General features: G+C 40.3%; 1 protein-coding gene across 1 annotated transcript; it reads left to right on the forward strand.

The window, feature by feature from the left end:
* The first annotated feature begins 35,115 nt into the window (after nucleotides 1-35,115).
* LOC141278659 (protocadherin-23-like) lies at nucleotides 35,116-37,634 on the forward strand. The gene has a single exon (XM_073804672.1). The coding sequence runs from the start codon at nucleotides 35,520-35,522 to the stop codon at nucleotides 37,632-37,634; it is 2,115 nt and encodes a 704-aa protein (XP_073660773.1). The 5' UTR covers nucleotides 35,116-35,519.
* Nucleotides 37,635-72,089: the final 34,455 nt, after the last annotated feature.

Genomic DNA, 72,089 nt, shown 5'->3' on the forward strand with positions numbered 1-72,089 from the left:
TGTACCCATTAACCAATGACTCCTCTTTTCTTTTCTCCCCAAGCCCCCAGCAGCCACCCTTCTAAATTCTGTCTCTATGAATTTGGCTACTCTAGATACCGGATACAAGTGGAATTATGCAGTGTTTGGCTTTTTGTAACCGGGTTATTTCACTTAGCATTATACCCTCAAGTTTCATCCATGTTGTAGCATGTGTTAGAGATTCCTCCCTCTTTAAGGCTGAACAATATGCCATGTATTGTCAAAAACCCAAAAATAGCAAAATTAAGCCACCCGATCAATAAAATAGTATTTCGTAAGAGTTTATTGTGCATGTAAAACAGTTCACAGACTGGGTGTTCTCAAACCAAGAGTGGAATGAAGCTCTGAGATATATTGTTACAGACAGCTTATATATAGCGGAAATGCAGAGGCTGTTTATTCTTTACAATGATTGGTTATAGCATTAGAGTTTTCCTGGTGATAGGGGACTCGTTAAAACTCATTACCTCGGGCTTCCCTGGTGGCGCAGTGGTTGGGAGTCCGCCTGCCATTGCAGGGGACGAGGGTTCGTGCCCTGGTCCGGGAGGATCCCACATGCCGCAGAGTGGCTGGGCCCGTGAGCCATGGTCGCTGAGCCTGCGCGTCCGGAGCCTGTGCTCCGCAATGGGAGAGGCCACAGCAGTGGGAGGCCCGCGTACCACCAAAAAAAAAAAGAAAAAAAGTCGTTACCTCATGTCAATTTTGGGGAACAGCTTAAGTTTTGATTATGATGTTCAGTGACAATTACAAGAAGCAGCCCAAGTAAAGCTCATTTTAAAGAATAAGCTACATTGTTTCACTTAAGTGTTTTAAATGGTTTTGTCTGCTCAGGGAATTTTCAAATTTGGTCATTTTGTATTTGACCTCAACAGTGTGTGTAATACCACATTTTGTTTAGCCATTGATCTGTCAATGGACATTTGGACATTTGGGTTGTTTCTACCTTTTGGCTGTTGTGAACACTGCTGCTATGAACATAGGTGTGCAAATATCTTGTCGAGATCCTTGTTTCATTTCTTTTGGGTATATACCTAGAAGCTGAATTGTTGGGTAATATGGTAATTTTATTTTTGCTTTTTTGAGGAACTGCCATACTATTTTCCCTGGTGACTGTACCATTTTATATTCCTACCAGCAGTGCACCAGGATTGCAATTTCTCCACAGCCTTGCCAATACTTATTTTCTGTTTTTATTTTTATTTTTATAGTAGCTGTCCTAGTGTGTGTGAGGTGGTATCTCATTATGGTTTTAATTTGTGTTTCCCTAATTATTAATGCTGTCGAGCATTTTTTCATGTGCTTGTTGGCTATTTGTATATCTTCTTCAGAGAGATGTCTATTCAAGTTCTTTGTCCTTTTTTTTTTTGCAGTACGTGGGCCTCTCACTGTTGTGGCCTCTCCCGTGTGGAGCACAGGCTCCGGACACGCAGGCTCAGCGGCCATGGCTCACGGGCCCAGCCGCTCCGCGGCATGTGGGATCTTCCCGGACCGGGGCACGAACCCGTGTCCCCTGCATCGGCAGGCGGACTCTCAACCACTGCGCCACCAGGGAAGCCCCAGGCAGATTCTTAACCACTGCACCACCAGGGAAGTCCCATCTGCACTATTTTCAATTCCAGAGAAAAAGGAATTTTATGATGACACCTGGCAATAATAGGTTCACTGTAAATGTGAATTCCCTCCCTTGTTTCCTTCAGTAATAGACTTTTAACAACCCCCAAGGAATTTTGCATTGTCCATTTGGCCTTTGATTTTTTTTTTCTTTTTTTCAGGACTGAGAATCTGAACCCCTCTGACAAGCCAACTTTTTAAATAAACAATATGAGAAAGTCTAATTATTTTTTAGGACTTTGATAATCTGTTTTTTTAAAGGGTCATCCATTCACCTGTTTTGTTCACTTAGAACACACATCATAATTTTCAGTCATTTTGAAATAATGGAAACCCTGCCCAACACTTTAAAGTGAAAAGCTTAACTTTAATAGATTTTGAGGGGCATCATAGCAACCACTCCATTGTGAAATGTATCAATTTCTCAGAGAGAATTTCCACTAAATCCATGAAAGAGACACTTCAATTTTATTTTCTTAACATTTTTTCTACATAGTTCCAATAAATGGATCTTCTTAGGTAACCTCACTCTTGAGACTTCATTTAATGACCATTAAAAACATATCTGATGTTATCCTACTCAGGTGATCTCCTTTAGCGGCACTAGATTCTGTCAGACCAAAGATAGATTGATAGATAGATAGATAAAGGGAATATTTTTATACTATATAATCAGCCAAAAACTTAATTCAAAAATAGAATATATGTGTGTGCTTTTCAGTTTTATTTCTGTATATGCAAAAATATAAGGCAAAACCTTCTTGATCCTAAAGAAATATTGACAAAAACTGAGGTTTAGAAAGTACATTCATACTTACTAATCTTGGTTTTCCTGGGTGATATGAATGGGAGAAGATTTATTTGGTTGTGCTTTCAGATATTAGTTGTTTCCAAATTGATGACTTAAAAATATCCTGAATGCAAATCAAAATAGAAATTTCTCTCAAGTGTGTGGACAAGTCAAGCATGAAACAGGAAGAACTGAATGCACATTCTGCAAGTAGGATTCAGAATTGAACAGGCTATTAAAATTAAATAGTGTTAACAATGCAGCTCTGAATAACCAGGGAATAATGCCTGCATAGAAAATTTCTGTGTGTGAGAAAGACTTCTTCCTTTTTTGCTATCTTGAAAAGTAATATCAAATTGTTATGTGCATTCATCTATAGGGATTTATAATTCATGCACTGTTTATAGGACAGTCATTTAGTGTTTGCCTAGGTAGCTGTGTGGACTGTGTATAAGGACATGCATATGTATAAGCAGAGAATTATTTTAAGTAGTACTATGATAATTTAGTGATAGGGAGAGGATTTCCACAATCTAGCAGCCTTACTAGTTTCTTGCTTAATGTGTTCTAGTGAATTAAGCATTTAGAAGTCAATATTTATGATAGCCTTTTTTTTTTTCCTGGCAAAATGACCATTAACAGAATTTATAGAAAATACTTTTTCTTTTAAAATATTTACATATTCAATAAAGGTTTGTTGATTTCACCACACTAAGTATTCTTTGATTTTTGTTTTTCTGTTTTGTTTTGTTTTGTTTTTACATAGCCACTCCAGCTTTCTTTGATTACTGTTAGCATGGTATGTCATTTTCTATCCTTTTACTTTTTTTTTTGCGTTATGTGGGCCTCTCACTGTCGTGGCCTCTCTTGTTGCAGAGCACAGGCTCCGGACGTGCCTCTCTTGTTGCAGAGCACAGGCCCATGGCTTATGGGCCTAGCCGCTCCGCGGCATGTGGGATCTTCCCGGACCGGGACACGAACCTGTGTCCCCTGCATCGGCAGGCGGACTCCCAACCACTGCGCCACCAGGGAAGCCCTATCCTTTTACTTTTATTTGTATGCTTATATTTAAAGTGGCTTCCTTTTAGGCAGCATATAGTTGGGTCTTGCTCTTTTATTGAATCTAACAATCTCTGCCTTTTATTTGAACTAGTCATTTTCTTTAAAAAAATACATTTACTTAAAATAAAAAAAAAAGTTCATCCATTTCTCCCGTCCCCACCCTGCCTCTTGCAACCACCAGTCAGTTCTCTGTATCTCTTTGTATCTAATAGTTTTGTTTTGTTTTTTTAATTTAGTTTTAAAATTTTATTGATGTATAGTTGATTTATAATGTTGTGTTAATTTCTGTTGTGCAGAAAAGTGACTCAGTTATACATATATATATATATATATATATATATATATTATTTTCCATTATGGTTTATCACAGGATAATGAATATAGTTCCCTGTGCTAAACCTTGTAGGACCTTGTTGTTTATCCATCCTATATACACTAGTTTGTATCTGCTAATCCCAAACTCCCAATCCTTCCCTTCCGCACCCCTCTTCCTTGATAACCACAAGTCTGTTCTCTATGTCTGTGAGTCTGATTCTGTTTCATTGATATGTTCATTTGTGTTGTATTTTAGATTCCACATATAAGTGATATCATATGGCATTTATCTTTCTCTTTCTGACTTACTTCGCTTAGTATGATAATCTCTAGGTCCATCCATGTTGCTGCAAATGACATTATTTCATTCTTTTTATGGTTGAGTAATATTCCATTGTATATATATACACCACATCTTTATCCATTCATCTGTTGATGGACACTTAGGTAGTTTCCAAATCTTGGCTATTGTAAACAGTGCTGCTACGAACATAAGGGTGCATGTATCTTTTTGATTTATAGTTTTGTCCAGGTATATGCCCAGGAGTGAGATTGCTGGATCATATGGCAACTCTATTTTTAGTTTTTTGAGGAACCTCCATACTATTTTCCATAATGGCTGCACCAATTTACATTCCCACCAACAGTGTAAGAGGGTTACCTTTTTCCCACACCCTCTCCAACATTTATTATTTATAGATTTTTTTTTAGATTCTATATATAAAAGAGATTATACTGTATTTCTCTTTCTCTGTTTGACTTATTTAATTCAGCATAAAGGCCTTGAGGTCAGTCAGTGTTTTTGCAAATGGCAAGGTTCGATTTTTTTATGGCTGAGTAATATTACATTATATATATATTATATATATATAAAATATATATCTACCATAATTATATATATACACATTATATACATATAACACAATTTATCCATTCATTAATCAATGGACACTTAGGTTGCTTCCATATCTTGGCTATCGTAAATCATGCTGCAATGAACATAGGGGTGCAGATATCTTTTCAAGTTGGTGTTTTCATTTTCTTTAGGTAAATACCCAGAAGTTGAATTGCTGAATCATATGGTAGTTTTATCTTTAATTTTTTTGAGGAAACTGCATACCGTTTTCCATAAGGCTTGCACCAATTTACATTTCCACCAGCAATGCACAAGGGTTCCCTTTTCTCCAGATCCTCACCAACACTTGTTATTTCTTGTCTTTTTGATAATAGCCTTTCTTAAAAGTGTGAGGAGATATCTCATTGCTGTTTTGATTTGCATCTCCCTGATGATTAATGATGTTGAGCATCTTTTCATGTATCTGTTGACCACCTATATGTCTTCTCTGAAAAAAATGTTTATTCAGACCTTCTGTCCATTTTTTAATTGGATTTTTTTTGCTATTGAGTTGTATGAGTTCTTTATATATTTTTGATATTAACGCCTTATCAGATATATGATTTGCAATTATTTTCTCCCATTTGTAGGTTGCCTTTTAATTTTTTTCATGGTTTCCTTTGCTGTGCAAAAACTTTTTAGTTTGATGTGGTCCCACTTATTTATTTGCATTTATTTTGCTTTTGTTTTTGGTGTCAGATTAAAAAAATCATCGTCAAGACCTATGTCAAGAAGCTTACCACCTATATTTTCTTCTAGGAGTTTTATGGTTTCAGGTCTTACAGGAAAGTCTTTAATCTGTTTTGAGATAATTTTTGTGTGTGGTGTAAAACTGTGGTCCAGTTTCATTCTTTGCATGTGGCTGTCCAATTTTCCTGACAACATTTATTAAAGAGACTGTCCTTTCCACTCTGTATATTCTTGGCTCCTTTGTCATAAATTAGTTGACCATATATGTGTGAGTTTATTTCTGGGCTCTCTATTCTGGTCCACTGATATGTGTCTGTTTTTATGCTGATACCACACTGTTTTAATTACTATAGCTTTGTAATATAGTTTGAAATCAGGGAGTGTGATGCCTCCAGCTTGGTTCTTCTTCTCAAGATTGCTTTGGCTATTTGGTGCTTCATGTGGTTCCATGCAAATTTTAAGACTGTTCTATATCTATGAAAAATACCGTTGGAATTTTGATAGGGATTGTATTGAATCTGTATATTGCTTTGAGTAGTATAAACACTTTAACAGTATCAGTTCTTCCAATCCATTAGCATGGAATAGCTTTCCATTTATTTGTGTCTTCTTCAATTTTTTTCATCAGTGTCTTATAGTTTTCAGTTTACAGGTCTTTCACCTCCTTGGTTAAATTTCTTCTAGGTTTTTTTTTTTTTTTTCCTGATGCAATTGTAAATGGGATTGTTTTCATAATTTGTCTTTCTGATAGTTCATTATTAGTATATAGAAATGCAACAGATTTTGCATATTGATTTTGTATCCTGCAAATTCACTGAATTCATTTATTAGTTGTAACAAGTTTTTTGATGGAGTCTTTAGGGTTTTCTAAAATATATTTTGTCATCTGCAAATAGTGACAGCTTTACTTCTTCCTTTCCAATTTGAATTTCTTTATCTTCTTTTTCTTGCCTAATTGTTCTGGCTATGACTTTCAATACTACATTGAATAAAAGTGGCCAGAGTAGACTAGACATTCTTGTCTTATCCTTGATCTTAGAGGAAAAGCTTTCAGATTTTGTACTCAACACCATTGAGTATGATGTTACCTATGGGCTTGTCATATATGGCCTTTATATTGTTAAGGTACATTCTCCTTATACCTGCTTTGTTCAGAGTTTTTATCATAAATGGATGTTGAATTTTATCAAATGCTTTTTACACATCTAAATGAGATAATCATAGAATTTTATTCTTCATTATGTTAATATGATATATCATATTGGCTGAGCTATGGATGTTGAACTATCCTTGGATCCCTGAAATCCTACTTAGTCATGGTGTATGAGACTTTTAATGTATTATTAAATTCAATTTGCTAATAATTTGTTGAGGATTTTTGCATCTATGTTCATCAAGGATATTGACCTGTCATTTTAAACTTTTTTGTGGCATCCTTGTCTGATTTTGGTATCAGGGTAATTCTGGCCTCTTAAAATGCATTTGGAAAAGTTCCCCGTCTTTTATTTTTTGAGAGCGTATGGGAAGGATTGGTATTAATTCTTCTTTGAATGTTTGGTAGAATTCACCAGTGAAGCCACCTGATCTGGGACTTTTGTTTGTTGGGAGGTTTTTGACTACTGGTTTTTAATCTCCTTGCTAGTAATGGGTCTCTATTCAGATTTTCTATATCATCATGATTGGGAAGTTGGATGTTTCTAGGAATTTATCCATTTCTTCTAGGTCGCTCAATTTGTTGATGTATAATTGTTCATAGAGTCTCTTATGATCCTTTGTATTTCTGTGTTATTAGTTCTAACATCTCAAAGTATTCTTTATGATATTTTAATTTAAAGTATAATCTACATTATTTTAAGTTTTATTCTTTGAGTTATTCTTTGAGTTGTTTTAACATAACTTTGGCTTTTTGTCCCTTTCTGTTTATTTTTTCTCCATTTTTAACTTAGTTTTAAAGATTGTTATTTCTTAAACACTAAATCCTATTTTTTTTAACCTTTGGCTTTCTGGAGGGATTTGGGTTGTTGTTGGGTTTTGGTACAATGTTGATGGTGACAACAAGGAAGTCTGGGCACAGGGTGACCATGGTAGAAAGTGCTCACACCTTGGAGATGGAAGATGTTGAAACCCATCAACTTCCCTGTATGGTTCTACTCTTTTGGCTTCTTTCACCCCCAACTCCTTCAGTGTCTGTTCTCCAAATATTTTTAGCCAGTGTGATTTAAGAATTCCACAGTAGGCTTTTCAAGGCAAATTTATCTTATTTGTTCACACAGCACATTTGGATTCGTATCACCTTAGGCAGTCCCCAGTTTATAACTCCCAGTTGGCAAGTATATATTTACTAAGTTATGTGCCAATTTTGTGCCATGTGTTTGCTGCAAATTGGCTGTTAGGAACTCAGAATGCATTTTTCCAAAAAACATCACAATTCTCGTATGTAGGTTCCTAGGTCAGTCACTTAACAACTGTTTAATTAATCGTCCTCCCTTCTTTTATTAAACCGAAGTCCTGGTGCACTGAATTCATTTCTGTATACATTTACAACAATCTCAAGGAATTAAATTCTTATTTAGTTTAGTTTTAAGCCACTCCTTCTAGAGTTCAGTGAGATAACTAAAGGGAGAAGGATTCAGAGATGGCAAAACCAGGGCAGAATGTCAACTTCTCTTGGGGCAAACAGGAGAAGAACTGGGGAAGAAGTCCAGCTTGAGCGACTGAGGAATGCAGAGGCAGAGATGGGCACAAAAAACTGCTGAGTGTAAATTCCAGAAATCTGTTGATCAGTTTCAATGAGAGAACAGACACAGAGACCAATGCCTTTTAGCATGCATTTTACTTCTAATAAAGTGAAATAAATTTATGAGCATCTCCCTAAAATGGCCTAGGTGGGAGATCCTCAAAAGATTCCAGAGGGCAAGGGATGTCAATTGGACACTAATAGTTATGACTAATGGCTTTAGCTCTCAGTCTTGATGACCTCAAACCAGTTTTTCCTTCATATCTTAAATTTCTCCATCTCCCACTTCTTTACTGCCACAGGGATTGCAGGCATCCAGGTACTGAACTAGAGAATTGAACGTGAAAGCAATGAAAAAAAATAGCAGAGTAATGTTCCAATGTCCTTAATTAAAAGAGAAGAGCTTAAAGCTATGTTAAAAACAAATCAGTGTGTTGTTTTGAATGCTGGTGTTTAAGGAAAAGCAAGTCTAATTAGAGGATGAAGAGATTCCAAATGGGACTTGTGGCTACTTTCAAGGGTTTTAAAAGTTGGTGGCATTGATTCCTTTTGAACCCATTTCTTTTCAGTGTTTCTACATAAGTCTGGACCAATGCCTTTTCCCCCACAAGCTTTCAGCTTGGCTCACAAATGGAACTAATATGTAGAAATGGAAGAAAAGAAAGATTCCTGAGATAGACTGACAAGAAGTGGGAAAAGAAAGAGAAAGAAGGAAGATCAAAGAGGATATTGGGGGGGAAGATTTCTCAGGGCAGAACTGAGAGGGTTAAGGGAGAGAGATGTGAGTAAGAGATAGAAGAAGGATCAAGAGCAAGTGTGGAGAGGTGGGCAGAGAGAAAGAGAGGGAGAGAGGGAGAGAGTGTTGCAGAATTTGGCTTCTTTTCACAGGTGCCAAATAGAAACTTAGAGACAGAGTTTTGGATGAAGTAGAAAAGAATAGCTTCCAGTGCTTTGGAAAGCAAAGAGGTCCACAGTGGGCTAATGCCCTCAAGACTGCATGTCCTGCCCTGGAGGGGGTAGTGAGGAGTCATATAGTGCTCAAGGAGCAGGGTGTGACCAGCTCATGGACATTCCTCTGATTGGTCGGTGGTGAGGTAATGAGGGGTCAGCATTATCAACCTTCTGGTAGTCTGGGGTCTGCGTGCTTGTGGGCAGCATACAGTTAACTTCTTCCACCTGGTGGGGGTTTCAGTATCTGCAAAACAGCTCAAAGGACATGGCTCAGAAAATTATCTAATGCCCTTGAGGAAGAACTAAAGGTCCTTGTTTCTGTTTAATGGCTAAAGTATTATTTTGTCTTGCTTGTCTGTCTTCCTTTCTTTCTGCATTTTCTCACTTCTCTGATTAAATTTATTCTTTGGTGAAAGTTTTTCTATAGAAAAAAGGCAGGCAGAGGACATGTGTAGGGGGTCTATTCTGGAAAGGCCTTACAGGGTCCTGCTCAGTTACAAGAGGAGGAAGACGGGGGCAGGTGGAGATTCTGTGTTCATCTCATGGTAGCAATCTCTCATTAGATGGTGCAGAGGACTTCTGATGTCAGAGCTCTTTAAGCTGCGGCCAGAGTGGTGCTGTGGGCCTGGATGTGCTTGTTTTAAGTCAGAGAAACGTGAAATCAGAACGCATTCAGACTCCTGTTCTTAACACGGTTCTGAAGGCACATTAGATTCACCCTGGGAGCTTTAAAGCTGCCTGGACCTGCCTCACCTCCCAGAGACAGTACCGATTGGCCAGGAGAGAGGCCTGGGTGTTTATAAAAGCTCCGAGAAGTTCTAAGGCACAACCAGGTTGAGAACCTCAGGGTAGGTCCAGAGACCTTGGGGCAGCACGCAAGTGGTTCCTTGTGTTTCTGGGATGCTGTCATTAAGCTAGTGTCACCTTTCGCAGTGTGACTGTGTCAAAGTGCTTGTTTTTACTAATTCCTTCAAAGAAGAGGCCCTCCAGGGTGCTCACCAGCGCTGACACTTTCTAAGGAATTCGGGCTCCTCAAAAGCCATAGTTAACCTGGAAAAACACGGCATCCAATAGAACTATCAAATAGCTCTTTCAACTACATGATTTGTACATTATAAAATATTTCTTTGTAAAATAAATGTTCCTATTCCCTGTTTGGGGAATTCTCCTGCTGCTTAGATACACAAAAAGGCAAGGAAACTCCACAGATTCTATCAATTAACATTGTCAAATTTCTTTGAGCAATACTCAGAGAATTCTGTTAGTGAAAAAAAATTACTGCAACTGGATTTTTAAAGCTAGAGCCAAGCAATCTGAAAGAAAAGACCTTTATTAGCTAAGTTATTATCATCATTACTCTTATTAGTTAATAGCTATTTTTTAATGGAACACCTATTATATGGCAGACATTGAATTAGGTGAGTTATATAGGAAATCTTATTTCATTCACACAACTCTGTTTTCAGGATTCAAATGTTATTGAGAGTGATTACAAAATCAACCCAAACATTGAAGAGTTTTGTTCACAACCCCCAAGAAATCGCTGTGGAACAGTGAAATCTTTGTCTGGAAGTTAGAAGCCTGGAAGAACCTATTCATTTCTCAAAGTTGCATTTTCTTTGTTTATTAAATGATGTGTTCAGATGGATTGATTTTATAAATTTATGAAAATCATGGTAAGAAGAAGTAGTTGGATAAAACTATGAGCCATTGAGTGCAATACTAATATATTTTTGGTAGATGGTGCTTTTCAGTTTCCATTTCCATTATAAATGTTATTACTTTTGATTCTCACTCACAGCTCCCTTGTGAGGTGAGCAAGATGGATATCACCTCACCATCCCTGGGAGGAAGCCTGGGAATGTTACTCTTTCTTAATAAATTCTACAGAAAAAGCAGTCAGTTTTTGTTTTCTCTCTTGCAGTGCGAAGCAGTGGGAAAAGTAAATGAAAGTTCCTATGATTGCTAAAACAAATACACAAAGAAATGTAAAAGCTTGACTTTTTCACTACGCATTCAAACATTTTACAAATCTTCATTTTACTAAAGAAGAAAATCATGTGAATTTTTCCTCTCTAAAATACTCTACTTGAAAAGGCAATTCAGTCTCCTAGCAACCAACATTTCTCCAAATGAGAAAAATGTCTGGAGGAAGGGAGAAATTACAATTACACACAATGAATGGAATAGAATTCTCATGAGTCTGGAAGAGAATCATAAAGGGTATCTTAGCCCATTTCCATCCTCTCAGTGTCAGCTTCTGGAATCCTCAGAGGCTCCAAACAGGGTCACCACCAAAGTCAAATGCAGTGGCCTACCTTATGCCTATGCTTGGTGCTGGGACCCCTTTCTTTCCCACCCCCTTGGAACTTTGTCCTTTCTAAAGGAGCAGCATTTTTATAACCAAGGTCTGGAAATCCTCTGGGGCAACGCAGTTCATAATCAGTAGACTCATATGGCTATTTAATTTTAAGTTTTAATGAACTTAAATAAAATAAAACTAAAAGACATTTCCTCATTCACACAAGTCACATTTCAAGTGCTCAAACAGTCTCATGAAATAATGGCTACCATATTGGACAGCTCGGACTTGGAAGATTTCCATTACCGCAGAGTTGAGTGCTGCACCCCCCTCCCCTCCCCCGCTGCTCTGCAGAGGGATTCGGACGGAGAAACTTCAGTCAGGCAGGCTTAACTCGATGAAGAGCTTCAATATTATCTCCCTGAGTTTTACCTCCGTCTTGAAATTTCTCTCACCATATTTCTACATTAGATACTTATTTTTCCTGTAGTCCTCTCCAATTGGAAGAATCATTTTAATAACTAGTTATGTTATGAATGTGACTCAGGGTTACAGAGGGGAAGAACGTGAGAGGACAAGTATCTTTTTGCAGTCAAGCAATTGATGTTTCCTACAGATTTAAATCTAAAGGTTCACAGCAGCAGTAGGAACAGCAGGTCACAAGCAACAAAATTCTCCCTCAAGATAACTCAATACAGGATAGTCTGATTATTTTGGTTCTTATTTTTGGATCTCCGTGTTTGGCTGGCACAGAGGTAATGCTGGCATTCATGCTTGGGTTGAACAAGGATTTCAAGACAGGTTGAGATTCTTTCCTGGATTTCCTCATCTCTTTTTCTGTTTCCTCCTTGTGCACTGCCATAATCCGCTGTCTCGGTGTCCTATCCAGTGAAACAGCTTACTGCCTTGGAAGAGAAGAGGAAGCAGAGATCCTGTGCTCGCATGCGTCTGCACGGACACTCCAGGGCATGGGATGGCAGGACTAGTCAGTGAAACATCTGTCCCAGGCACCACCAGCACAAATACCCCAACTGGACCTCCACTCCCCCATGGCTCTGCTGGACCTCCGTCCACAATGGACACTCTCCTTCTGGACAACACTGTCCATTTTGGATGGAGGGGCTTCCGCTCCTGCTGAAATGGATAACTTGGCCAAACCCATGTGTCACTAGTCAAAAAACTTCTCACGCTGACGTTTTTAATCCTAATTCCACAGCTTTCATAGGGTAAGCCCACATTTATAAAAATATATCCTATGCCACCATAAAGTAATTCTAGGCTGATATTTCCTTTTCCGTACAACTGAAAATTCTTTCTTCGAAAAATATTCTTTTCATGCACATATACATCTCCAGAAGTCTTTTAACCTGAAAAAGTAGATGTCAGCTTGAGAGGTGAAGTAGAAGAAGCCAGAGCAAGAAATCTCTGACACTTTGATTTAGCCTATATAAATTAAAGTGTGGGTTGTTGGGAAATGGCCAAATGGAAGGGCTCTGTGAGCTTCTGTTCCCATAAGACGTCGGACAGGACGTGACTGAACAGTGATGCCAGGGGACGGTGTTTACTGACACACTCGGCAGGTGGTCAGCACCCTGTTTCTGGCCACAGAGAATCAATTTTAGGTTAGAATCCAAGCAAGAATTGATCCATAGCAGTGGTAGTGGAGGTTTAAAACACTCCTCCTTCCACATGGCTGCAATGTGTGGAGAAGAGACCAGGGCAGAGAAAAACTAGATGCATAGACCCCATCGAGAGACTAAACCGTTGTTAAGTTGGTGTTGCTGTTTCCTTAGTAACTAGAGCTGGCAGCCAACCAACCAGAGCAGAGTAAAGGGAAGGAGGAAAAACCACCTTCTTAGAAATCAGTGAATAAATAGCAATAAATGAGAAGAATCATAAACAGTCACAGACTGAGTTTGACCACTTTATTTTCATGCAAGTTGGTGTCGTCCTCAAGCCCGTATTTCTGCCTGGTAGTAGGAAAAACCTTCCTTGTAGTAGGAAAAACTCAAAACCATTTTGTTGAGTTTTGTCAACTCAACAAAATTCAGTCACTTCTGGTTTGAAATACAGTCGGGCCAGGAATTAAATGAATTTTTCTGGGCCCTCCCCCTTCACACACACACCTCTCTCCCGAGCTGGAGCTCTGGGACGCAGCTGCTTGTCTCTCCTGTGGCTCAGGTTGTCACATGGTCCCCTGGGAGGCTGTCTTCTCCTGGAGCTCCATACAGGAGCTCTGGGCCCGCCCCTGTGCTTTTGGATCCCTACACACGTGCGGGGTTTCAGCACTGCCTCTTTCTGGGGTTGAGATGCTGATGACAAGGTGCAGGTTCAGGGAGGGGGCCCTGGAGAGGCCATTCTCTTGGTGTCTACCTGCCTTTGCTCTCTCTCATCTTCTCCATTCCTGGCCCTCCCATCCAGCAAGGGTTGCTGTCTCTTCCCGGTGTGGAGGGAGACTGAGTACATCGTTGTGTGTTCTTCCTCTTGGTGTGATTTACAGCATGGACTTGACGCCCAAATGCTCCACTCTCTGGGCCTTTGGAAACACAAATCCTTGTCTCTCTTAACAAAGCCAGACTTCTGCAAGTGAATGCCTTGTTTCCTCGTTTGCTATTTCTGTTATAGATTTACGAAAATTAATTTAGCATTTTAATTGAGGTCTTGTTCTAGGTCTCACCCAATGTCCTCCTGGAAACAATGAATGCCATTGATTCATTGGATGGAGAGCCCAGGGGTAACTCAACTAGAAGCCACGAGGAATCACAGAATGAAAACATCAGTTCCTAGGCCAAATAAGATGCTGTTATGATGACGATCGTGATAACTATCATGTGTTAAGCTCTTGATATTTGCCAGGCCCTGTTCTGAGACCTTTCTTTCCCTGTCTCCTGTAATCCTTGGATCTATTCTGTGAAGTAGACACTGTTCCCATCCCACGTTACTGGTGAAGAAGCTGAGTCTCAGGGAGCTTGGGAAACCTGACTGGAACTGTCTAGTCTGGAACTAGAGGAGAAAGGGTGTGAACCCCCATGATCTGAGTCTGGGGCCCTTGTTCAGAACCTCCACACGCTTCTTCCCTGCTGGGTATCCTGAACATCCCCCAAACTATGGGAGAACAAAATGAATTATTAAAGCACTTTCTCCATGTGGTGTTAACTATGTACTCTTTCATACTTTGAAAGAAAAGATAACTCCCAATATAAAACTGTGTTAGAGCACTCAAAAAGGAAAAGCTACTCAATTGATTTTCTGAGTTACATTACCCTAATACGAGAAAAACCAATGAAGATAGTCTAAAAATGAAACAATTAATGTGAGATAACAGAAAATATGCATTCGGGTCTCTGCCCCCAGTCCCTGGCACAGAGCTCCTAAAATCCTTGTAAATTCCTAAGTGATGAGAGCGCTAGGAGCGTCTTTTGCTCTAATGCGGCGACTCTGGGTGGGCTCCTGGACGGCGGCTTGTCACAGACAGACCAAGCCGTGATTAAATGCTTGGAACTTTCAGCCCCATCCCCACCCCCCAACTTCTCCAGGGAGGGGAGAGGGACTGGAAATGGAGTTAATGATCCATTTTTGCCTATGTGATAAAGCTTCCATAAAAATTTCAAAGTATAGGCTTCTGAGAGCTTCCAGATGGGTGAAGAGATCCACATACCAGGAGGGTGACACAGCCCAAATCCATAGTGACAGAAGCTCCTACTTTTGGGATCCTCCCAGACATCTTCACCTGGCCCTTCATCTGTATCCTTTATCATGTCCTTTAATCAACTGATAAACATAAATCACAGTTTTCCTAAGTTCTGTGAGCCACTCTAGCAAATAAATTGAACCCAAGGAGGGGATCCTGGGAACCTCTGATCAGTAGCCTAAGCACAGGTGTCAACTTGGCCTTGTGATCAGTGTTTGAAGTGGGGTGGGGGCAGCCTTGTGGAACTGAATCCTTGACTGGTGGGGTCTGATGCTCTCTCCATGTAGAGTGTGTCAGAATTGAGTTAAATTCTAGGACACCTAGCTGGTGTCATAGAGAATTGCTTGATGGTGGGGGAAATCCCCACGTTTGGTAATCAGAAGTGAAGTGTTCTGTGTGAGTAGTAAAAAAGACACACAAGAGAAATGTAAGTTTTCCCAATACAATAACGATAATGGTCTAGAGGCCACATTTGACTTGCATATCTGTGCCCACCTGAGGCAGGTATACTGCTAAAGATATCTATATTACTAAGAGGGGCACACATTACTAGCTTCACTTACTCCCTACTGTCTTACACTTGACTGATTCACATATCAATATTATTTGCTGATTCCTGAAGATATTTGAGTTAACACTAGTGTCACTTATGATTGTACATATGTAATCAGAAATACAATCTATTAGACTCTTTTCATTTGTGGATACAACTCTTGAAGTTTGTAAACTGTCACTCTTTTAAATTTGGTTAACTACGGGTTTTGAATTCTGTTCATGAGAAGATGGACATGGGACCACCAGAGAGTTAGCCTGTCAGTCACCAGCACTTACATCTCCCAATTGTGTTCTCTAATTATGAAGGTAGACTCTTCTACATATTAGGGGTGAAATCATGAACTGTCAGGATAGCCATAAATGTGGAGAGTCATAAATGACTTGGTATGTGCTAGCAAGTATAAGACAATCACCTACCACAGCCAAGTAAGGCTTCATCTAGAATGTATTAAGGGGCAGAGCTATTAGAAATCAACACATTGAAAGCAACAAGAACTGGCCCCAAGAGTGAAGAAAATATGTTAACATAAAAAAAAGAAAGCCTAGAAAATTCAGTCTCCGGATGTTTTGTGTACTAAGAAACTGCTCCGTATACCTAAGCAGGCCCTGAGGGTACTGGGGAACTGAAGAATCAGTGATGTTCCTAACTGCATCACAGATTCGTTACAGAAAGTTTAGGTTCAGCAGATTTAAAAGGCAAGAGGCAAGTAATTCATTAAAAATATATACACCAAAAATATATTAAAAATCGTAAAGGGTGTTTCTGTGTGAAATGGGGCCGACTACAATTGTCTGGAATTTATCCCACCCCTTGGCAATATTAGGTTGTATAAATCATTAATGCGCATATCACAGTTTTGCAAAAGAATTTACAAAACAATACAAGGCGTCTTCCTACCCATATGGTCTTTGCAAACTATCTGCCTGTGGAAGATTTGTAAATGTGAGAATGAATGTGCAAAAAAGAATCCTAGGTGTAGGAATGAAAGGCCTTTCCTGCACTTATAGAGAGAGAACTGTACCCAACACACAGGGTAACTACCAAAGAGCCCTTGGCTGGTGCTATGTGCATAACTAGAGTGCCTGTGCATGACCAATAGCATTTCCCAAGGGACAGGGGCTGCATTTTCTATGGGCGAACTAGAAATATTTGCACTAAACAAATCTGTTAAACTATGGTTGTGTGTATGTTGAGGGCAGGGAAAGGAGACCTGGGGTGCATTATTATACTCTGCTAAAATCAGAAAGCTGGAATTGTCAAATCTGCTGCACAGATTCCAGACAGTATCTCCCTATGTGCCCACATACAGTAAAGAGATTCTTTCAGGGAATACTTTCCCATTAATAGGCAGGAAATGAAAACCCTGAAATCTGAATAATGTTAATTAGCTGCTGACAACATATCAGATGAAGAACTATCTCCACCATGTCTGGTCTACTGTTTGTGTCTGATGCAGGATGTTGGAGGTGACAGGTTTTCAGCAGAAACATGGAAATTAAGGAAGGCAAAGGATGGCCAGTGGGTCTTGGTCCTATTTACTTTGAAAGGCTGTTTGGGAGTTTTTTCAATATCCATGTTATGTGAATTTCAATATTTAATGCTGAAGTTAGTGTTAGAAAGACTATCTTATATATATAAAAAAGTAGTTAGTTACATGGTTTACCACTCAAGGGTCTTGAGTGTTTGCCACTTTATCTCAGGGTTGTATGGAAACTGTGCTGGGAATTTCATCTGCATGATAGATGGCTGAATGTGAAAAATTGGCAGTTCAGATGAACATTTTGTGATCCTAAGACTGGAAATTGTAAAACTACTAGAACTTAACATAGGGAAAAAGTTTCTTGATGTTGGTTTGGGTGATGGTTTTGGATTTGACACCAAAAGAACAGGCAACAAAAGCAAAAATGGACAAGTGGGCAAAGGACATTTTTTAAAAGGAGTTATACAAATGGCCTACAGGTACATGAAGAGGTGCTCAACATCGTTAATCATCAGGGAAATTCAAATCAAAACCACAGTGAGCTATCACCTCACACCTTTAAAATGGCTAGTATCAAAATGTCAAAAGATAACAAGTGTTGTTGAGAATGTGGAAAAAAGGGATACCTTGTACACTGTTGGTGGATGTAAATTGGTACAGCCCCTATGGAAAACAGTATGGAGGTTTCTCAAAATATTCAAAATAGAACTGCCATATGATCTAGTAATCTCACTTCTGGCTATATTTCCAAAGGAAATGTAAATCAGCATCTCAAAGAGATATCTGCACTCTTTGCTCACTGCAGTGTTATTCACAGCAGTCGAGATACGGAAACAACCTAAGTGTCGGTGGATGAATGGATAAAGAAGATGTGGTAGAGATAGAGATACAGAGATATACACACACAAACACTCAATGGAATACTATTTTGGTTTAAAAAAGAAGGAAATTCAGCCATGTGCAGCAACATGGATGAACTCAGAGGCCATTATGCTAAGTGAAAAAGCCACAGAAAGAAAATACTGAATGATCTCATCTATATGAACAATCTAAAATAGTCAAACTCATAGAAGTAGAGAGCAGAATGGTGGTTGCCACAGCTGGGAGAAGGTGGAAATGGTGAGCTGTCGGTCAAGAGGTATAAAGTTTCAGCTATTCAAATGAGTAAATTCCGCAGATCTAATGTACAGCAATGTGACTACAGGTAACAATAGTGTATTGGATGCTGAAATTTGCTAAGAGGGTAGATCTTAATTATTCTTACCACATCAGAAAAGAAAAGAAGAAAAAGAAAGAAAATGGTAACTATGTGAGGTGATGGATATGTTAATTAACTTGATCGTGGTAAGTATTTCACAACGTATATGTAGATCAAAATATCAAGTTGTACACTTTCATCTGTCAATTATACTTCAGTGAAGATGGGAAAAAAACATTTTATGATGAAAATTGAAAACCCATCAGGGCACACAGGCTCTCCCAGCTCTCTCTTGCAGGTGCCTTGGCCCCCTCACACCCCTCTCCCATTATCTGGACAGAGCATTGCTGACCTTCTGGAACGAGGCTGGCCTCGCTTCTTGGCTTTACAGTCTGCTACTTGTTTGTTTCCTCTGATGGTTTATTTTGACTTTAACTCTACCAGGCAACAGATATTTGTGTTTTGTCCAGGGCTCAGCAGTCATGAAAATGTCTATTGTACCCAAATCGGGGGTATTTTGTTAAGAATAGATCACCCCATGTTCCTTGTGCCAGCCGGAATTTTACATGTGTACAGGCAAGTCAAAAGTAGCACAGACAACTTAGCCAAATAGATCCAATGGGTGTGGGGCTTGAAGAGACTGAGAGGGAGAGAAGGGCCTGGTTTTCCTTTGAGATTGGCCTCAAGCCTGGGCAAAGTCTTCGCTGTGGCCAAGGGAGTCCCTTCATCTTGAAAACTTAATTTTTTTTAAATGGTAAAGATCCTTGCAGGAGACTAAGAAGGATAATTGAGTTTCAGAGACAATGTTAAATTGTTTCAAACACTTAAAACCAGTGGAGCTACTGACAGGATCACTGCCATTTCTTCCTTCTGCATATACTTTTCTTTTTCGCTTATTGCTGTGAGTGTGAATTAAGTCATTGTCAGGCTGCCCACCCGACTTTCCATGAATTCTGTTCCGTGTCCTGAAAACTGCTTTGTATTCTCAACAACTCAAAAGCCAAAAACATTTTCGAGAATCAATGATTTTTAAATTCACATCTTTGGCTACCGTTGCCTCACCTTTTCTATTTGCATATTTTATCATAATAATAATGGAGGGAGGAGAGAGCCATTAAAAAAGGAACAGGAAGAGAGCAACGAAGGCAAGCAGTGATCCAAGAGTTTGCTCTCTGGTCAGTCAGCTAATTGTTTCCTTGATGAATCCACTCAGACTTACTTTTCAATGTTGATTTATTTATAAGGCACGAACTGGTAATTAGTTATTGACTGTGGGAAAAACAAATTATTTATAAAGCATTTGTTCTATGATGTCACATGATGCAGATGAGTTTTAGCATGACCGATGACCTTTCAAAACAGCTTAGTTTATACCTTTGCACAAAAGTCCCTGGTGGCTACAGTGCTGCTTATGATTAATCCAGTTCTAAGTCATTTGAAAACAATCACCCTGAGAACAGATTTTCTTAAAAATAAGCTGTTGTATGTGGTGAAACAATGGCTGAGAAATAGAATTAAAGAAAGAAATGAGAAGATTTTGACAAAGAATTTTTTTCAAAGCGGTAACAAGTAAGAGTTTGTGAATTTCTAAATGTTCCATTTACTCTCTGCCCAGCCATGCCTACTGTCTCCTTGCAGTGACCTTGAACCTATTTTTGATATGCCTTTGGATACATCACTTCATCTCTCTGCACGTCCATTACTATTTTTTCTCAGCCCCACCTTAAAAGTAGCATGTTTCCAGGTGCTGCTGGTGCTTGGGTCAAGATTAAGGAATATGTGAAAGTTTCAAGATGGACTTAAAATTTCAAAATAAAATGAGTGGTTTCAAAAATATTAGAAAAAAATTTGCCTCCACTTTTGAAGTTGTCACCATATCTGCTGTCCATGTAAGTCATTCATTTATTCTTTCAATCAGTAGTTCTTTAGGACTTTTTATGTGCCCTGTTTTGTGTTTATCTTGGCAAACAGTCAATACATTGCTGCCCTCGTAGAGCTAACAGCCGTGGCCTGGAGCTCATGTGAGCTTCTTAAAAGACTTTAAAAATGTTCTCTGGACCAATAAGACACGTGAGCCTGCAAAAGGTACTTAAATAAATGTGTCCTTCAATAATCTGGTTGAGGGAAATCAATAGGATTCTACAAAAGAGAGTAATTAATGGTAGAGACACTGAATGTAGAGTTTTGTAATTTGGAGTTTCTCCTGGTGATCAAGTGGCTGTTAATTTTAAGGGAAAGGGGAATAGTGAGAGGATCTCTCCAGTTCTCAGCTCCTCCTACTGATGGAAAAATGTATGAAGGGAGGATCACTTTGCTTTCCACCATCCTCTTTGATCACAAGATGGCAGTGTTTCTGAGCTTTGCTAATGTAGTAACGACTTAAAATGGAATTGGGCAGGACTGCTATAGGGAAATCAGAATTAAATGATGTGGAAGAAACTTAGCATGTGAAATAAAACCAACGAGCAAAGAAAAATGACCTGATTGTCCAGAAATTTGCATTTCTGGAGGGTGAGCTTGTGCCTAGGTCTTGAATATATTTGAATGTTTACAATTCAGTGAACTTTTCTAGAACTTACAAAACATAAGAGCTTGTAGACACCTTGGGAGGAAAAGAAGCTGATGAGGCTGGGGAATAAGCTGCGGTGAGATAATGAAGGGCACTGTCTACTGGACTAAGGAGTTTTTTTGTTTGTTTGTTTTTATCATCTTTATTGGAGTATAATTGCTTTACAATGGTGTGTTAGTTTCTGCTTTATAACAAAGTGAATCAGTTATACATATACATATGTTCCCATATCTCTTCCCTCTTGTGTCTCCCTCCCTCCCACCCTCCCTATCCCACCCCTCTAGGTGGTCACAAAGCACCAAGCTGATCTCCCTGTGCTATGCGGCTGCTTCCCACTAGCTATCTATTTTACAGTTGGTAATGTATATATGTCCATGCCACTCTCTCACTTTGTCACAGCTTACCCTTCCCCCTCCCCATATCCTCAGGTCCATTCTCTAGTAAGTCTGTGTCTTTATTCCCATTTTGCCTCTGGGTTCTTCATGACCTTTTTTTTTTCTTAGATTCCATATATATGTGTTAGCATATATTTGTTTTTCTCTTTCTGACTTACTTCACTCTGTATGACAGACTCTAGATCCATCCACCTCACTGCAAATAGCTCAATTTCGTTTCTTTTTATGGCTGAGTAATACTCCATTGTATATATGTGCCACATCTTCTTTATCCATTCATCTGATGATGGACACTTAGGTTGCTTCCATGTCCTGGCTATTGTAAGTAGAGCTGCAATGAACATTTTGGTACATGACTCTTTTTGAATTATGGTTTTCTCAGGGTATATGCCTAGTAGTGGGATTGCTGGGTCGTATGGTAGTTCTATTTTTAGTTTCTTAAGGAACCTCCATACTGTTCTCCATAGTGGCTGTATCAATTTACATTCCCACCAACAGTGCAAGAGAGTTCCCTTTTCTCCACACCCTCTCCAGCATTTATTGTTTGTAGATTTTTTGGTGATGGCCATTCTGACCGGTGTGAGGTGATATCTCATTGTAGTTTTGATTTGCATTTCTCTAATGATTAATGATGTTGAGCATTCTTTCATGTGTTTGTTGGCAATCTGTATATCTTCTTTGGAGAAATGTGGACTAAGGAGTTTTGATTCTGGTCCTCACTGGGGAGCCACTGGTGGGTCTTTTTTATATATATATATATATATATTTTTTTTTTTTTTCTTTTTTTGGCTGCATTTGGGTTTTTGTTGCTGCGTGCAGGCTTTCTCTAGTTCCAGCAAGCTGGGGCTACTCTTCGTTGTGGTATGTGGGCTTAGTGGTGGCTTCTGTTGTTGCAATGCATGGGCTCTAGGTGCACAGGCTTCAGTAGTTGTGGCACACAGGCTCAGTAGTTGTGGTGCACGGGCTTAGTTGCTCTGTAGCATGTGGGATCTTCCCAGACCAGGGCTCGAACCCATGTCCCCTGAATTGGCAGGCAGATTCTTAACCACTGCGCCACCAGGGAAGTCCCACTGGTGGGTCTTTAAACAAAGGGAGCGACAGGTATAATCAGATTGTGCTTTGGAAAGATAGCTATAGCAGTATTTTATAGGTTGAGAATGGAGAGGAAGGAGCATGTTTAGATACTAGGGGCTGTCTAGCTAGTCAAGAAGCAGAGCCAATGGTTTAAACAAGACTTAATTGTCTAGATTAAAACAATGTCAGAGAGATGGAAAGAGATTTGAACGGTAATTAGAAGTATAGTCAATAGGACTCAGATTGCTTTGGGCTTTGAGAGAGTCCTAAATTAGGTGACTGGGTAGATAGTCACATTATTATAACTAAATGAATTATATCAGAGAGAGAAAATAAGTTTAGGGGAGAAAATAGTTTATTGGGATTGGGGGTGCCTGGTGCCTATAAAGTATCAGCTGGAAAAGACTAGTCATCGGATAAGAATGAGAAATTAGCACTTGAGGGAGAAAGAAAGCATTTCATAGTTCGGGTCTAGATAGAAAGCTGGGAGTGGGCAAGTGCAGGGGTATCAGTGGTGGAGGACAGTTTATTTCCTAAATAATAATCACCATGGTAATAACAATATTCTCTGTATGGCGACTAATATTTTCTTACAACAATTGCTTTCATGCAAACTGTGTCTAAGGGCAACTCGATTAAAATGTCCTATCGTAGTGTTCCGGAAACATGTAATCCAAGGAAAAGAGATGTCTTTTCGGTACAAAGGTGGTTTTAAGGCAAGTCGTCTTGTCCTCTCCCTCTACTTCCATCCTGACATTAACCTTTACATCCTCCTGAAGTTTAAACCCATTTCTGGACAAGAAAGTGAGAAGGGAAGAAAGCCAGGGAAAGTGGTTGTCAACCATGCCTGTGCACCAGAATTACCTGCAGCTCTTTGAGAACAATACTCAGTGCTTGGTGGTGACCTAATGGAAAGGAAATCCAAAAAAGAGGGGGTATATGTATACGTATAGCTGATTCACTTTTCTGTACGGTAGTAACTAACACAACATTGTAAAGCAATGATATTCCAATAAAAATTAATTAAAAAAGAAAAAAATAATGCACATGCTTGGGTCCTGTCCGCGGAGATTTTGATTCAGCAGGTCAAGAGAAAGAAAACCAGGAGAGTAAAGTTTTGTGTAAGCCACAGGAGACACATTTAAAGGAGGGACTTGTCAGCCTTGTCTAATGCGGCAGAGAGGCCAAAAAAGATATGTATTAGAAATGCCCTAAATATAGTTGCTGGAGACCCACTGGAGCCCTTGTGGGAGCATTGCCATTGTGGTGTGAGTGGGCCAGAGCATTTGCTGAAGTGAATGGTGGGGGGGCGGGTGTTCTTATGACTCAAGGAATGTAATTTGTCGATTGAAGCGTTTATTGAACAGCTGTGGAGACCCAACTGAGGTTGGAACCTATAGATTTGAAATGGTGCCAACCTGCATTAATTCAATACTGTTGTGGGACTTGGGGACAGAGAAGTAAATAAAATACACAAGAATCTGACATTTTAGAGTAGGGGCAGACCAGATGGTAAACAGGTAACTAAATAAAGCGATGAAGTCTCTTAGCCACATTGGATCTGCATGAAAGTGAAGCTGCCCTCTGAGTCCCACTAGACTTTGGTTTGCACCTTATTGCAGCATTATTTATCTTGTAATGTAATTATTTTTTTAGTTGTCTGTTTCCCTGACTAGATTGTAAGTTCTTCTAGATTAGGGAACTTTGTCTACCAGATTTTTCCTTGAATGCTTAATATGTATTCTTAATAGGTCTGAACGGCTTCTTTCTGGAATACCAGCTGGAAAAATTCGGCTCTCATTTCCCCTTATGAGAGTCCAATACACCCCAGTAATCTGCTTGTGTAGGGAGCAGATGACTGGATCCCCGCAAAGGCCAGGCAACTTGTTTGTCCCTACAACAGAAGAGTGATGTTAGATAAACCCTCAAAAATAAAGAGAGAATTGAATGATTTAAACTGTTCATCTTTATGTTGGTTTAAAGATGGCTGGAAGAAACCAAAAGGTGATCAGCAGTGGATTTAATATATTTAGAATCCTGCAGGAAGTGAAGGAAAGCAATTTTTACACAAACTTGAAGAGAAAGAGGTTAATATAATTTAAGATGTGGTAATTTATTCATCCAATAATATAGAAGATAATTATGTATTTTTCCACCCTGAGACATTATTCTTATTGTTTTAAGCCTCTGTCTGCAAGCTTAGCCCACAAGAGGAAACTTATTTTCATTTAGATGCTTTACCTTGGGAACAGCTCTGTAGTTTGACATCCAGGCTTTCTGGAATTAATAGAGAGATTTCAGATTTTCTTTTTATTCAATTACTCTTTTCAAATGTCTTTTGATTTCAAAAAGTACTCATCATAACTTTTTAAAAAGTTATGTCTAAAGAAAAAACTATAAAATTTAACTACTTTTTTGTATTTATCTTTAACTGCAATCAAATAGTACAAGGGATGGGCATAACACTTCCTAAAATTGACTAGGTAGGGACCTCTAAGATCTTAGGAGTCCAAATTATGGGGTTGGAAAATTCTGGAATTTTCAGTTCTAAAGGAAGCAGCATGAGCTCTGCCTCTCTCTCTTTATCTTTATTATTATTTTTTTGAATCAAATTAGCTGGAGACACTCATTTACGTTATAGTTTATTGATTTGCTGTATTTGGGGGCCAAAGTCATTTTGATATATGGCAATTTAAAATAATTGCTCTTCTCGAAATAGAAAGGAAATTAGCTGGCCAGGTGGATGAGCCTATTTAGGCAATATGTCTGCCTGTGTCAGTTTGCCGCCCCCAGCACCACCGGCTGGAGTCCACATCAGGGACACAGACCCATGAGATCATCCCAGCGAGCTATAGATCTTGGATAAGTTAACTGGTCCGATTTTGCTTAGTAATGAGGAGAGGGTCTCTGGAAAATGGGAAATTGCAATCTGTCACCTCTCAGCAAACCAATGAGTGATTGCTCTTGTTTTGCATCTCTGTAGGGTTAGCACAGTTTATTAACTATTCCTCAGCCCTGAGAGTTTAGTGTCATTCCTATCTTATAGGCAAGAACCTGAGAAGTGTGTTGTGAAGCATAATTGTTGAAAACAAAGTGATGGTGAACAGTGTCTGGGAGTCTTAGGACACTAGCCTTACCCACTGTGAGCAGATATACGGATGGGGACCAGAGGGGATTTTCAAGGAGATGCTGGCTAGAATCCAAGGCCGGAAGTTAAAATGCTGGCAGGAAGCGGCTCAAAATACTTTATCTCTTAGGACTGACTCTGGTTCCCCAATTCCTGAAATCAAAATTCACAAATACCAATGCTGATGTTGCAAAAATGTGGCAATACTTTCAGTAATTCCTGATTTTGATTAGGAATTAATCACTGATGAACAAGAAATGCCAGAATTATCTCAGATAAACCATTTATTTATTAAAGAAACTTGCTGGAGGGAAGGTTCCAAGTTGTCAGTTATTGATTCATTCTTCTGAAAAAAGAGACTTTGGATAAAATAATCTTCCTCTCAGGGAAAAACTAGGAAATCATGAAGTTGGAAAAGACATTAAAGGTAGTCAACTCCAAACTGTCATTTCATTTGAAGTTACTAGGTGATAATGAAAACACTCTTAGTACTAATTCGGCAGAAAATAACTACTTTGGTGATAAATAGTATTACTGAAGATGCGTTTTTAAACTGCAGGTCATGACCACTTAGTGGGTGCAGACCAGCGTTAAAAAAAAAAAAAAGAAAAATAATAGTACAATTTAGGAAATATCAGAGCACATGTCACATTGTATGGGGAAGTAGGTGTCATGGAACTATTGTTCCAGCTACCTTATCTGTGCGTGTGTAGCGGCTTATGATATAAAATGTATTTCTTAGAGGGCGTCAGAAAAGTTTGAAATCTACCAGTGCATTTGCATTTGAGAATGAAAGATGAAAGGAAAGAGATTCCTTGCCTGTGTCTTAGCAGGTTTCCTACCTCTTGGGCCAGTAACTCCCCCGCTGAGTCGATTTCATGGACCATTATAGAACTTAGATTGTTTCCACACTCAGGATTTATTTCTCTCCACAATATAACCAGAACCCCATTTTCCGGCTGTTGGGCCAAACACTTTGCTTTAAAAGTAAACTTTGTGTTCTTAACCCCCTTCCCAAAGACTCTGTTCTCTACCTCAGATAAATTGTGGCTATCTCTCAACTGTACCCCAAATGTTCATCTAGTTAAGGTTTTAACAATCGTGACTAGATTTTATTTGCACAGTATTCTTTTAACCTTTTAAACATGAGTGTCTTTTTGTTGTAGATATTTTTCTAAAACATTTTATACAAGGATAAAACTTCTAATAATGTATTTCAATCAAAGGAAAAAACTGATCCTGACATTGTGAGAAACACATTCTCTGAAATGAATCCGCCCACATTTCCAGCTGGAACTAATCTGTGGAGATACTGGTGGCTGGAAGTGAAACCAATGTTGTGATAACTCCACCTTCTTTGTAATGGGAACTTAAATGTTTGAGAGACAACAGAGGCACTGGAAACAAAGGTACTCGCTACAGAGAAGGCAGGAAGGAGGACAAAGTGGCCTTGGCATGATCCAGGGATGTATTAATTTCTTATTGCTGCTGTAACAAATTACCACACACTTCGCAGCCTAAAACAACACAAATGTATTATTTTATAGTCTGGGAGTTTAGAAGTCCGACGCAGGTCTCAATGGGCTAAAATCAAGGTGTTGGCAGGGCTGTGGTCCTCGGTGCTCAGATGAGAATCCCTTTCCTTGCCTTTTCCAGCTTCTAGAGGCCGCCTGAATTCTTTCTCTCACAGCCCCTTCGCACTGACCTCTGCTTCCATTGTCCCATCTCCTTCCCAGACTCTAACCCTCTCATTTCTTTTTCTCACTCATACCATTCAGACAATCTCCCATCTCAAGCTCTGTAATTTAATCGCGCCTGCAAAATCCCTTTTGTCATGTAAAATTCTGGGGATTAGGGTATGGACATCTTCTTGGAGGGGGGGGATCCTCTTACCTACCGCAGGGGACTCGGGATGCCTGTCTATAGTGGCAGGGGAAAGTGAGATTCCGAATCTGAATAATCCTTCAGATTACCTGGATCTGTGACTATGGCTTTGCTGCTGGTGACATGCTTGCCGTGGAAGGGCTGTTACGGGAATCCTTCACTCTGGGCACCTGCGAAGTTCAAGGACTGGCAGCTGTGGCCACTCTGCAGCCTCATACAGCTCTGCCTTTTCCCTCATGGGCTGCATTGCACACCTGCTCACAAATGAGCAACTGCCTGTCTGATTGCTTCCAAGCTTTTAACATTCATCTGTGCCCCATGAAGGTCTTTCTCATTTGGGTTTTTAAACATCTCGTCTAAACTGCATTTTTTCTGCCTGTTATATTTAAGCTTCCCCATTATGCCTGGATTGGAGATGAAGGATTAAAAGAAGGAAAGAACAGTGAATAAAACTCACAGGTGAAGCAGGTGAATAAAAACACATGAGAAGAGAGGCTGAAGGCCTTCAAAGGAGATCTTGAAGATAAAGCACACAGCAAAAACTCTGAAGCTGGGTTTATAATAAAGGGTTAGAGATAAAAGCCCATGAAGGCAGAGGGGAAAACAATATACATTTGGAGAGACAGGAAGTGGTCTTTCCAGAGAAGCTCCTGCAAAGGCAGTGGTGTCCCCGCTGTAGGAGCACTGAAGTTCAGCTGATGGCTAAAACACTCAGGGTGTAGTGGTCAGAATGGAGATCACTGACCGTGGGATTCAGGCCTGCTTTCCTGCAGGACTATGGTTTATTAATTGAATGTATCTGCCAAGCCAAGAGCTTCTGGAATTTCATTCCTCTGTGTTTCTCTCTTTTTTTTGCACTGGATACAAATAGTTATGGGAAATAAGAAATCAGCAAGAGGCAGAAAAATGTTGAGGGGCACCTGAACATTATGAAGCAGTTTCTACCACAGCCCCTCCAGGGATGGCAATCCTGTTTTCTGGGGAACTCACTGGGTAGGAGAGACTCTCCCAGGACCTCAGGGTTCTAGAGCCCTCAAACTCCAAGTCTGTGGCTTCTCAAAGCATAGGCTCTCTCCTTAGGATTTGCTTGGACTGCAATTTAAAAAGTCCTTAAAAGTATTAAGCACTGATTCACTCCTTATAAATTATAGTAGCTGTAAGAAACTCTATATGCCTAGAAGTGGAAAAATTCAATGATTATTTAATTTGTGTAAATATGTGCCTAATTTTCAGGTTTGTTTCAGGACTGATAGTAGTATTTTTATTATGAATTGCTGAAAAATTTTTGGAAAATGTAATGAAAATGTTGCCTTAGACACAAAAGATGTTTATGTCAAAAAAAAGATGGACATATGTGGAAAATATAAATAGTAATGTTAGAGATAAGTTATTTCCTTAATTCACATGTGTTCAGAAAGGCCTGGAACATTCCTATTGTGATTATGCTACTGTGTTGTTGATCATACTAACGAATAAGGTTGACATTCAATTTTGCATTTCTCTTTGCAGACACACACTGCTAAATCTAAAGAGAGCAAAACCCTCAGATCCTGTGTGATCCAGGCAAACTTAATCAACCAGCAGTGCTGCCAGATCCACATATGTTCCATGAGAAAAATAACCGAGATATTGACATGGCCAAAATCTGTGGCACAAGTTTTCTTACCAAATGTCTGTGTATTGAGGGAGTTTCTCATAGATAATATCTGTACCCAGTTCATCCCCATCTGTGGGTGCTAATTGTGAACCATCTTGAAACCAGCAGGACCTATTTATTTCCAAAATAACTGTGTCTTGATCAAATAGGATTCATGTGTGCCTGTCGGACTGCGGAGACACACTGGGCCGGATGTGGCTCTTTTCCCTGACTGCCTTGATTCAATGGGATCCAGGCGTTTTCCAGCTGAACAGCTGTGGCTTGGGGAGAATCCAGGTGTTTTTCTCACTGAATATTTGTGGGATTGGCAGGGCTCTGGGTATTTCCTTTGCTTTCTTTTGCCTGGAATTATTATGACATACATTATGTATATGTATTTCAGTGAACTTTGCTTTGTCTCAGGAAACAGATCAGGTTCCTTTACTTCACACAAAGAGCAATTACACCTAGAAAAATATGGGCAGGATTAAATACTATTTATCTTTCTCTTCACTAGCTATATCCTTCATGCTGTCTTAAACAAATACATGCATATTCTAAAAATTCCTTTGAGTGAAAGCTAATCAATTACCTTTCCACACTGAATAATTATCTACTTACAAGGTGTTGCTTTACTGGAATGGGGGTGTCAAACCTGTTCAGACATCTACTTGTTAACAACCTGTTGGACTTGGCTTTGATTGCTGATTGAAAAAGTAAGTCAGCCTCCCTAGATTTGGCAATGCATAGACCCTGTTAGAAAATGGTGTGTGGTTTTGGTTTCCACATCTTATACAGTATATAGGGAAATTGGAAAGAGTTCAGAGAACAGAAACAAAATGATTAAAGGGTTGGGGAAATAAGAAGCTAGGATCATTTCATCTAAAGAAAGGCTTTCAGGGAAAGCAAGATGGGGTGTGTGTGTGTGCATGTGTGTGCCAAAGACAGAGTCAGAAAAGCCAAATCTTAAAGCCTATGTGTTTGAGCAGATTTGATTGGCCTTTGTAGGCCATCTGGAGCCTGGCAAAGGGAGTGGGGAGAAGTTGGTCTGCCTTACCAATTACTGGGAAGGAGAATAAGCAATTTATGAGCGAGAGGGGGACTTGGGGGAAATCGGGCAGGAATTACTTTAGCTAGGGGTTCTGTCTCAGACCTACTTATACTATAATCTTCAAATGTAGAGAGAACTTTAGCATATAATTCCAGCTTCTACAGATTTGAAAAATAGGATTTGATATATCTAAATCTACTTAATGATAAGCTGTGTTATACTTCCCTTCAACTGCATGATGAAATGTTGCTATAAAGAAATTATTGACCAGTTTTTCTTCCTCTTCCTGAAGAATCAGAGGAAATAACAATATATTGATACCAAAAACAGAGACTAATACTCTATAAAATTAAATCATATTCTGTTGGGTTTAGAAAATAGAATGGGTGCATACAGAATCAGTTCTCAACACCAAAAAAGAGGGAAAGGACTATCACCTATCTCTCTGGGATGGCTTAGGTCCTAAGGTAGGAAGGTGTGCCTGATTACCTATCATGTGATTACCTATCTGGACAAGATCCCCATCATGTCCAGGATCATAATTTTAAACCTTTAAGAACACAAAATATATGCAGATACGAAATACAGACTATGATATTAGACACTAAATCATTTCCTCTTATAAAGCTCTGTATCAGTCAGAGCTCTCCAGAGAAACAGAACCAAGAGACATACAGTAATTGGCTTAAAGGATTGTGAGGGCTGGCAAGTTCAAAACTGGTAGGGCAGGCCAGCAGGCTGGAAGCTCAGGCAGGATTTCTAAGTTACAGTCTTGAGGCAGAATTCCTGGAAAACCTTAGATTTTGCTCATAAGACTCTCAACTGACTGGGTGAGGGCCACCATATCATCAAGAGTAATCTCCTTCACTTAAAGTCCACTCCTTAGAGATCTTAATCACAACTACAGAATATCTTCACAGCAACATTTAGACTAGTGTTTGACCAAACTAGGCACCATAGCCTAGCCAAGTTGACATATAAAATTTAACCACCACAAGCTTCAAACACTCTTTAGTTCATCCTTTTAGACAGATGACATATGAACCAAAGATGGCAAGTGTAGTCTCTGCAGTCATACTGTCCTTCCTGACCTCAGAGGGTCCTCCCCTTGGGGGAGAGGAAGGGAAGAAACCCTCCATGTCCCACACAATCCTCCTCACTTGCCTTTAAGTACCATTTCTAAATAGTTCGTTTCTTTCTGTTGGGTTCCAAGTAGCCACTTAATTGTGGCTTTTCTCCTGTGCCATCCCACCATTCAGCCAAGCATGCTGTCCAAAGTTCTTCTTTCTGTAGTTCTCCCAGGTCTTTCCAAAACTCTTACTATCTCACTGTATGGATTTCAATGAGAATTCAGAAGCAAGACAATCTGCTTTAAGCAGAGAATCACAGAGATGATAAATGACCAGTGAAGAGCTCAGAAGACCATGGACACCATGTATACCACCACTTATACCTATGTGACTTTGATGAAGTTACTTGTGGTGCCCTGAATCTCAGTTTTTTCATCTGTAAGATGGGGGTAATAATTATAATTCCTTTCCTGAAGGGTTAATGTAAGATGCTTTGAGCCCTTAGTATCTATTTAGACCATTTAACTGTTGCAAAGTGAAGGATTACCTACAGTCTGGGAGAAAATGTTTTTGACGATGGACTTCCGGTACTACTTAAACCAAGTAACACCAGGGGAAGATCTGCTCTGAACCTTTCTGCCCATGATAGTTTCTGTTCATGAATGTAGAAATTTTATTTCTTCCCTCTCTACACACTCAAGGGGCTATGAAGTCAGAGTTTGATATTACTGATAATCCCCAAACACTTCACCCCTAAAATATTTAATCACACAAATAACAGGGGGCAAGAGAAATAATATTTACTGGATACTTTCTGTGTATTAATCCATGTACATTGTCTCATTTGAGGCTCATAACATCCCTGTAAGTTATATATTATAATCCTCAATTTGCAGAAGGGGAAACCGAGGCTTAATGAGGTTGAAATAACTTGCCCAAAATTATAGAGCAGAACTGGGGTTGCCCAGCTTCAAAACCCAAATTCTTGCCAGTTACATCCTGCTGCTTTTCTCAAGGGGGCAGATCTGGACCTATTTCTTGCAGGCTGTTAGCTCCTGTGCTATCTAAATTTTTTTTTTTTGCATATTTGAGAAAGCTCTTATTTCTTTCACTCAACTAAATTGAATTCTTAATTCTAGAAGGCTGCTCAGGACATTCAAAGAAGGACATTGTGAAATGGGCAGGAGACCTTGAGCTGCACATACTGAAAGAGAAAGCCTAAAAGTGGATAGGAAAATAGATGTTTCAAGTTCCTGATTTTCCACTTGTTTCTAAACTAAACCACTATTTACAATGAATGTGTCGGTGAAAGATGTGGAAAAACTAGCTGCTTTTCCTTTATTTTTAGACTCAGGTAAATATTTGATAGCAGTACGGTTTGCAAAATAAATTGAAGAAGTTCAAAAATCAGTTCAAAAAACTCCATAGAATGTTCCAAATGAGTAAATTGAGAAGATACAACTCATCACAATAAAAGATCTCATGCTAGTTAATTCTGAGCTCTGGCCTCAAACTCCTCCTTCAACAGATTATCCTTCCATCTACTCTTTAGTTCAACCAACCACCCATTCAGTCATCTATCCCATAGCTATTTAGTGAATAAAGGCTCACTATGTGGTAGGTACTCCTCTAGGTTCTGGGATAAAGCAGTGCTTAAAGTGCATGAATAGGGTTGAGATCACAATAATCTAATAAACAAATGAATAAAACAAGCTAATTTCAGGTGCTGATAGGTGCTGTGAATGAAATCAAATATGAGGATACAGAGTTTAAGGTGGAGAAGCTACTTGAGGTAGGTAGGGTGGTCAAGGAAGGTCTCGAAACAGTTGGTATTTGAGTTGAGGCCTGAATGAGAAACAGCCAACTCTTCACAAAGCAGAAGAAAGAACTCCCAGGCACAGAAAATTTCTCACAATTCAAATGTACTGTCTTAGTCTGTTCAGGCTGCTGTAACAAAGTGCTACAGACTGGGGGCTTATAATCAACAGACTCGTATTTCTCACAGTTCTGGAGGCTGGAAGTCTGAGATCAGGGGTGCCGGCACGGTCAAGTTCTGTTGCAGGCCCTCTTCCTGTTTGTGGACTGTTGGCTTTTTCTACCTTCACATGGTGAAGAGCAGAGAGCTGCAGGATCTCTCCTCACTCATATAAAGGCACTAATCCCATGACCTCATGTAATCTAATCACCCCAAAGACCTGGCCTCCTAAAGCCAGGGGCAGGGTAGGATTTCAACATACGAATTTTGAGGGAGATACATTCAGTCCACAACAGGCACTAAGATCAGAAAGAAGGCAGGAAAGCTGGATGTGCAGCAATGAGGTCCGAAAGGTGGATAGGGCCATATTAGGTAGAGTCCTGCACTATTTGAAGAAGTCTGAATTATAATCCAAGTATAATGGAAATATACTGACAGGTTCTAAGCATGGGGGTGACATGATTTGAGTTAGTTTTAAAATATCAATCTGGATGCTTGCTTGATAATTACTTACAAAGGCGCAAGGGTGGAGGCAGGGGCCTAGCTAGGGTGAGACTGCAAAGGCTGAGGAGAAAGGAGACCCTAAAGACTGGTAACAAATCTCCTCAGTGGTGAGGAGATTCATTGGTGAAGGGACGCTGAATTTATTTCAGTAACGTCTCCATTTACGTGCAATGTGTTTGCTGTAAAATACATTGTTTTATTATTATTTTATCAGACATGGAGATGATGGTGTGGTTGTAGGTTAGCAGTTATATATGTTAAAAAGGCATCTTGCTGTTGCTGTAAGGAACCGCTAGGCAGGGCTCCTCCCGAAAGAGGAGCAACAGTATCAAGGAAATTAATTCTTCCCTCTGGCGTAAAAGCAAAATTGCAGAAACCATTTGCTAAACTTGGCCAGCCATCCTTAAGAGGGCAGAGAGCCCCTCCTCAGGCATTTCTTATTAGAGGCAATTTATCAGTTTTTACCTATTATGACAGATAAATGAAGAGAAACCCCCGACTATGGGAATTTATTGGGGTTCTTCTTGTGCTCAGACACAAACTATTTTGAAAGTGGTATCAATAGTTGCCCTGACAGCAAACTGCCCTGCTCAGCGGCGACGGTGGAGCGCGGGGAGGTGATGGTCCTCAGCCACCCCGTCTTTCTGCCCATAAATCAGCATCGTAAACCATTCTGGAAGTGTCGTGATGGCGCTGAATGCATAAAAAGTGTTCGCAAGCCGAATCTATTGTCGTCATTCCTGGTAGCAGAGGGGACTGACAAGCCGCTCTCACATCGCCGAGTGGTAGCGCGGCATAATAAAGCGTGGTTTGCACCATGTGTGTCACAGATTTCTCGGGGTTTCTCGAGGGTTTTTCCAATTTCCGCCTCCCCCTGCCTTTGCAGTCATCCTGGCCCCAGCTGTGCATCGGTCTTTGACTCCATCTGTCCTTCCGCTGGGGACGAGTCTCTCTCACCACATGGAGAACACAAGTTTGGCTCCCCAGTGTGATGATAACCCCCACCCTCTCTGCTCAGCCGGAGCCCAGCGTCAGGCCGGCTGCAGGGCCCGTCGAGGAGATGGAGGGGGGGAGAGCGTGGAAAGGCTGCCGCCTCACCTTCCCCCACCCCTCACCACTTTGCACGCGCAGCCCCGGCGGACGCCTCGCCTGCGCGACCTTCACCCGCCCCACAGTCCAAATCTCCGGGTCCTTTCTCGTTTGCCTCCCTCTGCTCCGTCCCCAGCCCAGCCACGAACGGGCCCCACTGCAGCGGCGCCTCGCAGGTGGGAGTTTGCCCGGGTGTGCGCCGCGTCACGACGCGGGAGGAGAGCGGAGGGGGCTGGGGCGGAGGGGAGCCTCGCGGTCCCCGGCGCCCCGAGACGCGGCGGGTGCGGCCGCCCCCGGAGCCGCTGACTACACCGCAGCCCAAGCCGCGGCTCCCTCCTCCCTTCCTTCCTCCCTCCCTCCCTCCCGCACCGGCCCCGCGCGCCCTTGCTCCCGGCCTCCCGCCCTTACTCCACCCCCTTCCCCGGCCCGACCCCCAGCCTCTCCTTCTGTGTGCGCTTTAAATAATTTCATTCTATTTGGCAAAAGAATAATGCACCTGACTTTACCAGGGCGAAACAACCAGCCGAGAAAAACAAGGAACAGATGTAAAAAGAATAAAAGGGGAGAGGAAAAGAGATGAGACTCGTTTAAAGAAATCCAGGGGCTGAAGAGGTGGCTGCAGCAGCAGAGGCAGCTAGAGCTTCCCTCCCTGTCTGCGCGAGCTGCGGGCGGAGGACGTTTTCACCAGTTGCAGATGTAACCTCGGGAACTCCTGTGTCTGTTGGTTTTGTTTGCCAAACAAAGTCTTTTCTTCTTTGGTTCAGACACTGAAGAGGCTCCTGGATTTTTCTGCCATCGCGCCACAACCTGGCAGTTACCCGGGAGTCTTCCCAAGGAGCTGGAGAAATGAGCCCTTCTGGGCGGAGGATGGGCGAAGGGCGTCAGCAGCTCGGGGCTCCGGCCGGGAAGCGCCTCCTGCTCCCCGGGAGCAGAGGGTCACCCAGCGGGCTGCCGGGCGGCGGCGGCGGCGCCAGGGCGCAGCGCTTCCTGCTCGGGCTCTTCGTGCACGCATGGCTGTGGGCGGCCTCGGGCTCGTCTGCCCAGGTGTTCAACCTCAGCCTTTCCGTGGACGAGGGCCTTCCTCCAGACACTTTAGTCGGCGACATCCGCGCGGGGCTGCCGGCCACGCAGCAGCAGCAGGAGGGGGGTGGCTTCTTTCTGTCTGAGGATTCGGATGACTCCCCGTTGCTGGACGACTTCCACGTGCATCCGGACACAGGCATCATCCGCACGGCTCGGCGCCTGGACCGAGAGCGGCGGGATCACTACAGCTTCGTGGCCGCCACGCTGCTGGGCGCGGTGGTGCAGGTGGAGATCCGCGTCAACGACGTGAACGACCACTCGCCCCGCTTTCCCCGCGACTCCCTGCAACTCGACGTCTCCGAGCTCAGCCCGCCAGGTACAGCCTTCCGCCTGCCAGGCGCCCAAGACCCAGACGCTGGGCTGTTCAGCATACAGGGCTACACCCTGGTGCAACCGTCCGATCTTTCTGAGGACCCCGCAGGACCATTCTTCCAGTTGCGCTACGGGGCTCCGGTGTCACCAAAGTCGCCGCCGTCCTCGTCGCCCCTTGAGCCCCTAGACCTGGTGCTGCTGCGGCGCTTGGACCGAGAGGCGGTGGCAGCACACGAGCTGCAGATCGAGGCGTGGGACGGCGGTCGCCCGCGGCGCACGGGCAGCCTGCAGGTGGACCTGCGCGTGCTGGATGAGAACGACAACCCACCCGTATTTGAGCAGAGCGAGTACCGCGCCACCGTGCGCGAGGACGCACTGCCAGGCGCCGAGGTCTGTCGTGTGCGCGCTACCGACCGTGACCTGGGGCCCAATGGCCACGTGCGCTACAGAATCCGCTCTCGGCAGGCGCCCGGGACGGGTGGCAGTGGCGGGACACTGGGCGACGCGGCCTATTTCGCGGTGGAGGAGATGAGCGGGGTGGTGCGGGTGCAGAGGCCGCTGGACTGCGAGGCTCAAGCCTGGCACCAGCTGGTGGTGGAGGCCCGCGACGGAGGTGCCGAGCCCGAGGTTGCCACCGTGCGCGTGTCCATCGCGGTGCTGGACGTGAATGACAACTGGCCCGCCATTCATCTACTCTTCCTTACCGAAGGAGGCGCCGCGCGCGTCTCTGAGGGCGCTCGAGTAGGCGACTATGTGGCTCGGGTCTCCGTGTCCGACGCGGACGGTGACCCAGAGAAGGCAGAGGAGGCCGTCGGGGAACTCGGTATGGGCCTCGGGGGCGGGAGCATCTCGCTGGCCTTGGAGGGCGGTGAGGGAGCCTTTGCGCTGCGGTCCGGAGGCTCCTCAGGGGTATTCTTTCTTTGCGTCGAGGGGCCCCTAGACAGGGAGAGCAGAGACCTGTATGATTTGCGACTGGTGGCCACGGATGCGGGAACCCCGCCGCTGAGCACGGAGGAGACGCTGCTGCTCCGGATCTCTGACCTCAATGACCAGCCGCCTCTCTTCAGCCAGGAGCATTACCGGGCCTCAGTGTCCGAGGCCGCGGCCCCCGGCACCGCGGTAGTGTGCGTCAGCGCCTCCGATGAGGATGAGCCGGGCACAGACCACGCCCGGCTGCGCTACGCGCTGGTCCCTCTCCCAGCGCGCTGCAACCCGGAGGCTCTGAGGGCCACCGCTGAGTGTGGACCATCCTTCAGCATCGATCCTGAAATTGGTGTGATTAGCACCACCCGGAGTCTGGACCGAGAAGTCCAGGAGGCCGTAGAGCTGAGAGTGGTGGCCCAAGACCTCGGAGAGCCCCCGCTCTCTGCCACCTGCCTTGTGAGCATCACTGTGGGTGACGTGAATGACAACGAGCCCATCTTCCTGAAGCAGGTGTACAACGCCACCCTTCTGGAGCATGCCCCAGTCGGACACTGCTTTCTGCAGGTGAGTGCATCAGGCCTATCGGGAGGCCTGGGAAGGGATGGAGAGGTTGTGAGTAAGTACAAGGAAGGAGAATTGTGATGTGGGTAGTTATACCCAAGCTGAGAAGGCAGGGGACATGGGCTCTGGTTCCTCCTCTGCAGGGAGATGAATGGGTGCCCTCTGGTCACCTAACTTTTCTGAATGGTCTCTAAGGTCTTTTCTACCTCACACGATATTTGGATCCTGATTTTGCTTATGGAATGCTGATTTCCTTCAGTCTGTATATGAGCACCCAGATAGGTTTGGGAGGAACAACCCTTTCTCGGTTTTACTTTTTAACAGTGTGCAAATGGCAATGTCGCATATATTTGAGGATCATTATGTGGCCACCTGGGGAAGTGAGGTGGCCCTCACACATTGGTTTTTCAAGTAAACAAGTGTATGCCTTTAAACACTGAGACTGTTTTGAGTAACTATTTCCAGAGACTTCTTACACATTGTCCTACCTTCTCTGGAAGTTTACGAGAGGTAGTGGAGGACATAAGTCATTTTTACCAGCTGCGGGCTGACCTCCTCCAGTGATGCCTTCTGGATTCAGGAGTAGCGGGGCTCAATCATCCTTTATAAAATGGATGATATCCTTTATAGACAGATCTCAGAATGTTGTGATGTGCACCCTTCTAGCAGTACTCCTTATGGCTTCCAATTTCCTAGTATTTATCTGATGTGAGATAACAAACTAGATTTCCAAGACTGGTTTATTTACTCCAAGATAATTTGAATAAATAAATAGAGCCTGAGAGGCTAACTAGTGAGTGAAGCTCTAAAACTCCATTTAGCTCTCAAGCTGGGTTGTTTTAAGACCTCTATGGCTTATTTCTTTGTTCTCTGGTGTGGAGGTGGTGCGGGCAGGGTGAGGCTTTAGCCTTGATAAGTCATGTCTCAATATCCTTTAGATAAGTAAGATGCCACTGTATTTTAAAAATGAGTTACCTGACTTCTTCTCTCTTTTTTAATCCTTTTGCTCTGTGGGTAATAATAATCTCCATTCCTTTCTCTGTCATGACTGACGACTCATTGAGTTGCTAGGTTATTAAAAGAAGGCTTGAAAATCAATTAATGCTTGCTGCTGAAACAGATCCACAAATGCCGATGAATAACATAATGGAAGTTTATTTACATCTCAAGCAGAGTCTGATACGATGCAGGTTGATTGGTCCTTCTCCATCCAAGGTAGGGCCAGGGCTGGGAGTGACTTAGATCAGGTCCACCAATGTCCCATTGGTCAGAGCTTAGCCATGTGGCCTCAGGTGTACTGCAAAGGTGGCTGAGAAATGGAGAGGAGCACATGCTGCCAGTGGGCACCAATTTTGTGTCTCCCATGGATGTTGAAAACTGAAGTCATAATAGATGAGAGGTTGGATTAGATAATTTCCAAAATTTCTTCCATCTGGAAGACCTTAAGGATCTTGGTGTGAAACAGTACAACTGGACTCTATTTAAAGGAAAATAAGCAGCGTAAATTAATTATGATTCCTTTGATTAGAACCTGTCTTTTTAGAGTTGTCTCTAAAATTGTGAGATGATTCTGCCATGAGGTGTGAGTTTATCCCATTATTATGACTTGGTATGTGGCAGATCCATTATGGTGAGCTGAACTTGCCTCAAGTGCAAGACTGCATCTTCAATCGCAAAAAACCTTTCAGGTTGCCAAGTATTGTTATAGGTAGTATTAAAGGGTGCTGATTAGAATTTCTGGAAATTCCAGCAATCTAGCCACTCAAGATTGCAGACACATTCTTATACACTGGGCTCTCCGACCTCACCATAGCAGCTTTGTGAGCTTTCTGTGCTGCATCAGCTCTCTCGCTGACTCTGTCCCCTAAGTCTCACCCAGAGTGTCTTCCATCTGCTCGCGATCTCTTTACTCTTAATCTTTCTTTATACCACTTTGTAAAAACAAACCTCCCCCACTCCCTTTGGATCTCATAGCCTCTTCTTTCTTCCAGGGTTTTGTTTAATTACATTATATCAGTTCTTACAGTTGAACGTTTCTGTTGCCCTTTACCCATTTTCTCCCTTTAGACCTCATCTCTGCTCAATTCTCCTTTGTCAGAACCATAAAAATCCCAAATGAGAAATGACAGGGAAAAAAAAAAGTTCTTTCCTGGATTCCCTGTAAAGGAATACCATGTCACCTAATAAAACAAAGCCTGAGACTTCTAGGTGTCTTGGTGGTTACTCCACAACACTAATCCCTGGGCTTATTCCACTCTTATTATGCTCCTACTGTGACCCCAGGGCAGCCACCCTCCCATCCCCCAGTGCTGGCTGAACGCTTCCATGTTCTCAGACCCAAATTGGAACTTTCCAAAGACCTTAAATGTGGGGCCGAACAAAGGGATTTAATACAGAGGACAAGAACTGGTAGCAGCCTGAGATGGTTGACCTCTAGCCCCAAAGGGTTTTAACAACCTTGTGGGCGCTTGTCTGGATTTCTTAGTTCCTTGCTCCCCACTGCCCCCCAGGTGGAGAGCCCCTTCTTGACAGCCTGCCCCTCGGGAACTCCCTTCAGCACCTCTTGATGTTTTCGTGGTCAAGGCAGTTGCTCTTGTGTTTGCCTCTGAGTTCTAGTGTCTGGCCTGAAAGGCTCTCTTTTTCTTCAGATTACTATCAAAGAGACTAACCTCAGTCTCTCTTGGCAGTGAGACTGCCACTCTCTGCCCCACGCTAAATCCAACCATGTGAACTACACTGACAGCCTTTATCTTGTTGTTGTTGTTGTTTTTATAAATTTATTTTTATTTGTTTATTTTTGGCTGCGTTGGGTCTTCATTGTGGTGCGTGGGCTTCTCCTTGCAGTGGCTTCTCTTGTGGAGCATGGGCTCTAGGTGCGTGGGCTTCAGTAGTTGTGGCACGCAGTCTTCAGTAGTTGTGGCACACGGGTTCAGTAGTTGTGGCACATGGGCTTAGTTGCTCCGTGGCATGTGGGATCTTCCCGGATCGGGGCTCGAATCCGCGTCCCCTGCATTGGCAGGGGAATTCTTATCCACTGTGCCACTTTATCTTGCGACCAGATCTTCAAACAATGTAACTGCAGCCTTCATACCTGAATTACACATGTTCCATAACAAGATTATTCTCTTGTACTCCCCCAAATATCAGTACTGTGTTCATTCACTAATTCATTTGCTTAATTAGACAACAACGTTCATTGAATAAACAACATTCCATGAACAGTATTTATGGGGTACGTATTACATTCCAGGAACTCGTGCTGGTGCTGGGGAGGCAGCAGTGAGGCCAGGTCCCTGTGCCAGACAAGTGTAGAGTCCCAAGTCCTCCGTCCCATCTCCTTCCCTCCTCCATGTGAAGGCATATGCCCCACCCCCACTTGCTGATCACCCCTTCCCGCCCTGTTCTGATCTCCCCCACCACTATGCTAAATTCTGCCTCTCCAAAGGCAGCTGTGTTCTTTTATTTCAGATCCGCTGGGCTTTCTTAGTTTAACCTGACTCATTCTCTAAAGCATTTTGGGCTGCTGCCCACTTCCTCTTTCTTGAATGCATCATCTTCACTGCCTTCTGTCTCACTGCATCCTCTCTGTCTCTGTCTTGCCAATTTCTCCTTGTGTCCCCTACTCAGTGTGATAGAGGCGTTTCCAAAGGTTTTTTCTTCCTCTCACTTCGATCTTTTCTATACTTTCTACTTAAGTATTTCCAGAACTGCAACTTTTTTTTTTTTTTAACATCTCCAGGGTCGACCTCCTTTACTAACTGCAGATTAACATTTCTCTACCTGGTACGTATCTCTGCCTGGAAGTATTTTTGACATCTCAAATTCTGACATTTTTTAAATCGAAGTCATTTATCTTCTACTCTTTTTCTTTTTCCCCCCAACCTTCATTAATCAGCTCCTTTTTGAAACTTTCTATATTTTGTTAATGGATCCTTTCTATAGATGTATTTATGCATTTGGTGTGTGTCTGTCTGTGATTTTGCTATTTGTTGGAGTGGTTGTGTGTTTCATTGCTGAGAGTGACAAGGGTGCAAAACAAGGTCATGGCTCATATAAATTAATTGTGTAAAAAGCAGGCCTTGGGATCCCACACACGGGCTGTGAGAGAGAGTACCTGCTGTGCTCGTGTGTTTGCTCTCCTGGTCTGACTTTGAGGAGCCTGACTAGGAGGGGTGCCTGGGCATTAAACATAATATCGACCATCTGGGAAGATGTGGGAGATGGGAAGGCCTGATGCCAACTGTGCTCCGTGGCCTGAGAAGGACTAACCTATATCTTGTTTCTGATTCATTACATCTTTTGCGGTTACTTCCTTTTATGAATCCCCATCCTTTAGGAAAGTCTTTCTAAATGTGTGAACTTTGTCTCAACTGTACTGTGGAGGTAAAAATGGAAAACCCAAAACACCTCTTGGGGTGGTATGATTTAAGGGAAGGGTTATTAAGTAGCTTTCGTCAAAGTGTCCAGGGCTGGCAGTCCCTCTCCTGAAGTCTGGGTGGTGATGATGGCAAGGGATGCCGAGGTAGGCTGTCCTAGTGCCAACCTTGAATTAAGGAAGATGTTTCCTAACACCTTCATGTCATCTTTGATTCCTCCCCAAATTGGACCACACTAGTTACCAAGGCCTTCATTTGTCCCTTCATTTATACCCATTGTTGCCACCCTCGTTCTGTCCACATTGTTCCTTGTCTTCTGTTGCCTGTTCTTGACACCAGAGAGATTTGGGGCATATCTCAAATGCCACCTCCTCCCACTAAATGTTCCCTTGTTCTGTCTAGCTCTTTTCTTAATGTTCTTTATGGTGTTACAGCTGTTTACTTGTATTAGTAAGACGATGGATTGTGATTGCCTTGTGCTGTTACAATTTAATGGTATTTGAGTCCCTGTAATTCCTGGTGTTCTCAATCTCATATACTGGAAGATCAACACTTTTGTTAAATTGTATTGAAGAGCATAATGAAAAAAAATTTACTAGCCAGTGGTAGAGCTAGTAAAGGATTTTACTTTCTATTTTATTTTTTTTACATTTCATTTGTATGTATATTAAATTTATTGTAAAGTTTCTTTCCTCCATATATTTTATCATTGATCTTTTGGAATTTTATGGTCTGAATTGCATTGTTTATCCCTTATGTTATTACAGACATACTCTTACTGCTTACCTTACATACAAGCTTATGTACTTACCTAGTGTGTGCCAGCTTTGATGGTCATAGAATTGCATTACCATATATGATTGTCTCATTCTGGCTCTTTTGAATGGACCTGACCTGTCTGTACACACACACTGAAAGCATGTGAGATTTCCACAGTGGTCATTTGCATCTGTCTCCAGGATGAGTCTAGCTTACCTGCCAACTGTCATCTTCCCTGATTATCTGACTCCTGCTGGCCTTCCATTGTAGTTCCCAGCATGTGTTGGTATGTGCTTCTGGCTTTGCTTTGATGACCTGTTTTAGGTACTTGAGATTGGCTGTAGAATTCTCTCAGACTTCCTTTTGGTAGCCTTCCTCTCCCTGTCCCCGACCCAGCTGCTACCCAAGGCCAATCAGCTGGCTTTACTTCCTTTCCCCTTTTCCTGCTTGAGAAAGATGATCAGATAATTTGTTTGGCTATGTAATAGGAGGGGTATAGCCTGGAATCTGTGGGATACATTTCTAGCTACAGTCAATGTATAACTTCCAAGTACTTTGTCTAGTTCTTGGTTCTAGAACTAAAGATGATTGACATTACATGGTAGAGAGTTCTTAGCTTTGAAGACTAAAATTAAGCTAAAATATAGCCAGACTATGGGATCAGTGTGCCTGGGTTTGAATCTCAGCTCCACTACTTGTCATCTTGGGCACTGTGCCTCAGTTTCCTCATCTGGAAAATATGGATAACAATGGTATCAGCTTGATATAAAGTTTTTTTGTGTGTGATGAATTAGTACATGTAGGCTCAAAGCAATGCTTGACTCATAGTAAGTCCTGAATGCATGCTATATATTATTAAATGCTAGTAAATAAGACTTCTAGAAATGATGAAGACTATTTTGCCTGACATAGTGAATGCTGAGGACTAAGTAAAAATGACATTTCAAATAAAATTCTTGGGACTTCCCTGGTGGTCCAGTGGTAAAGAATCCGCTTTACAGTGCAGGGGACGCATGTTTGATGCCTGGTCAGGGAACTAAGATCCCACATGCCACGGGGCAACTAAGCCCACACGCCACAGCTACTGAGGTTGTGTGCCTCAACTAGAGCCTGTGTGCTGCAAACTACAGAGCCCACGTGCTCTGGAACCCATGCGCCACAACTACAGAGCCCATGCGCTCAGGAACCTGTGCGCCACAACTAGAGAGAAGCCCGCACGCTGCAACGAAAGATCCCTCATGCCACAACTAAGACCTGATGTAGCCAAAAATAAATAATAAATAAATCTTAAAAAAAATTCTCTTGCACAAAAAGCAGAAAAAATTTAAATTGTGTATTCAGTTTTTAGTTAGATGTATGTGTCTGGCAATGAAGGGAGAAACCTATTTTGCTTACGTTGGAAGCTTGTAACATCTCCTTATGGTTTTATGGAATCCCATGTGTCTTCAAGCAAGGTTCAAATGACCTCTCAATAGCTATCCTCCACCCCTACCCCACCCCCTACGCTGCCACAGACAAAAACACTGTGAAAGTCATAGAGGGGAGGCAGTGTGATGTAAGTTGTGGCAAAGGCCTTGGTGTGATGGGTCATGAGTCCTCATGGGCTCCCTTTCATCTGTGCAGGGCATGATTCTGGTCTACAGAGTAACTTAGTATGTTTTTTTTTATTGAGTTATAATTAACATACAATATGATATAGTTTGAGGTGTTCAACATAGTGATTCAATACTCTTATACATTATGAAATGATCACCACAGTAAGTCCAGTTACCATCCATCACCATACAAAGTTGTTGCAGTTATCAACTATATTTCCTGCACATTACATCCCCAAGACTTATTTATTTTATAAGTGGAAGCTTGTACCTCTTACTCCCTTCACGTCTTTCACCAGTCCCCATACCCCACTCCCCTCTGGCAACCACCAGTTTGTTCTCTGTACCTATGTCAGTTTCTGTTTTGTTTGCTTTGTTTTTTAGATTACACATACAAGTGAAATCACATGGTATTTGTCTTTCTTTTTCTTACTTATTTCACTTACCATAATACCCTCTGCATCTGTCCATGTTGCCATAAATTTCATTCTTTTGTATGGCAGAGTAATATTCCATTGTATATACGTGTGTATATATATCCCATCTTTTTTACCCATTCATCTGTTGATGGACACCTAGTTTGTTTCCATATCTTGGCTATTGTAAATAGTGCTGCAATGAACATAGAAGTACATGTATCTTTTCGAATTAGTGTTTTCATTTTCTTTGGGTAAATACCCAGAAGTGGAATTGCTGGGTCATATGGTAGCTCTATTTTTAGTTTTCTGAGGGGCCTCCATACTGTTTTCTGTAGTAGCTATACCAGTTTACAGTCCCATCAACAGTGCACGAGGGTTCCCTTTTCTCCACATCTTGTCTTTTTGAAATAGCCATTCTGACAGGTATGAGGTGATCGCACTGTGATTTTAATTTGTATTTTCCTGATTATTAGTGATGTTGAGCACATTTTTGTGTGCCTGTTGGCCACCTGTATGTCTTCTTTGGAAAAATATCTATTCAGGTCCTCTGCCCATATTTGACTGGGTTATTTTTTAGCTATTGAGCTGTATGAGTTCTTTACATATTTTGGATATCAACCCCTTATCAGATACATTGTTTGCAGATATCCTATTCAATAGATCACCTTTTAGTTTTGTCCGTGGTTTCTTTCACTGTGCAAAAGCTTTTTAGTTTGATGTAGTCCCATTTGTTTATTTTTGCTTTTGTTGCCCTTTCTGGATGAGACATATGCCAAAAAATATCTCTAAGACTGATGTCAAAGAAGTTACTACCTATGTTTTCTTCTAGGATTTTTATGGTTTCAAGTCTTACATTTAAGTCTTTAAAACCATTTTGAGTTAATTTTTGTATACGGTATAAGAAAGTGGTCCAGTTCCATTATTTTACATGTGGCTGTCCAGTTTTCCCAACACTGTTCAATTATTGAAGAAACTATCTTTTCCCCATTGTATTCTTACCCCCTTGACCATATGAGCATGGGTTTATTTCTGGGCTCTCTATTCTGTTCCATTGTTCTCTGTGTTTGTTTTGGTATCAGTGCCATAGTGTTTTGATTACTGTAGCTTTGTAGTATAGTTTCAAGTCTGGGAGTGTGATACCTCCAGCTTTGTTCTTCTTTCTCAAGATTGCTTTGGTATTTGGGGCCTTTTGTGGTTCCATACAAATTTTAGGATTATTTGTTCTTGTTCTGTGAAAAATGCCATTGATATTTTGATAGGAATTGCATTGAATTTGCAGATTATTTTGGGTAGTATGGATATTTTAATGATACTGATCTTTCCAATCCATGAGCATGGTGTATCTTTCCATATGTTTGTGTCATCTTCAGTTTCTTTCATCAGTGTCTTATAGTTTCCAGAATGCAGGTTTTTCACCTCCTTGGTTAAATTTATTCTTAGGTATTTTATTCTTTTTGATGCAATTGTTAATGGGGTTGTTTTCTTAATTTCTCTTTCTGATAGTTCTCTTTCTCTTTCTCTTTCATTATTAGTGGGCAGAAATGCAACAGATTTCTATTCTATATCCTGCATCTTTACTGAATTCATTTTTAGTTCTAATAGTTTTTTGGTGGAGCCTTTTGGGTTTTCTATTTATTGTATCATGTCATCTGCAAATAGTGACAGTTTTACTTCTTCCTTTCCAATTTGGATGCCTTTTATTTCTCTTTCTTACCACATTGCTGTGGCTAAGATTTCCAGTACTGTGTGGAATGAAGTGGCAAGAGTGGGCATCCTTGTCTCAGTTCTGGTCTTAGAGGAGAAGCTTTCAGATGTTTACCATTGAGTGTGGTGTTAGCTGTGGGCTCGTTGTACATGGTCTACATTTTTACTGCCTACACCACCACATTGGATGATTTTGATGTCATATCTTATATCTTTTAAATTTTGTGTATCCCTTAACTACTTATTGTAGTTATAGTTGATTTGTACTATTTTTGTCTTTTAACCTTCATACTAGCACTTAAGTACCTCATCCACTGCAATTACTATAATTGCCTTTACCAGTGAGATTTTTTTTTATATATGTATGTTTTGTCATTTCTAGTTGTGGCCTTAAAGAAGACTCTAGCATTTCTTGTAAGGCAGTTTAGTGGTGATGAACTCCTTTAATTTTTGCCTTTTGGGAGACTTTGTAATCCCTCTTTCAATTCTGAATGAAAACCTTGACAGATAGCATATTCTAAATTGTAAGTTTTTTTCTCTTTTAGCACTTTAAATATATCCTGCCACTCCCTTCTGGCCTGTAAAGTTTCTGCTGAAAAATCAGCTGATAGTCTTACAAGGTTTCCCTTGTATGTGATTAGTTGTTTTTCTCTTGCTGTCTTTAAGATTCTCACTTTTACTTTAACTTTTGCCACTTTAATTATGTCTTGGTGTGGATCTCTTTAGGTTCATCTTCTTTGGGACTCTGTGCTTCCTGTACCTGGATGTCTGTTTCCTTCCCCAAGTTAGGGAAGTTTTCAGTCATTGTTTCTTCAAATAAGTTTTCTGTCACTTTCTCTCTTTCTTCTCCTTCTGAGATATCTATAATGTGAATGTTAGTATACTTAACGTTGTCCCTGAGGTCCCTTAAATTATCATCATTAAAAAAAATTCTTTCTTCCTTTTGCTGTTTTGATTGGGTGATTTCCACTATTCTTTATTCCAGATTGCTTATCCATTCTTCTGTGTCATCTAATCTGCTGTTAATTGTGGTCTTCTTCTCTGATTGGTTTTTCTTATATTTCCTTAATCTTTGTTGAAATTCTCATTGAATTCCTCCATTTTCCTCCCAAATTCAGTGAGCATCCTTATGATCATTTCTTTGAACTCTTTATCAGGTAAATTATTTATCACTGTTTCATTAGGGTTTTTTTTTTCCCCTAAGGTTTTATTTTGTTCTTTTGTTTGGAACACATTCTTCTGTATCCTCATTTTGCTTGACTTTTGGTGTTTGTTTCTACAAAGTAGAGAAAACAGCTCTCCCTCCCAGTCTTGAAGGAGTGGTCTTCTGTGGGAATGCCCCTGTGTGGACTGCTTGCAGGTCGGGGCAGTCCTTGGAATGCACAACACCAGGGCCACCTTAGCAGGACAGCTGGAGCAGGAGCAGGCGTGGGTCTGGGGAAGTCCTTGGTGGACTAAAACAATGCTCTACCAGCACCCCTGATCTTGCAGAGGGCTCCAGCAGTTCTCCACCTGTTTGGCAGGAGTTCTAAAGTTAGTAGATGGATTTCTTTGCTGTATAGTATATGTGCCCTTTAAACAGCTGTTTTTTCACTATGTCCCAGGGTGGGTGAATCAGTGCTTGGACCCCTCAGTAATATCCCTTCCTATCTTAGGTTGCTGCCTCATGGGTGGAGTTCCCATGAATACTGTGTCTCTATCTCTCCTACCCATTTCTATGTGGTCCTTCTATGTAGAGAAGCTGTTCAGTCAGCCCTCAGGTCTTCTTCAGGAGGAGTTGCTCTGTATGTAGGCATAGATTTGATGTGTCTGTGGGAAGAGATTAGCTCAGGGTCATCCTAGCCACCTTGGTCCTCTTCCTATCTTAGTGTCTTTTGTTCTGTGTATCAGTTATTACTCTATGGAGTCTTTTATTAAGACAGCCTGAAAAAAGACAGCACTGGAGTTTGAGTACAAAACCTTGGTTTCAGTTCTGACTTCACCATTTACTATCCCTGTTAACTTTCCTGGCCCTAGTTCCTCACTCATAAAATGTTGTATATTAGTTAGAGTTCTCCAAAAAAATAGAACCAGTAGGAAATATAAAATGAAGAATTGATTCATGGGATTATAGAGGCCAAGAAATCCCATGATCTGCTGGCTGCAAGCTGGAGACTCAAGAAAGCTGGTGGTATAATTCGGTCCAAGTCTGAAGGCTTGAGAGCCAGAACTGATGGTGTGAGTCCCAGTCAGAGGACAGGAGAAGACTGATGTCCCAGCTCAGCAGTCAGACAGAAAGAGCAAATTCATCCTTTCTCCTCTTTTTTGTTCTGTTGAGGCCTTCAGTGGATTGGATGATATGCACACACATTGGGGAGGACATTCTACTTTTCTCAGTCCAGCAATTCAAATGTTAATCTCAGCCAGAAACACCCCCACAGACATACCTAGAAATAACATTTAATCAGATATCTGGACATCATGAGGCCCAGTCATGTTGACCATCACACACTGTAATTCATTTTGAGAGCATGTTATCATAAGGATTTGAGGTAATCTACACTATGTGGTAGAAAGTAGTTGGTGTAGTAAGAATTAAGGGAACTTGGAGGTGGGAGGGTTTATGTGGTGGATCAGGATGGAGGTTTCACTAGATATGGACCTTCCAGGGAGTCCTGTGTTGTGATATGTAGGTTTTTATTTACAACTTGTCATGGATACATTCCAGGATAGCTGCAAAAAAAATTTTTTTTTTTGCATAAAAATGTGTAATGCATTCCTAGGCGTGATCACCTCTAAAAGAGAATCATTTAGGATGGCCTTCTGAAAGTTGTGATCAGTAAGATTTCCTTCCTCTGAGAATTCAAATCTGACGATATATTAATTTTATTTACAACTAAACACCAGACTTCTATTAATGAGCCCTTTGTCTTCTAAATTATAAAGTAAAAGTGAGCAACCTTAGAAATAATTTATATTTTCATAGTCCATTAGGGAAACTATGCTAAGTCAATTTTACAAATGCCAGGTTATTGCTTAAAGTTTTACTGAATTAAAATCTTCATTTAAAAAGAATGTGTTGTTTGTGGTGCAGACAGATCAAATGAATATGGCAACGAATAAAAATTTTAATTAAAACTCTAGGATACATAATCCATGTGGCGATAGTATGAACTAGAATAATCATGGTGTGTCTGGTCCTGTAGTGAAGTAGTGGGTGGAGTTTTGAAGGCACAGGAGACAGCCCATGAAGGACTCGCAGTGTTTGCCTAGAGTTTGGCCTTTGCTATGGAGGCAACAGAGAGAGGTGGGGAGTTTTTATATAGAGATCAACCTGTGTAAAGTAAGGTTTTAGGAAGATTTGTCTTGAATCAGTGGGAGGAAGAAAGCAGCGAAACTAGGTAGGAGACTCCTGAGACTCTTGTAATAATACATATTCAGTTACGAGGGCCTGAACTAGGGAAATAGCAGTGAAGTGTAGTAGAAAGGCTGACCTTAGACGCATTATAAAGGAAATGCTACAACTTGAATAAGGGATGAGGGGAGAAGTAAAAGATGATCCCACATTTTCAGTCTGGGTTAGTGGGAGGAACAGGAAAAGCTGGTGGTTAAGAGTTTTGGGGAAAAGATGCTTGCTTAGTTGAGTGTTTGATATGTTGGGCATGAATTAATGGCCAGTAGTCTGGGAAAAGATATCTTGAAAGCTTTTTAGATATTCAGAGCTACAGTAGAGGAAAGAGCAGAAGGTTGAAGATGGAAACTTGGAAGTTATTCATTTGGAGGTGATAATTAAAGCTGTGGAAGTGAAAGTGAGGATAATGAGAGAAGAGTCAATGGCTAAGGATGCTGGTGGGACAAGGGTCATGCCACTCGTATGGTGTTGGAGGTTAGGTATCTGTGATCATAGTGCTGTTTGCTTATTTTCTGGAACCCCATGGACTGGCGGAGACTCTAGAGAGATGGTTGGCATCCTGCCCCATTTTCTAAGCTCCTTTGAACCGCTTCTGAAATACTCAGCATCCCTCTCCACACTCCCAGGCAGTAAGGCACACATTATCTGGCTCTGCTCTTCTCTCTTCCCACTTCTCCTTATTTCCTACAGACCTAGTCAGTCCGCCATATGCTTTGAGGGTATTGACAGCCTTTTAGCCAGTTTTGTCTCCACTGTAGCTCTTGCTATTCAGGCACACTGGTTTTACATTTTCCCAATTGGCATGGTTTTATGTCTTTTGTTTTTGTTTTTTTTTGTTTTTGTTTTTTTGCAGTACGCGGGCCTCTCACTGTTGTGGCCTCTCCCGTTGCGGAGCACAGGCTCCGGACGCGCAGGCTCAGCGGCCATGGCTCACGGGCCCAGCCGCTCCACGGCATGTGGGATCTTCCCAGACTGGGGCACGAACCCGTGTCCCTTGCATGGGCAGGCGGACTCTCAACCACTGCGCCACCAGGGAAGCCCTGGTTTTATGTCTTTTCAAAATATTTTTTATTTTTTATTGGCGTATAATTGCTTTACAATGTTGTGTTAGTTTCTGCGATACAATGAAGTGAATCAGCTATATGTATACATATATCCCCTCTCTCTTGGACCTCCCTCCACCCCAATCCCACCCACCTAGGTCATCACAGAGCACAGAGCTGAGCTCCCTATGCTGTACAGCAGGTTCCCACTAGCTATCTATTTTACACACGGTAGTATATTTATGTCAAACCTAATCTCCAAATTCATCCCACCCTCCCCTTCTTCCCCTGTGTCCACACGTCCATTCTCTATGTCTGCGTTTCTATTCCTTCCCTGCAGATAGGTTCATCTGTACCATGTTTTTAGATTCCACATATATGCGTTAATATATGATACTTGTTTTTCTCTTTCTGACCTACTTCACTCTGTATGACAGACTCTAGGTCCATCTGCATCTCTACAAATGACCCAATTTCATTTCTTTTTAAGGCTGAGTAACGTTGCATTGTATATATGTACCACATCTTCTTTATCCATTCATCTGTTGATGGATATTTAAGTTGTTTCCATGACCTGGCTATTGTAAATAGTGCTGCAATGAACATTGTAGTACATGACTCTTTTTGAATTATGGTTTTCTCAGAGTATATGCCCAGTAGTGGGATTGCTGGGTCATATGGTAGCTCTATTTTAAGTTTTCTAAGGAACCTCTGTTCTCCACAGTGGCTGTATCAATTCACATTCCCACCAACAGTGCAAGAGGGTTCCCTTTTCTCCACATCCTCTCCAGCATTTATTGTTTGTAGATTTTTTGATGATGGCCCTTCTGACCAGTGTGAGGTGATACCTTATTGTAGGTTTGATTTGGATTTCTCTAATAATTAGTGATGTTGACCATCTTTTCATGGGCCTTTTGGCCATCTATATGTCTTCTTTGGTGAAATGCCTGTTTAGGTCTTCTGCCCATTTTTGGATTGGGTTGTTTGTTTTTTTGATATTGAGCTGCATGAGCTGTTTGTATATTTTGGAGATTAATCCTTTGTCAGTTGCTTTGTTTGCAAATATTTTCTCCCATTCTGTGGCTTGTCTTTTCCATCTTGTTTATGGTTTCCTTTGCTGTGCAAAAGCTTTTAAGTTTAATCAGGTCCCATTTGCTTATTTTTATTTTCATTACTCTAGGAGGTGGGTCATAAAAGATCTTGCTGTGATTTATGTTAGAGTGTTTTTCCTATGTTTTCCTCTAAGAGTTTCATAGTGTCTGGTCTTTAATTTAGGTCTTTAATCCATTTTGAGTTTATTTTTGTGTATGGTGTTAGGGAGTGTTCTAATTTCATTCTTTAACATGTAGTTGTCCAGTTTTCCCAACACCATTTATTGAAGAGGCTGTCTTTTCTCGACTGTATATTCTTGCCTCCTTTGTCATAGACTAGGTGACCATATGCAAGTGGGTTTATCTCTGGGCTTTCTGTCCTGTCCTATTGAGCTATATTTCTACTTTTGTGCCAGTACCATACTATGTTGATTACTGTAGCTTTGTAATATAGTCTGAAGTTGGGGAGCCCAATTCCCTTAGCTCCGTTTTTCCTTCTCAAGATTGCTTTGGCAATTTGGGGTCATTTGTGTTTCCATACAAACCATAAAATTTTTTTGTTCTAATTCTGTGAAAAATACCATTGGTATTTGATAGAGATTGCACTGAACCTGTAGATTGCTTTGGGTGGTATAGTCATGTTCACAATATTGATTCTTCCAATCCAGGAACATGGTTTATCTCTCCATCCGTTTGTGTCATCTTTGATTTCTTTCATCAGTGTTTTCTGAGTACAGGCCTTTTGCCTCCTTAGGTAGGTTTATTCCTAGGTATTTTATTCTTTTTATCGTGATGATAAATGGGATTGTTTCCTTAATTTCTCTTTCTGATCTTTCATTGTTATTGTATAGGAGTGCAAGAGATTTCTGTGCATTAATTTTGTATCTTGCAACCTTACCAAATTCATTGATTAGTTCTAGTAGTTTTCTGGTGGCATCTTTAGGATTTTCTATGTATAGTATCATGTCATCTGCAAAGAGTGACAGTTTTACTTCTTTTCCAATTTGTATTCCTTTTATTTCTTTTTCTTCTCTTATTGCTGTGGCTAGGACTTCCAATACTATGTTGAGTAATAGTGGTGAGAATGGACATCCTTGTCCTGTTCCTGATCTTAGAGGAAATGCTTTCAGTTTTTCACCATTGAGAATAATGTTTGCTGTGGGTTTGTCGTTTATGGCCTTTGAATTTTGGCAAAAGCTTTTTTTGCATCTATTGAGATGATCATATGGTTTTTATTCTTTAGTTTGTTAATATGGTGTATCACGTTGATTGATTTGCATATATTGAAGAATCCTTGCATCCTTGGGATAAATCCCACTTGATCATGGTATATGATCTTTTTAATGGGTTGTTGGTATCTGTTTGCTAGTATTTTGTTGAGGATTTTTGCGTCTGTGTTCATCAGGGATATTGGTTTGTAATTTTCTTTTTTTGTGATATCTTTGTCTGGTTTTGGTATCAGGGTGATGGTGGCCTCGCAGAATGAGTTTGGGAGTGTTCCTCCCTCTGCAATTTTTTGGAAGAGTTTGAGAAGGATGGGAGTAAACTCTTCTCTAAATGTTTGATAGAATTCACCTGTGAAGCCATCTGGTCCTGGCCTTTTGTTTGTTGGAAGATTTTTAATTAGTTTCAATTTCATTACTTGTGATTGTTCTGTTTATATTTTCTAATTCTTCCTGGTTCAGTCTTGGGAAGTTGTACCATTCCAAGAATTTGTCCATTTCTTTTATTATTACTTCTATTCCAGGAACCCTGTCCCACAGCTCTTATTTGGAACTGCTCCACCTTTTAAATCTCAGCTTATGTCCCATAAGCTAGTCTCTGATTAGAACTTCCTAGGCTTTTAGCTTTCTCAGTCTTTAATTTGATATGCATTTACTTTTTGAAACTAGATGTTTTTCTAGGCTCCTTTTCTTCCTTATAAACCAGTCCTCTCCTTGCTTTAGTTCCTTTGCTGTCCAGCTGGGACTCCTGGGTGCACAAAATTAACCCTTGCTCTTCCACACCTGTACACGTATTACTGATGGCGGAACAATCTAGCTTACATGCCCCTCCGCCCCCCAAGACTTGGACTGTAGGGCACAGCTGGAGGAATTCCAAATGGGGATTGGCTCTAAGTATATGGTATCAGCTGGGCCCTCAACACTGTCGGGCAATTTTGTGGTATTCACCTTAGCATCTCTCCCACCACTTTACTCTCTTTAAGCAACATGTTTTGATCCCTTTACTCTGCCTTCTACTCAGTAGAGTCCAGAGGCAAAATCTTGCCTCCCACCGTCAGACTTTTCTGTATCTGTGCCATCCAGTCCCCAAGGATTAAGTGATTCTCCTCTGTCCAAATCAAACTTATTCATTCAGGTTCTGTATTTTACCTCTCCCATCTTTTCTGACACAGCTTCTCAATTACCCCCTTTCTCTTCTGTCTTTTACCCCTGCCTCTATACTTTTCTCTTTAGCATGTAATATGCCTCTCCCATTGCTTGCAGTATTTACAAGTCAAGTCTGTGGGCATCTTGCCCCTGTTTGCTCAACTTCCTTCCTCAGTGCCCTGTAATGACTGAGGCTGCTACCTGTTCGCCCATGTCTACCCAGCCCTGGGCATCTGTTAAGAGCCCTTTCCCACCTGAAGAAAGGTTCTGGAAATCTGCTGTTGTCTTGTTCAGAGTCTGGTATCCCTCGATGATGGATTAAGGACCTCTTTAGCAAAAGTGGCTTCCTTCAGCATCTATTACTATCAAAAAGTTGTGAATAAAATGTAGCTGCTAAAGGATAAGAAAGGACATGAAGGATTTATTATTGCCCATTTCTTAATATTATATCCTGTAGCTGATGGAAGCCATTAACTACCATCTTTCATATGAAAAGAAAGTGTTGAATCAGTTAACGTAGGGTATTGTATTGAACAGACAAAAATGTCTTAATCTTGATTATTGTTTAATCTTGCAACTTTTACCTTTTGACTCTATGACCTTTGGGCATACTAGCCCTGCCCTATGTATGCAGTGGGACACTGTGTCTTTCTTTCTTAGCAATTACGTTTTGAATTTCCTTTTAAAAAGCCCGTGCTGTTAACTTCATTTCAGGGTTTACCATTTTCCCATAAAAATGCAGATCTCAGATTGCCCACTGATGAAGTGTATGGAAGCTCTTTAATAGAGAAGATGGAAGTGGTTTACCGGTGCTCATGATTTCCAGGTGTCCTTGATTTGCGCAGAGGATGAGTGATCTAGTGGATGAAAGCTTGTCCTATCGGGCCAGATGGAAGAGGGTTTACATTTCAGCTCTGTCATTTAGTAACTTGGGCTTGAGCAAGTTCCCAAATCTTTGTAAGCCTCAATTTTCTCATCTATAAAATGGGGATGATAATAGGATCGACCTCGTGGAGCTATTGTGGAGATTCAATGAGATGATACCAACCAGGGCAGAGAGCAATGCCCGCCGCATGTAAACTCCCAGGACAGTTTATTATTATGTGTATCTTCACTTGAGTTTTGATTAAACTGAGGAGCCAAGGGAGAGTGAAAGAAAGAAGTGTCGGTTTCTTGTTTTAAAAACCTCAGTGACTAGTCATGTTAAATGGATAGAAATATGATCCTGTACCTCAAATGGCGCTCTAGGAAAGCTCACTGTCTTAGGTACTTTGTAGACCTTCAGTCCCACATTTAGTCTGCTTCTCACCATGGACAGCCATGGGAGCCATCTCGGCCTTGAGGATACCTTGATCTTCTTGGTTGAAAGTAAAGATTAGAGTAGCCTGATCTCTGACATTCTTCCACAGTTCATTTCTGATCATACTTGCCAGGCCTGTGGCTCCCATGACCCTGGGCATGTTTCTGGCCTTCCAAGGTCAAGAGTGTTTCCTAAAAAGAGACACCAGCAGGCTTTGTCTTATTGTACTTGTCTCTTGAGATGTAAGTTATCCTAGTGAAAGAGGAAAACACTGACATCCTAGGATGTGGCTGACTTGTGTCTTCGTTTTCTTATTGATTATCCTGAGAACTTCTCATTCTCATGCAGTAGTGGAAGTTGGGCAAAGGGAAAAAAAAAGATGCTTTGAATTTTCCTTTAATTTAAGTCAAGAGGAATAATATAATTCACAGTACTCTTTTAACAAACATTTATTGTTAGGCATTGAGTGGTTTTGAATAATTTTATTTATTCAGAATAATTACAGAAAACAGATACGATGACAGAAAAAAAAAGACATCAATTAAAATTTATTTGGATATCTCCTTTAAGAAAGCTGAGCAAAACAAATCATTCCTTAGAAGTTCTTTTGCATATCAAAATAGGAAACTTAGAGTTTAAATTCAGTCATCCCTTGGTATTTGTGGAGTATTTGTTCTAGGACCACCCGCAGATACAAAAATCCTCAGATGCTCAAGTCCCTCAAATAAAATGGTGCAGTACAGTATTATTATAATTGGAATATTAAGGTAAAACTTTTTTTCAGTTGTATTTTTGTGTGTTGTGTGTACACTCTATATATTGAGATCTTTCATATAATCAGTAAGTTATTTGTTTATGCTCACTCATAGAAATTTAACCTATGTTTTCTATTCTAAAGGATGGTAATAATTTTTAATTATTGAATTTTTTGGATAATATTGTTGGTTTACTTCATACTAAATCTTCAGACAAGAAATACTGCCCACTTGATGCTTTTAAGGAATGTGTTGTGGCAAAAAGCAAGGAAGACTTGTAGTGCAGTGTGTGTTCACAAGGATAGCAAAGGGGAAAGAACAGAACAGAACCTGAGGCAATTTCTCATCTCATCTACGTTTGATTACTGACAGTTAATTCAGAAATTCTGTTCAGAACAAGAGATTGTCCTCTATCTCTTTTGTTCAGAGTATTCTGAATGTTCTTTTGTTCTTCATTTAAATTAACTGTGTAGAAATAGCCAGTGTTATGGATATATTTTCAAGAGATTAAATATTATTTCTAGGCTCACCATAAATGGACTTATATACTATTTGATTTTCAACAGTTGTGTAGTTAGACACTTCTCATGTTGTATACTTCTCTTGATTTCTACATTTGGAAACACAGAGGAAGTTATTGTTTACATAGAGATTGACTTGTCTAGTTTTTAAGAATGTCGATTACAAAAGAACCCAGTCATGAGGTAAAGAGCCATGTAAGCTTATGCACTGTTTACTTTCCTTTGAAGTATGGATTACTTTAAGTACTGAACTGTTAAAAATAATACAAAGGCTGTTCTGTTACATTATGCATAAACAAGAGCACAATATTTCAGTGCTGGCAGATACTTTATTTCCTGGACTCATCTTACAAGAACTTTTATGTGGTATTTTTCTTGTGTAGAATCTAATCGTTATGCTTATGTCTGTTCCACTGCCATTGTCTGTCAGTGTCCAGCACAAAGAAGAGAGGTGACAGGAAGGGCAGTTTATTAATTAAGTTTGATACTTACAAACTAATTAATGTACTCTAGGTAATTTGCTTACTTGAATTAAAAATTTAAGTTCTATGTATTTTATAACATATTTCTAATATCACAAAATGAATTTAATAAGTTCATCTTTTGAGTTTTGAATCTTAGTATATTTTAAAAGAAAGACAGTTTTTTTGGACCATGGTAATATTCAGTTTTGCCATGTACACTGAGAAGTACAATTGTGCTCTTATCTAAATTCATAACATTTTAAGGCTATTTTGCTACTATATCTCTAAATGCACTTTAACATATGAAGTACAGTTACCACTTTTGTCTGTCATTTGTGAAGATAACTTTTCCATTTTTTTAAAAGGATAAAGTTAAGCTTCTTCCATATTTAAAGAGAGATCTTTCTAGAAGCTTTTTCTTTATTTTTAAATATACTTTTTTCTACCTCATTCTTTATTTTCTCTTTTCCTGAGTTTTCAAATACACATATATTAGAACTTTTGATCTGAGGTCCTAAGGCTCTGTTTATTTTTCTTTTCAATAATTTTCTTCTTGTTCTTCAGACCAGATGGTTTCTATTGCTTTATTTTCAAGTTCACCGTTTTATTCCTCATCTCTGTTCTGCTGTTAAACACATCCAACAGTTTTTTTTAAATTTCGGGTATTGTATTTTTCATTGTAGAATTTCCATTTTGTTTTATTTTATAGTTTCTGTTTCTCTGCTGAAATCCCCTATCTTTTCATTCATTACAAGAGTGTCTTCCTTTTCCTCATATAGTTATAAAGTCTTTGTGAATTTCAACATCCAGATCATCCTGGAGTTGGTCTCTTTTTTTTTTTTTCTCTTGAAAATAGATCATATCTTCCTAGTTACTCATATGTTGAATAATTTTGCATTATATTCTGGACATTGTGTACATTATGGTGTGGAGACTCTGGATTCTGTTGTGCTCTTCTTAATAGTGTTGATATTTTTGTTTTAGCAGGCAATTAACTTGGTGGGACTCAAACTGAAGAATCTGATTTTGGGGGCACCAGTGCAAATCTCAGTTCATTTCAGTTCAGTTTTCTTAACTGGGTTTTTGCAATATGCCCATACATGTATAGCTCATGGGTCAATCAGAGATTTGGGCAGAGTTTACACAGAATTTGGGGCTTGCTCAGAGGCTTTCTCCTATCTGGGATTTTCCTTCTACTTTGTAATGACTGTGGTTGCCCTGACCTCTGTCCTAAGTTTCTTCAATCCAGGAAGACTGTGTGCTCCTAATGGGGCTTTAGCCTCCCTGAATGATGCCTTGACTGACACCTGTGTTTAGGTAATAGGCTAAAAAAATAGAATAAATTAAACTTAAAAAATGGAAAACCCCCTCCACGTCAGTCCATTCTTCAATTTTTTGACCCCTTGTGAAAATCTTACTGTTTTTATTCAGTCCCAAGAGGCTTCAGATTTTTTTTCCTGTTTTATTCAAAGTTTATAGTTGTTACATGAAGGAGGGTAGGTTTTTTGTGAGAGTGTACTCAGCTGTACCAGAAGCAAAACTCTTGCTTTTTCCTTAAACTCAAATTTATATCAATTTCAATGAGATTCAGATGATTAAGACTTAATAGTAAGAGCCCTTTGAATACAGAGCCTGTAGAATTTTACTTTATTTATAATATATTAGATTATTGTTGAATGGGGAAACTAATGTGTACAGCTACAAATGTTTACTGATTCAGAATTTCATAGATTAATTAATATTACTAGTAATGAAAGTTAACAGTTTAAAATTATTTAAGTATGTTTTAGTTTCACTCATGCTCAATAAATAATTTTATGTATTTATAATTCTAGAATCTTAATTGAACAAATGATAATCCTTCATGAAAAAGTAAAAATAGAAATCAACTCTATGGGCAAGACAGGAATAAAAACGTGGACATAGAGAATGGACTTGAGGACACAGGGAGGGGGAAGGGTAAGCCGGGACGAAGTGAGAGAGTGGAATGGACTTATAAATACTACCAAATGTAAAATAGATAGCCAGTGGGAAGCAGCCACATAGCACAGGGAGATCAGCTTGGTGCTTTGTGACCACCTAGAGGGATGGGATAGGGAGGGTGGGAGGGAGACGCAGGAGGGAGGAGATATGAGGATATGATTCATTTTGTTGTAAAATAGAAACTAACACACCATTCTAAAGCAATTATACTCATAAAGATGTTTAAAAAAAAAAGAAAAAGAGGAAAAAAAAAAAAGGCCGGTTAAAACCCCAGGAACTTGGATGCCCCGACCCCTGCCATTTCCTGACCTGTCTGAGAGATCCCAGGCATTCCCCATCGCTCTCGGCAGCACTGCCTGAAAACTGTGTTGAATATTTAACAGATATTAGAGATATATGCATAGTTTTTCCTGAATGATCTGGTCAGTTCCACAGCCTTTCATTATAAATAAAATCAAACAAAAATGTATCATTTATCCAACATGCATCTTCCTTCCAGATAAAACTAAACATGAAAAATGTATATGTATTAAATTCAAGTTTGGGGGAAACGTTGGAAATGAAAATGTGATAGCTTTTTTAATTAAAAATACTATAAAAGTAAAAAAAAAAAAGAAATCAACTTCATGAATTTGCTGACAATATTTCCCACCATATTTGGGTTTGGCTGAGACATGTAGGAAAAGTAATTCAATGTGACCTATCTGAGGAAAACCAGTCCTTAACAAGCCCTGTCCAAATGTGAGGAACAAGCTAGGATTGTTAAAAATCATTAAGACTGACTTTTAATAGACCAAAGAAACTTTTGTCTAAGTAGAAATTAATTTTGCTGAACCCAAATATCTCACAATTATCTTTTACTAAGTGCTTTGTTCTCTGATCACGTATCAGATAGAACCTACCATTTCCTTTGGTAGTTACTTTCTTTCAAAAGCACCTGTAACACAGACTTGATTATATTACTCATGCATTCATTGTAAGGTCAAATTCAAAGTCCTTGCCTAATCCATTCTTCCCGCCTTTCTATCCTTGTTCCGGGGAACTCTCCCCAACCCCTTCATACTTCACGAAGGATCTTTCTCTCCTCAGGCATTTGCTGTGTGTTAGGGACTGAATGTTTGTGTCCCCAAGATCCATATGTTGAAGTTGGAAGTGGTGGGGCCTTTGGGAGGTCTTGGTTTAGATGAGGTTGTAAGGGTGGGGCCCTGCGATGGGGTTAGTGTCTTTATAAGAAGAAGAGACCAGAACTTGCTCTCTCCACCATGTCAGGCCGTCTGCACACCAAGAGGTTTCTCAACAGAACCCGACCATGCTGGCATCCTCATCTTGGACTTACAGCATCCAGAACTGTGAGGGTAAATTTCTGTTTTTTAAGCCAGCCAGTCTGTGTACTTTATTATGGCAGCCAGAGCTGACTTTGCTAGAAAATAAATGTAGTTATTTTTTTCCTTGAAATGTGCTGTCTGTGTCATCTCTACCATTGGTTCCCCTTCCTCCAGCTTCTCTTACTTGATTTTTAAAAAGTATCATGTCCTTAGGGAGACCTCTTTAACCATCTAAGCTTCCCATTTCACCTCTGTTAATCAAGTCCCATCTTATAAACACCCATAGATTGTACACATTATGCAATAAACCTTTTCTGTAGCATGCCTCACATAGGTAACCTGTGCAGTATCTGCTTCCCTGCTCATTGTAGGTTTGAAAGATGATGGCAGAGGCCTTATCTGTGTTGCTTACTGCTAAGTGCTTACGAAAATGCATTGTACCTGTAAGAGTAGGATTTGTTCAATGATAAGATGGAGCGACCTGCATGGTCCTCACTTAAATGAGTGTTGACTCCTTCAGGAATGGGGCATCTCCTACAGCATCCTTACTGCTTTCTGAAAAGTGCTGCTGCCATTGAAACATCTACTAATAAACATTATAATACGGCAAGACAGTTCATATCCTCTTTATGTTGCAATTTAGTGCCAGACAGTTCTCATTTCACGTAAAGAAACATGATCTCTATCAGTGCCTCTTTTTAGACTCTGCCAGAATATGAAGTTATGAATTTTGCATATTAACAGAGATATTGCTAGAGTCCTTTTTTGTTTCTTAAACATCTCACGTTAACGATCGGCTATTAGTCTTTCAACCTGTCTTTAAAAGGCATGTATAACTCTCATTGTTATCCAAAGAAATTGGGTAGCCGATTTGAGAATATAACAGTATGTTAACTGTTTTGGTTTATTCTATCTATTCTCTACCTTGAATAATAAGTCAAACAAGACAGTTCAAAACTTAAAAAAGAGAGCAATTTTACTAAGTGCATTTCCTCTTTTTTTGGAGGTGTGCCAGTGTTTTAAAGCACTTGTCCAATCTTTAAAGCAGACTATGAGCTGACATTCATAGTTATGTGCTCAGTGGGAGATGGCAAGTAGAAAGAGCACGGATAGATCTGGATCTGTTTGGCTCTGCATGTTGTAAGCTGTGTTCTTTGAACCTCATTTTATTCATCTAGAAAACGGGATATGTGCTTTGAAGCGTTAGTTTGAGAATCAAAGGTAACATAGTTCAAACCTTAGCATGTAGTAAACACTTAAAAAGTCACAACTATTTCTTATAAATGGAGACAGAAATTCAGTCAGACATTTTTCTTAAGACTGGTTCTTACTGAACTGGGTGATATTTCTTCACAGAGCAATGAAGGAAATATTTACCACAAAAAGGGAAATAGAATTTGAGTCTTCTGTCAGCAGGATTAATTTTCCTTATTTACATTGATTTTTCTAGGATTTACTAATCTTGTCCTAACAAATAATAAGATTGAGCATGGCCATAAATGATACACCCTAATCCTGAAAAAAATTAATTTAAGATATAGCTGGATAAAATGCAAAAAAGTGTGGCTAATTTTCTCTTTTAAGATTTCAGCTTATCAATTATATGAATCTACCCTTAACTTCATATCGCTCTCCAAGGGCTGATTTATAGCTTTGATGATCAGAACTCCACAGTGTCAGACATTGATATATAAGGTCCAGAGCTACTCTGAAATATTAAGACTTCAGTTTAAATTGAAGTTTTTTTCCTTTTTGATTTTGCTGAGTTTGATATGTTAAACTTAGAAGTATATGAGTTTACAGAAAGGATTAAGTACATTCATTCCTTTGATATTTATAAAGAATACAAAAACGGTTTCATTCCTTTGCTGAAAAATAACTAATATGGAAATTATGATAATGTGATAGTGATTTTTAAAAGTATTAGCATATTAATTTTAATATAATTAGAACATCAGAAATAATATAAACTGTAACCTATTACTTTTAACCTCATTGTTCTACTGATTTATAGCTTAGGGAAAGCTGAAAAAATACTATATTAATATGAAAATGAATTACTTTTTAAACAAATGTATTAAAAATTTTTTTTATTTTTATTTTTAATTTTTTTTGGCCACACTGCCTGCAGGATCTCAGTTCCCTGATCAGGGATTGAACCTGGGCCATGACAGTGAAAGCCTGGAATCCTAACCACTAGACCACCAGAGAACTCCCATGAATTCATTTCTTAATGAAAGATTTCCTACAGAAGAAAACATGCTCATAATAATAGTTCATAATAAGCATTTATTGAATACTTACTATATACGGGCACTGTTTTGGGAGATTTGGGTGATTTAACTTGTTTCATTCTCACAACACCTTCATGGAAAGCACTACTGTTGTCTCCGTCTTGTGGATGAGAATACTTAGCAGTGGAGAAGCTAAGTATCTCGTCCAAAGTTCCCTGGTTAGTGAGTGGAGAGGGGTCCAGCTGCCTGGGCACAGATGCTGAGAGGGAAACTTGAATGGAGGAAGATTCCTGGGGAGTGCTCTGGGGAAGGGAGTTGGGGAAGCAGGATGAGAAGGCGAATTGTGGTGCAGATGCAGAGTTGACCTCAGCCTCCCTCTGGGGAGCGATGGCCTGGAGGAGCCCTTCACATCTCTCTTGAGTTGAGGCTTGGGGCTGCCTGTGAGGCAGGGTCATGTCCCTGGGAGAGGCAGCTCCCTTTGGCTAAGGGCAGTTCCTGGGTAGAGACTCTGCAGTGGTGCTCCCAGCAGCTGGAGGAATGGGTGCATGCCTGTGTGCTCAACAGTTAACACCTGCTTGGTTAAGATCATGGCGGATTGACATGCTGACAACAGTCTCATTTGCCTTTAAGAACAGGACAGAGCTCGTGTCTAGGATGCTTTTATTGGTGTGATTTAGGAAAAAAGTAATTAGTACCAAGATTGCTATCATACTATCCTGTGATCAAAAATGTTAGACTTGGAAGGGATCTCAGTACAGAGCATTACAATCATTGTCAAGGGGATAAAACATAGACGGGAAAAGGGCCTTTTAAAACTGTGGATTATTTACATGTGTGTGACACTGTTGACAACCAGCCAGAGAGTAGCTTTGTGGTTTCTTATCCTGAAGCTTCTCTGTCATGTTAATTAGTAACTCTCTGCAGGTCAAACCACCTTCTTTGCCCAAAGCTGTGCTTTAAATAGCAAGTTGTTTTTGCTAGAGACTCACAGGACATGACATTCAATGTTTGTCATGGAATCCTTAATGGTATCACTGCTAAAATAAGAACATGATTACATTTTTCAGTCTAAAAGCTCCAGCAGTGTTCAAATCACCTATTGAAATGTGCATCACCTTCAAAATCTGGGCTGCGAGCATTTCTAGTCTCTGCTTCTGCTTGTGTTTTTTTCCTATACCTTTTGTGAAGATTTGGCATAGATTTGCATTAATAAGAATTCCTCTTCCAGGGAAAAGTTCAATCTCAGACTCTAAAGCATTCTGTAAAGTTTAGAGAATGGAAAAGGCACAGAACAAATGCTGTGCACGTGACCATAACAAGGCTTCAGTTCTGGCGACGGCAGAGATGTTTGCTCCCTCAGAGAGCCGTCCTCTTAGGATTCTGCAGATGTGTCTCCGAAGGGTCAGTGGATCTTAAATTTGACCCAGGATTTATTAACTGAAAAGTAAATATCTTCTGTGATTGAGGACAGCCAGTAAGGTACTAAGATAAATCATTTCTAATTCAATTAGAAACCTAACTCTTTTTACAGCTGACCTTGAAAATAAAGGAAAGCATAGTCTGATCGAAAGTGGAAGACTTTCACACCACTTATCCTCATGCTATTATATGAAAAGGGCATTATCAGGAACACATTTTTTAAAATATAATTTATTTCAGATCTGTGCTGGAATAAATAAAACACACGCACCTTAACAGATTCAAAAAATAGGAAGTAAACTTTGTATGAGTAAATTTAACATATTGTGTAGATTGTGGAATCATTCTGATACAAAACTGGGCTGTCAGAGACACTGCAGAGTTGAGACATTTTTAATGTGTAACCTTAAGTAAGTCAGTGTGTCCTGAAGCCACATGGCAATGGTTATAAAATCCACCCAGCACATATATACACACACACACACACATACGTACATACATACATACATTCTGGGCCAATAAATAGAAACCATTTGTAGGCTTCTTCTCTTCAACCACTGTGAAAGGGCTGGAAGAAAGTAAAGTTTTTTCTTTCCAGTTTTAATGAGATATAATTGACATACACTACTATATAAATTGAAGGTGTACAGCATAGTGATTGACTTACATACATCATGAAGTGATTACCTCAATAAGCTTAGTGAGCATCCATCAACTCATATAGATACAAAATTAAAGAAATAGAAAAGATGTTTCCCTTATGAAGAGAGCTCTTAGGGTTTCCTCTCCTAACACCTTCATATATAACACACAGCCGTGGTAATTAGGTGAATCATGTTGTACATCACACCCCTAGCACTTATTTATCTTGTAACTGAAAGCTTGTACCTTTGGATTCCCTTAATCCAGTTCACCCCTACCACTACCCCCACCTCTGGTAACCACAAATCTGATCTCTTTTTCTATGAATTTGTTTGTTTGTTTATTTTTGAAGTATAATTGACCTACAACACTATGTTAATTTCTGGTACATAATAAGGTAGTGATTTGATGTTTCTATACATTTCAAAATGATCACCGTGATGGTCATGTTATCCCAGAAAGTAAATTTTGATGTTAGATTTCTTCTATTGCACAGCTGCAGAAACCCAGTGATCCAGTAGATTCTATTCCAGGTTACTTCTCTTGATTTCTAGGTGTGATTGCCCAAATCCAAAATCTCTATGTAATTCCGTTTATACTGGAACGACCTTTGGTTAACTTTGCCCAAGTATTGTGGTGAAAAAGTGCAGTGATAAAGTCTCCTTTTAGAATCTGTGAAATAGCCTTGGGTTTAGTGATGTTAATAGTGATGCTTTGTTATATTTTTTTTGGGGTGGAGGAGAATACTTTGAAAAACATAAGTTTTAATTTATATTTAAATATATAAAATTTATAACTTATAAATCTAACCTAAATCCAGGTGATAGTGAAACTTTTAGAACTTTTCTAATATGAGTTTTCTTGAGATAAATAGTTAATAAGATGAGTGACTACATATACAGTGGCATCAAAATTTTGGGCCTTAACTATCATTGGTTGAAAAGTGTGTATAAGCCGTTGGTGTCTAAAAATCTTATGTGAGGTAGAATCAGAGTTAGCTGACAGATCTTACTTGATATTAGCCAAAGAAGTTTAGCTATTGTTGTATATTAAGAAATGCCTTCCTTTCTCTCTCTTCTTCCAACCTGCCTTCCCTCTGTTCTCCCTTTTTGTCCTTCTTTTACTCTTTCTCAGTCACTCATTCATTTTCATTCACTCATTCATTAGCCACCCACTGTGTTCCAAGCCCTGTTCTAGGCACTGAAGATACCAGATACAGTAGTGAACAATTTCAGGAGTTGGTTTCTTGTGGCAGAAGACAGAAGATGAAAATAATTTAAAAAAATAGCAGACTATACTGAGTGATGTAAAGAATATAAAGCATAATGTTGGGCTATAGAGTGGCTGAAGGCAACATGGTGCTCCTTCAGTGAGAGTAGAAAGGGAAGGCTCCGAGGGAGCTGAGACCTGAGTGATGAGAAGGAGGCAGCTGTGCTACTGCTACCCAGGGGAACAGCACTGAAGGCAGAAAGGAGCAGTAAGTACAAAGGCTCTGAGCAGGTAGGAGCTTATTATGGTCAGGAGACAGAAGGAAGAGCAGTGTGGTTGGAGCTCCATGATCAAGGGAAAGAGTGGGAGGAGAGATAGGCAGGGGCCGAGTCACATGGGGTGTTGTAGACCATGGTAAGGAGTTTAGATTTATTTTGATTAAATGGAAGGGTATTGGAGAGTTTTAAGCAGGGGCATGATGTGAAGCCTCCTGAGTATGTCTTTAAAAGATGTTGGTGAGATTGTCATTCTCTAGATCACAGAATGTCCCGTTATTGAGTATACAGTTCAGAAACTCCTTTCAGGTCTCACTATCGGCTAAACAGTTAAAAACGTTTTTAACCTTATCTCTGATTCACGTACCAATACAATGTCTCCATTCGATTTAACTTGTAGGAAGTTCAGAGCTAATTTGCAGCTTTCTTCTAGAAATCATACAATATTTTATAGTATACATTTTTTCTTTTTTAAAATTTTATTTAAATAATATATTGATAATGTCCAGAAGTAAAAACAATATAGAAATTTATATATTGAAAAGGTTTTCTCCCATTTCTGCATCTGCCCAATTCACCATTCATCTTCGACCCCTGTAGACAACCTCCTGTGTTAGTTTCTTGTGAGTCTTTCTAGTGTTTCTTTATGCAGATACAAGCACATTTAAATATATATTCTTACTTCCCTTCCCCTCTCCCTTCACCAAGGGCTCTGTGTGTGTGTGTGTGTGTGTGTGTGTGTGTGTGTGTATTCTTCTACATATTGCTTTCTTTTCCTAAAGTTGAGTCTGGAGATTTTCCCAGTTTAGCACACAGAGAGCTTTCCCACTCCATTTTAGAGTGGGCAGGCTTTTGTCTGACTCACAGTGCTGTACGCCATTTAACCAGTCTTCATTGATGGACTCTTGGGTTCTTATCTTTTGGTCTTACAAACAGTGCTGCAGTGAATAAACTTTTTCATATATCACTCTATATTTGTGAGATATAACTGTAAGATAAATTCTCCCAAGTGGGAAGCCTATATCGAAGTGTACTGTTCATAATATATAATTTTGGTAGGTATTCGTATTTTGCTAGTATTGGCAAATTTTCCTCTGTAGAAGTTGTGCCTTTTTGCAACTCCACTAATAGTATATGGTAAGTTATGGTACTTTTAATGATTGTCTTTACTGTTTCCCTATCATTTACCTACATTTTTTCTTAGCCTCAGCTCCCTAATTTATATATTTTGATCTCTGTATGTTGTATATATTTTTGTAGGCCACTTGTAGGTAGCTTTCAATTATTGGTTGAAGGAGGCATTGAATAAACAGGTAAATTTTACACACTTTAATTATTGCTTCTAACACCGATGTTATGATTATTCTTTTACATTTCTACCCACTCACCCACTAGACTGAATGGCTTCACAATACCATGGTCTATATTTTATTAGTCTTAGGAGAGAAATGGCTGACAGATAATAGGCAATAGGTATTTGCTATCTTAATGAATAAAGTATAGTATTATTATTCCTAAGCCTAGTAAAGTAATACCTGGTATGCAGAGAAGGAATCAGTGAATAATTTAATGAAAGAGTTAATGACTATAGGATTTTTCTTTTTAAGAGAATCCATTGTATCAATGGCAATAAAGCAATATTATTATGGAATGGACTAATTTATTTTTTTCAACTCAATGCTATTATAACGTAAATTAAAATGATATTCCATCAGTACATGACCTTAGAGCAAATGAAATCCTATACTATATGGCAGATGAGAATTGAAACATTCATAAGGAAATTGTCTAGTGAATAAATTGGAAGGTTAATATAGAGAATTGGCCTGGCAAAAGAATGATTCTGAGAGAGAATATTCTGCATTAGGGAGCTTTAGATGACATCAATGGTCTAAGAAAATTCTGGAAGACTTTTAAAATAAAATGCTTAAACTTTTGTATGTGTAACAATATATGATTATACTTTATGCATCCAATAATCTTGCTAGACATTCTAGTCTTGATTGTTTTATGATTTGTATCTAAATGAGCTGAAGAAACATGCTAAAACATTTAAAATGTGGTATTATTGTTCATGAAACATGGATGTGCAATAAAAATCTCTTGTCATTGGGTAAGAATGTCAGGCTGGAGTACTGCTCACAGTTACTAATCCTTGTATATGAAACAACTAATCAGAGAAGACTGTGGACACCAAATAGGAGAGCAGGTAGATGAGGTTTTGCTCTCAGAGTAATGATGACCAGACATTCAAACACACTTTACCTAGTCAGACTAATTTAAAAGTGTACCTGCCAGATATTACAAATCACAGTGACAAAATGTGCCTGTATCCTTAAAATATTTTCAGCTTATTCAATAATCTTGGCATGAACATATGACAGAATGATTTCATCAGACCTCGGAGATTATGATATTGAATATCACTCTGTAAGCATTCATAAGGCATATAAAGATATACCTTATTTTAAACAAGTCTAATTTATGAAAATCCATTTATTTTACAAAAATATTGTTTGCTTTATAAATATTTCTTCAAAATTACCTTTAAGTATCATTTGAGCATGTATTTGAATCATAATTCAACCTATAAATATCTATTTTCATTAAACACTTTTTCAGAAACATGTAAATATTCTAAGTACTATTCTTGGAATTAATTACAAGAACAGTAAATAATAATCTTCTGACATTTCTTCTTTTTGTTTTTTTTGAGATTTTTTTTTTGATGTGGACCATTTTAAAAGTCTTTATTGAATTTTTACAATATTGCTTCTGTTTTATGTTTTGGTTTTTTGCCGTGAGGCATGTGGGATCTTAGGTCCCCAATCAGGGATCAAAACCACACCCCCTGCACTGGAAGGTGAAGTCTTAACCACTGGACCACTGGGGAAGATTTTTTGACATTTCTGAAAACTCCTTAAAAGTGTTTGAAAAGTTGGCTGGGGCTTCCCTGGTGGCGTAGTGGTTGAGAGTCCGCCTGCCGATGCAGGGGACACGGGTTCGTGCCCCGGTCCGGGAAGATCCCACATGCCACGGAGCGGCTGGGCCCGTGAGCCACGGCCGCTGAGCCTGCGCGTCCGGAGCCTGTGCTCCGCAACGGGAGAGGCCACAACAGTGAGAGGCCCACGTACCGCAAAAAAAAAAAAAAAAAAAAAAGAAAAAAGAAAAAAAATGTTGGCTGATACTTCTCTTGAATATTTTCATTATTTTAGCAATTTTTTTTTTTTTTTTTTGCGGTATGCAGGCCTCTCACTGTTGTGGCCTCTCCCGTTGCGGAGCACAGGCTCCGGACGCGCAGGCTCAGCGGCCGTGGCTCACGGGCCCAGCCGCTCCGTGGCATGTGGGATCTTCCCGGACCGGGGCACGAACCCGTGTCCCCTGCATCGGCAGGCGGACTCTCAACCACTACGCCACCAGGGAAGCCCTATTTTAGCAATTTTAAGAGACAAGCTGCCATGTTCAAATGACTACAATGGCTACAGAATATATATACATATTTTTAGAATTAAAATAATTTGAAATGTAGTTTTAATAAAAGTCAAATGCTGAGGCGTGCCTTATAGGAGCTATCATACAGTGTCATCTCATGCCTCGCTCAAGTTAAGCATATGAGTTTATAGCATAAACTCCACCCACAGTATCAGGCAGCTCGGCAACTAGCACACATATGGCACGTGAAACCCATGTTGCTTTTTATTCTTTACCGATATACTCCATAAGCATACAAATAGATTTGACATTTATGATCAAGTTTCAGTCTTCTCTTCTTAAAAAACAGACACAGTACTACATTAGTTAGAATGATTTCTGGATATAACTGGAACTTCCTTTTGCTGTGGATTTTCTTCAAATTTTGTTAAACCAGCAATCTCATGTAATCTTCATAGATGTTACACTGAACACTTAGAAAACTTTTCTTTCTGTATCAGACACTGACAGGGTTTTTGTGTACAATGTTTAACACCTGTGAATATGGGAAAGAGAGATGGTTAAGTTCTCAACAAAGTCAAGAACCTTGTTGGTGAAGTATTACTTATATGCCAGTAAAGGAAGTTGTAGTAAAAAAGGAATTACAGTGAAATCTAGCTGCATTTTAAATTGCCTTTTGTATAAAAGTATAAATACACTACCTATATTCTTTGAGCTAAAAAAGTAAAATCTTGGATCAATATCTCAAACATTAGCTCTGGCATTAATTCACTTGTTTGATTAATAAACCTTTTGAGTATAAACAGTTTGGTTTCTTAAGTTGGCAAAGAATAGTTCAGTTTTTATAACTATGACACTGACCTAAGTAACATGCTTCACTTTGATGAAATGCACTTAGCTTTAGACTAGTTCAGTCTTCCTGTAGGTCCTGCTGGGTGTGCCATGAATGTAAGGTCCTGACTGCTCTCTACCTGGATTATTTCTCAAGCTTGTGTTTTCAGCAAGCAACTTTGTGGCACGAGGTAGCGTCTCCGTTCAGGACAAACTGCTGGCCCTAAAATGATGGGTTCTTCAAACTCAGGGCTCCTCTCCTGAAAAGCCACCTACTGCCTGTGTAGGCATCATCCGGCCCTCTGCCTCACCATTAGTGACTGGGTTTGAGGAGCTATCTGAATGTGCTGACATTAGGACTATCGCTTTTTCTCTTAAGTCTTTCACCTCTGGTTCTGGAGTCCTGTGTCTTGTTTCTTCTTGGAGCCTCTAGGCTGAGTGATTGTAACAATCACCTTGTTGTTTCTCTCAACTCAACGGTCAGTTTTGCCCTGAAAAAGTTGTTTCCTATGTTTTCTTCAGTTTTCCAGTTGTTTATGACAAAATGTTAAGTCCACTCCTAGTTACACCATCATGCCTGGAAGTTGAAATCTAGGACTTAATTCTTTTGGTTTAGATTTATCTGTTAAAATCCATCATCTTTTCTTTTTGTTCTCCATGAACAAAACAAATATATAACTTTTATTCATAACAGCACTATTCACAATAGGCAAGACATGGAAACAACCTAAATGTCTATCGGCAGATGAATGGGTAAAGAAGATGTGGTAGATGGGGGTAATGGCAGACTACGGGAGGGCTCATGCCAAGGAGTACTTCCCAGAACTTCTGTTGCCAGTGTTCTTGTCCATGCAGTGAGGAACGGCCGCACCCCACCTTTGCAGGAGACCCTCCAACACTAGCAGCCATGTGACTGACAGGGTCTTGGTGCTCCGGCTGAGTGTCAGTCCTGTGCCTCTGATGTGGGAGAGCCGAGTACAGGACACTGGTCCACAAGAGACCTCCCGGCCCCATGTCATATCAAATGGTGAAAGCTCTCGCAGAGATCTCCATCTCAATGCTAAGACCCTGCTCCACTCAACGTCCAGCAAGCTACAGTGCTGGACACCCTAGGCCAAATGACTAACAAGACAGGAACACAACCCCACCCATTAGCAGAGAGGCTGCCTAAAATCATAATAAGGCCACAGACACCCCAAAACACACCTCCGGATGCGGTCCTGCCCATGAGAAAGACAAGATCCAGCCTCATCCATCAGAACACAAACACTAGCCCCCTCCACCAGGAAGCCTACACAACTCACTGAATCAAACTTTCCCACTGGGGGCAGACACCAGAAACAATGGGAACTATGAACCTGCAGCCTGCGAAAAGGAGACCCCAAACATAGTAAGTAAA

Source organism: Tursiops truncatus, chromosome 5 (assembly GCF_011762595.2).
Source record: "Tursiops truncatus isolate mTurTru1 chromosome 5, mTurTru1.mat.Y, whole genome shotgun sequence".
Lineage (NCBI taxonomy): Eukaryota > Metazoa > Chordata > Mammalia > Artiodactyla > Delphinidae > Tursiops > Tursiops truncatus.

Bases quoted from the DNA above. Each gene is read 5' to 3' on its own strand.
- LOC141278659 (XM_073804672.1), top strand. From the start codon at position 35,520: ATGAGCCCTTCTGGGCGGAGGATGGGCGAAGGGCGTCAGCAGCTCGGG.